The sequence below is a fragment of the Quercus lobata genome, chromosome 1 (assembly GCF_001633185.2).
Source record: "Quercus lobata isolate SW786 chromosome 1, ValleyOak3.0 Primary Assembly, whole genome shotgun sequence".
NCBI classification, from domain to species: domain Eukaryota; kingdom Viridiplantae; phylum Streptophyta; class Magnoliopsida; order Fagales; family Fagaceae; genus Quercus; species Quercus lobata.
In genome coordinates this window covers 48068625-48140713 of record NC_044904.1, presented here as the reverse complement: position 1 = coordinate 48140713, position 72089 = coordinate 48068625, and the positions used below count along the sequence as shown (strand labels likewise).

The 72089-nt window shown below is 36.1% G+C and overlaps 3 protein-coding genes and 1 long non-coding RNA gene across 4 annotated transcripts in view; 3 read left to right on the top strand and 1 right to left on the bottom strand.

Moving 5' to 3' along the window:
- LOC115991403 (dehydrogenase/reductase SDR family member 7) overlaps positions 1-16491 on the bottom strand; it is an 18302-nt gene extending 1811 nt beyond the window's left edge. The window contains exons 1-10 of the mRNA XM_031115100.1: positions 16199-16491; positions 16001-16056; positions 15875-15908; positions 14927-15025; positions 14690-14838; positions 14103-14141; positions 13862-13954; positions 13393-13491; positions 11051-11152; positions 10179-10262 (exon numbers count right to left, since the gene is read on the bottom strand). Coding sequence (XP_030970960.1) covers positions 10179-10262; positions 11051-11152; positions 13393-13491; positions 13862-13954; positions 14103-14141; positions 14690-14838; positions 14927-15025; positions 15875-15908; positions 16001-16056; positions 16199-16280 — 837 coding nt within the window. The 5' untranslated portion in view covers positions 16281-16491. The remainder of the gene's footprint in view (positions 1-10178; positions 10263-11050; positions 11153-13392; positions 13492-13861; positions 13955-14102; positions 14142-14689; positions 14839-14926; positions 15026-15874; positions 15909-16000; positions 16057-16198) is intronic.
- Positions 16492-40840: 24349 nt separating this feature from the next.
- LOC115958309 lies at positions 40841-43997 on the top strand. The gene is made up of 4 exons (XR_004084510.1): positions 40841-40993; positions 41440-41615; positions 42676-42730; positions 43869-43997. It is a non-coding gene; the product is annotated as an uncharacterized LOC115958309 (long non-coding RNA).
- An 11111-nt stretch (positions 43998-55108) lies between these two features.
- LOC115991394 (acyl carrier protein 2, mitochondrial) lies at positions 55109-58222 on the top strand. Its single transcript, XM_031115093.1, has 2 exons — positions 55109-55380; positions 57756-58222. Exons 1-2 carry the CDS (start codon positions 55177-55179, stop codon positions 57930-57932), a joined length of 381 nt encoding a protein of 126 aa, XP_030970953.1. The 5' UTR covers positions 55109-55176; the 3' UTR covers positions 57933-58222.
- Positions 58223-60108: 1886 nt separating this feature from the next.
- On the top strand, positions 60109-65387 carry LOC115991383 (calreticulin-3-like). The gene is made up of 14 exons (XM_031115085.1): positions 60109-60283; positions 60526-60633; positions 60861-61053; positions 61827-62085; positions 62315-62371; positions 62467-62514; positions 62795-62881; positions 62974-63031; positions 63150-63217; positions 63316-63408; positions 63492-63548; positions 63639-63734; positions 64338-64367; positions 65177-65387. Exons 1-14 carry the CDS (start codon positions 60157-60159, stop codon positions 65186-65188), a joined length of 1293 nt encoding a protein of 430 aa, XP_030970945.1. The 5' UTR covers positions 60109-60156; the 3' UTR covers positions 65189-65387.
- The last annotated feature ends 6702 nt before the right edge of the window (positions 65388-72089 follow it).

The window sequence follows — 72089 nt, the reverse complement described above, 5'->3', positions numbered from 1 at the left end:
CTTCGATTTCTCTTTTCAAATTCCGCCTCTATAGGCGTTATTTCTAAAATTCTACTATTCACTCTATTTCTTCATTCACAGAAACCAGATCTAGAAGACTAGAAGCCACCATTCCAACATTCTCAATCATGCCCCTCTGTTCCACCCAATCAATGGACCCCACCAACACGTTGGTACCCAACCAAACCACAACACCCTCATGCAATAAGCCATATCTTCTTCAACACTGCCCTCTCCACAAATAGAGCTTCTAGAAGTTTCGGGGGATTGGATGATGACGCACATGAAGTTGGCCTGGACGATGACACGTACGTTGCGCTTTCTTGAGATTGAGAGGCATTAGAGCGCCAAAAATAGGAGGTTGTTCTTGTTATTGTTGAAGGTTAAGAGAGACACAGCGGTTGCTGTAATGGCGTGGTGGCAGATGATTGAAATGGTGCAGTGGTGAGAGGTAAACCTTGATTGTTAATTATGCCTAAAGACAACCTCTGATTACAAACAAGAAACAAAAACATAAACTGATGAACATAGGATTCAAAGAACGCTTCTTTATTTACTAAAGTTGGTTTTGGACATATAGAATACAAGAATGAAATCTTCTTGAGTGTTCTTCAATTCCACCTGTAAGTTCCAATCTGCTGAGAAGCTTTTTCTCCCTCTCCAATCATGTTTTTTCTCCTTTACTTTGAATTCCAGCAAAAACAGAAATTTCCTGTCACTCTTCTCCTTTAGATTACAGCAAGAAAAGAAACTTTCCATTCTCTTTAAATATCATAATTCTTCTCTTTGAGAGCAGTATATGTTGGAGAGATTTCAGTTGAGTCAGTACACCTTGTCCCTTAGAAAACTCTCTTCGACAGCAGTATATGCTGGAAAGATTTCAGCAAAAATTGATACACTTTTCTGTCAGGAAAATTCTCTGACAGAAGTCTATTGGGAAATTTTGGCAGATTTTCAGTACTCTTTTTACCTCAAAGGCTCTCTCTCTCTCTTCATTTGATGTTCAGCCCTATTTATAGGTCATGGGCTGGAAGAAGTTAACCTTCTTTCCAAGCCAATCAAATTGTTATTATCCTGGTGTTTATCCTTATCCAAGTTCTTCAAGCACTGATCTATTTCAGTTAGATCAGTCTTCTTGAGTTATAAACAACTTTAAAAGCCTAACAACAAATAGGATCTTAATTCCAGCACATATGTGGAACTTTGTGAAGCCCAATGATGGACTCATCTGGTAGCTGCAGAACCCAGCTGTGGGCTTGAAACCAGGCCAAAACCTGTTACCTCGGGCCTTCTAAGGCTCATTTTAAAGCCCAATGCTGCCTCCCAGAAACCATTCCAGCCCAGGCCCTTGGGCCATTTAGGGCAGGAACTTTTTTTTTTTTTTTGGATAAGTAAAGGAAATTTTATTCAAAAACTTAATAATGAGTCACCCGAGTATACAGCAGGGGAACAAAATAATCAAATACATAAATTACAAGCATTCATCAAATCATAGACCGAAAAAATAGAATGACTTCCTATGATAGACATCCAGTCCGATAGAGTTTTAAAGAAGAAAAGTTGTAAATCAGCTATAGTCCTTTCAGAATCTTCAAAGCACCGGTTGTTTCTCTCTTGCCAAATGCACCACATCAAACAATGAGGGACAGCCATCCAAATAACACCATTACGATGATGACCAAAATTTCCTTGCCAACAAGCAAGGAGCTCAACTACAGTCTTTGGCATCGCCTAGTGGATGCCAAACAAGGTGCACACCATAGACCAAAACTCGTAAAGAATAGGACAATGTAGTAAAAGATGGTCTATCGATTCTCCATTACTTCTGCACATCACCAATCTAGAATCAACACCTTCTTCTTAAGTAAATTATCAATGGTCAAGATAGTTCCTAAAGCTATCATCCAAACAAAAAATGCAACTCTAGAAGGAACCTTTTGCTTCCAAATACTTCTCCAAGGGAAGGATTAAGTACATACACCCAACAAAACCTGATAGTAACTGCTTACCTCAAAGCCCTTGCTCTTAGCAGGTGTCCAACACATCTTATCCTCACCAATACCTCTCAATGAGACTCCATATATAACATTCCAAAAAATAGACAAAGAATCTAATTCCCTATCATGAATTTCTTGCAGGAATTCTAAGTCCGAAAAAAGAACCCCGTTAAGAAACTGCATTAGATCAGCCACATAAGCCTCCTTACATTACTGATTCTAAATAAATCTGGAAAACACATACTCAAAGGATTATCCCCACACTAGACATCATGCCAAAATTTCACTCTAGTCCCATCTCTAATCTGAAACTGAATGTAGCGAGAAAAAGTAGACCAACCACTACTAATAGATTTCCATAAACTCACCCCATGGGAGCCTGGAACAGAATTAGAGCTCCAATCTCCCTCCTCAACTCCATATTTAGCCCTTATAACCCTTCTCCATAACGCTTCTCTCTCATACCCAAATCTCCACAACCATTTTCCCAATAATGCTTCATTAAAGTATCTCAAATTTCGAATTGCTAGACCCCTAGACTGGATAGGAGAGCATACCTTGGACCAATTCACCAAGTGACGTTTAGAATCATCTCCCAGACCACCCCAAAGAAAATTTCGTTGAAGTTGTTCTATATGGTATGCTATATCTGCCAAAATTGGAAAAAGGGAAAGGAGATAAGTAGGTAAATTGGATAAAGTACTTTTTATGAGAATAAGTCTCCCCCCTTTGGATAGATACAATCTTTTCCATCCTGCTAACCTCCTTTCCACCTTCTCAATGATGGGATTCCAAACTGCTCTATCTTTCCATTTTGCACCCAATGGAAGGCCTAAATATTTCATAGGAAGTGAGCCCTGCTTACAACCCAACGCATCTGCTAGTTCAGACTTATCCAATTTAATTTTCAATCCCGATACAATCTCAAACCATGACAAAATCAGGCGCAAAAACAACATTTGGTCGATATCAGCATCGCATATAACCAATGTATCATCTGCGAAGAGAAAATGAGTTTACCTGTAAGTGATCACCTGTGGAGGTACCCACACCAAATCCAAACAATCGACCTTCTGTCACTACCTTATCCATCATTTTGCTAATTGCCTCCATAGTTTTATAAGATTTGATAACATCCCAACAAGCTTGGAAAAAAGTCATAGGGAAACCATCTGGGCTAGGAGCTTTATTGACGCAGGACAACCAGAACAATATGGAAAGAACGGAAAAATAAAGGATATGACCTAGGAGTCAGCACTTAGGCCTTGCTTGGAGTCAGCACCAAGCGGGAAAACCACTAGGAGTCAGCACCTAAGATAGACCTAGAGTCAGCACCAGACCAAAGAAAGACCAAACGGCCATTGTTTTCATTCATAAAAAATATCAACTAACTCCTCAAGGAGTACAATAGGTTGCTTATAAAGGATTACTAAACTCTAGTTCTAATTGGCTAAGAAACCCTAATTGCCTTATTACAAAAATACCCTTGCTAGCTAGGAAACCCTAATTGCCTTATTACAAAAATACCCTTGCTTCTAAATTAAAATACTAATAATCCAATAAACTAATAGACCTAAAACATAAAAATACAATTGACTAGCAAACATAAATAATACTAAATAATAATTTTCTTGCATTTCCCGCATCATTCTCCTCTGGTTGGAGAAAACTCGACCTCGAGTTTTAAAGCATTGAAGGATTAGGATGCTGATAAATAACACTTGCTTCAAGTCTGAAATCACCTTAGGGAGCACAGGGAAAACAAAAACCTTGAATTCCACCACATCAAACTCATTTGGAATAACAAGATCAATGTGTGGAATCAGTATAATCTCTTCTTGAATCTTATGAACCATAGGAAGCACTGTGGTTTTAACCTCTTCGACTTCACCAATATGTAGATCTTCAAGGACTGTGGAGGGTTGATTAGAAGCACATTCAACAACTTCAACTTTCACATCATGTGCACCCTCTAACATAATACTCTCTTTAGGCACCATCTTTTCACCTTGCTGTTCTTCAATAGATTCATTTCCTTGCACGCTTGTCAAAGCAACACTTGTCGAGGCATGTACGTCTATGCCAACATTAGGCTTTGGTGTTGCTGGAGGATTCTCCACGACCAAAATATCACCATCAATGTTGTCTTCTATGGGGGCAGCAATAAGTTCATTATGATCAATTATCCTTGGTTTCCCAATTGAATCAAGTTGAGTCTTCATTTGCTTCATCTGAGCAATCCTGTCCTGAATCTCTTTCATGAGCTTTACAGTTAATTCCGTTACTTTCCTGGTAGATTGTTCAAAAGTGCGCGGAGGACATGAAATGGGATGAGGATGAGGAGTCATCGCATTTGCTTCAACTTGAAAAGTACCACACTGAGATTAGGGCAGATACTTAGCTCGATAGTATGGTGACAAATACTCATCACAAAGCTTTTCTTTCATATCTTCCCACACAGTAATAGCAGGTTCATAATCCATATAGCGGAAACGTTCAAGATTCTCCCAAAACCTTTGTGCTTTACCTATTAACTTCGACTTGGCATACCTAACCTTTTTGTTATCTTCAAAATTTGCTTGCTCAAAGAATCGCTCCATCCCATTCATCCAGTTGACAAAATCTCGTGGATAAGTTTCATAACCATCAAAATAAGGTGCTTTTAATATTTCCATGGTTCTCTAAAATAGTGAGTCAAAAAAATAGTTTGGAGTTGGAACAAGAACCTGGGCTACTGCGATGTTCTCTGGACAGGTAGTGCTGGAACTGGGCTTGGACTGGTCTGTCACAAGCCTGGACTCTGCTTGGTCTTTTTTTTTTTTTTTTTTTTTTTTGCAAAATAATAAAATACACTGCTGGACTTAAGGAACTACAGACTTAAAGAAAGCAAACAATAAACTTAAAAAAGAATGCAAACTACAGGACAGACTTTTAAAAAAAGGAAACCATAGAAACTAAAAGAGACAACATTCTCTAAACTGAAAAGAGGCTCGGTGATGGACACGGTGCTAGGGATTGACGGCTGTGGCGGTGCGAAGACGGGGAAGACAGCAGCGGCTTGAATCGTAGAGGAGTGGCGGCGCGATGTCTTGGGTCTTGGCATCGGTGGTGGTCGACGTCCTTAGCGGCAATAGTTGAAGATGGTGTCGGCGGCAGCTAAGTGCTAATCTGTGGGTTTCGGCGGCTAGTGGGTCAATATCAGCGGTGGTTGGTCAAGGTTGCCGATGGGTCTCAACGTGGGTCTCTTCTCTCTTTGTGGTTGCAAGGGATTTGGAAACTTGATTGTGGGTTCTGCACTAGAGGTTTCTGGTTGGCTTCAAAATCTGGTTCTTTTTTTTTTTTTTTTTTGGTGATATTTTCTGGTTCTTTCCTGCCGTGATGCTTCAACAGATCGGTGTTTGCTCTGATACCAAAACTGACGCAGGACTACCAGAACAATATTGAAAGAACGGAAAAATAAAGGATATGACCTAGGAGTCAGCACCTAGGCCTTGCTTGGAGTCAGCACCAAGCGGGAGAAACCACTAGGAGTCAGCACCTAGGGTAGACCTAGAGTCAGCACCAGACCAAAGAAAAACCAAACGGCCATTGTTTTCATTCATCAAAATATCAACGGTCTCCTCAAGGAGTACAATAAGTTGCTTATAAAGGATTACTAAATCCTAGTTCTAATTGACTAGGAAACCCTAATTGCCTTATTACAAAAATACCCTTGCTAGCTAGGAAACCCTAATTGCCTCATTACAAAAATATCCTTGCTTCTAAATTAAAATACTAATAACCCAATAAACTAATAAAACCTAAAACATAAAAATACAATTGACTAGCAAATATAAATAATACTAAATAATAATTTTCTTGCATCTCCTGCATCATTTATCCCCCTCAATATCTTTAACTACCCCAAAAACTTCTACTTCATCAAAAGGCCTCACCAACCAGCCAGCCTTGTCATCAGAGATTTTAGGAAAATTCAACACATCCGGGTGTGGACGATAGACCTTATGTTCCCTAAATAAATTTTTATAAAACTAAATAATGCAATCCTCTATACTTTTTTTATCAGAAGTCAGGACCCCATCAACCTTGAGATTAGAAATTGCATTGTTTCTTCTATGTGAGTTAGCCATTTGATGAAAGAACTTTGTATTGCTATCCCCTTCCTTCAAGTAAAGCATTTTTTATTTTTGCCTCCAACTAATCTCTTCCAAAAGGCTGGTTTTTTTAAATTCTGTTTGAAGCCTTGCCTTCTCTAACTTCTCCTCTTCTAATAGAACTACCACTTCTTCTTTTGCAACCAAAGCATTCAAATCACTCTACAGTTGTATTTTTTTTACAGCCACGTTTCCGAACTCCATTTCGTTCCACTTCTTCAAGTTTGCCTTCAGGGCTTTTAATTTCATGGCCATTCTGTAGCTAGGTGTACCTTAAAATTGATAAGAATCCCACCAATCTTTCACCTTCCCCACAAAACCTTCCACCTGGAGCCACATATTCTCAAAATGAAAAGGTCTTCGTCCCTTCTGAATTGCATCACCCTCCAAGATAATTGGAAAGTGATCAAATAAGACTCTAACCAACCTCCTTTATGGCATATTGTGATAATGATCTTCCCAATCAAGAGAAAAAAGGAAACGATCTATCCAAGATCCAGAGATGGAATTGAACCATGAATACCTACCACCTGCCATAGGGATATCCAACAAACCATGCACAGAAATGAAATCTGAGAAGTCATGCATTGCTTGGGTAAAATTAACAACCCCTAATTGCTCCGTTGGGAAACGAACAACATTGAAATCCCTTGATACACACCGAGGCACATTCCACCAACTATGAAGACCCAACAATTCCTCCCACAACAATCTACACTCCTTGTCCACATTAGGACCATAAACACCAATGAATGCCCATTCAAAATTATCACCCACATTCTTGAATCTGCAAGAAACTGAGTAGTGCCCCACAGCTTCTTCTAACTTCTCCACTACCCTTTGATGCGGGAGATGCAAGAAAATTATTATTTAGTATTATTTATGTTTGCTAGTCAATTGTATTTTTATGTTTTAAGTCCAATTAGTTTATTGGATTATTAGTATTTTAATTTAGAAGCAAGGGTATTTTTGTAATAAGGCAATTACGGTTTCCTAGTCAACAAGGGTATTTTTATAATAAGGCAATTAGGATTTCCTAGCCAATTAGAACTAGGGTTTAGTAATCCTTTAAGCAACTTATTGTACTCCTTGAAGAGACAGTTGATATTTTGATGAATGAAAATAATGGCCGTTTGGTCTCTTTTGGTCCAGTGCTGACTCCAGATCTACCCTAGGTGTTGACTCCTAGTGGTTTCCCCGCTTGGTGCTAACTCCAAGCAAGGCCTAGGTGCTGACTCCTAGGTCATATCTTTTATTTTTTTGTTATTTCAATTTTGTTCTGGTTGTCCTGCGTCACCCTTCTATCCCACATAACCAAAATCCCTCCTAAGGCGCCCAAAGATCCCAAGTACACCCAATCCACATAGTGACAACCCCATAAACTTCTAACAAATCCCCTAGTAATCAGTTCCACCTTTGTCTCTTGTATACATGATATCAGCTCGCCACATTCTGATAAGATTCTTAATTTGAAGCCTTTTATCCCTTTCTTGCAGGCCTCTCACATTCCAAAATAAAATCTTCAAATTCATTTAGACACAATCAAAGCCCTCTCCCTACTAACACTGCAAGGCCTAACTGAAGAAAAGTCATAATTAACAGAACTAAATAAGCTCCGTAGTTCCCGTAAACCCCTCCCTCCTCCCTGTATTTTCTTTTTCTGAGCAAAAAACTCAAACTCCCTCTGTTTCATCTTCGCTTCAACAGCCAGGAGAAAACTTGTTGCCACTTTTTCCAACCCTTCAACTGAAGTCTCCAAAAAATTATCAAACCCCTGGAATTTACTTTGAAACCATTGAGACATTTGTGGTGAAACATCTTCAACCCTGTCTGAATGATCCCTTAGAACTGGAGCCTCCATTGAACTTGACATAGCCAAAGGGGTTACGCTCAGTGGCTCTAAAAAGAGTCCTTATAGTGCTGACATACATCAACCAAATCACCAGTGTCTTCTGAAGAACAACCTCCTCCACAAGCACCGTATCCCATTCAGAATTACTTTGTATAATTTGAAGCCTTCCTTTTGTTCCACATCAACATTAGAAACCAAAGCACTATCTATCAATGGGCTTTTGATCTCAATTGGTACCACCACCTGTCTCCTATCTTTGAGTTCGAGAACCCATTTTTCTGATGTACCCCAAGTCTTACTGGGTTCAATAGCATGCAAGGACAGAATCTGCTGTAACTTCGCCATCAGAACTGGTATCGGAAGGCACCAAGTGAGAACCACCTGAAATTGACTTGTCGGTACCTGGGCTTGCCGATACAGATGGTGAGACAAGAGACAAAGGTACAACAGGTTCTGTGATAGTAGTAGCATATCGCCGAATGTGCACCATCGGGGTGGGTCTCGGTCTCCGCCGAAACTGGCTTGTTGGCTCGAATCTTGCAATTTCAAACCTGAGTTTGAAGGCAGATTTTAAACACTGACTGTGGGCTGCCTCCAAACAGACAGATTTGGGCTTGGCTGTATTAAGTGGGTTAGAAGTAATAACATTATGAACAGTGGGCTTTAGAGGTTGCACCACTTTTGGGCCCACTTCATTAACCTCTATAGCCCATCTCCCATCTTTCTTTCCCACACTCCATACGCATAAAAATATCCAAGGTCAACAACTCAGATTTTATACCGTTACTTTCAACTCAGATTTGAATTTTGAACAAATGCAGTTTTATTCTTTCCTTTATTTCCTCCACCACCACCAATGCAAAGGTTTTTGAAGCGTCTCTTTTGGGAATACCTGTGGTTGCTTGCTTGGAAGCTAGAGACTCCCCGACTTCCCTTCTTGCACCACTATAGAACCCTTACGGCAACCATGAATGAGTTCAGATATTAATAAGAAAGAGCTGTAGGTGTTGGATCCCAACTGCAGAATAAAAAATTTGTCACCCTCACGGAAGGATTTCACAAACTGACCATGAGACTATCCAGAGATCAGTTCTTCCACATTGAACAGCAATCTCTTTGCACTTCCTTTTCCCATGAAAATTGATCTTAAAGAATCTCTGCCTCTCATAAATACAAAGCTGGTAAAATGTACCACCTTCCTCAACTGTAAACTCTAAAGGTTCTTGATTCAAAGAAGAAAAAAACAGAGCCTCCCATAATGAAAAAAAAATCAACAAAAAGAAGCATAAAAAAACAAACAAAAGAAAGCAGGAGAACAGAGAAAAATCTATGGCTAATTCAAGGTAGCCAGGCCTCAATCTATTGAAGATGTTTTAAGTAGTTGTTTTACATTTGTAGTTGAACAGAAAACCTTTAGGGCAGGACTTGCTTTCCAGCAATTGAAAATTGGCTGCTAACAATGTTCGGGACCACTCAAACTAGTCAAAGCCACATAGAAGAAGTTGCAATGTAATGAGTCACTACATAAACAAATAGAATATCTGAAGCTAATTTGCACATGATGCACACAAAGTTGGGAGAGCCTAACATTTCCTTAGAGCAGGAAATTTTCAACCTTAACAGGAACTTTGAAAGTCTAAATGAATGTACTTGTAAAGTTGACCTGGTAGGAGTTGAGGCAGAAAGAAGCTCTATAGAGTCGCAAAGATTTACAATTATGCACCCTTTTGAGAATCAATTACATTGGATCATTGGCATTTTCATCCGGATGCCAAAAACCATGTTTTATAAACATCTCAAATATAAGGAAAGAGATAAATCATGCATAACATATTATCATTGCAGTAAATAAGTCTTTGTTTTTATCTAGATCAGCAGCAATTCAACTTGATGTCTTCTCTCTGGTAACAAGTGCATAAACAGCTATCATATAAACAGCATTAAATTTGCATGTATAGTCTGACTACAATGGATTTTACTTTTTCTTTGTTCTTTTCATTTTATTTTTATATTTTCAAGTAGAGCTCTTGCTTTAAGTTTTCCAGGAACTTCTAGATATAGCCGTCTTGTAAACCTAAATCAACCTACCAACAAAGCCGTGGAAAGAGGAGCACATAGTAACATAACCTATATACATATTTTACAGAGGTGAATTGCTAATAGTAAAGCATATACCTGATTTGATATCCAAACTTCCTTTAGACCATGGGAGGCAGCAACAATAGTCAGCTTAGCGCAACGTTCTGAGGACACACGCTTCTGTATGAGGAGGAAATAACAAAAGATCAAGCGAATCATTTGAAAAGACGAATTTAAGAAATACATTGCCCATCACCTAAGGTTGGCAGCATAAAAGTGATGAACAATAATGACAAGAACAAATCCAAAAGAAAGAAATACTGTCAGAACGATGTCTACATGTTGCCTACTTGCAAATTGAAAAAGAGACTGACCAAACAAAACTGAAAAATATTTCAGGCTATGATATTGTCATCACCATATACAAGGATCTCTATAGCTTATGACAGCCGCAACATACTTGCTTAAAAGCATAACTAATCCAATATATGGTACCTTTCATTACGTACCCACGAGTCCCAGACACATTTATTATAAATATTGATATCTTCCAATAAGCCACCAGCTAATGACCAAATTATAAAGACTTACTTTTTAATTGCTTTCTTCTGTGAAGAGGACCAACTATCATGGATCAGTAACTCCAACAGAATGTGACAAAACATAAAATAAATCTTATTTTTCAGAAGCCCGGAACCTCACACTATATTTTGTGCCTTTATAGACTATGAAATGCTCTTTGTTAGAATTCAAACTCATGGAAATTTTGACGTTGCAGTCAATGCACCATAATCCAATCAATATATAAAATATGCACTTTTTCCCCAATAACTAATATTATCCATCGTCTTACCTTTTGGATTTGGATAAAATTGTAAAATCAATTGAAGGAAGGAGATCCAACACTAGCAAAAATAGAAGTAATTTATTCTTTTAATGTAATAAATAAAATTACAAAAACAACTCACCTCAAGAGAACCCTTGTTTTCTGAAGTTTTTACTCCAGAATTATTTGACGTTTCTATCGGCCCAGGACAGACAACAGTCACCTTAATTCCTTTCTGGAAGAGCTGCAACCATGAAAGAGCAACAAGCATGTGAGAAGAAAGAAAATGAAGAAATTTTAACAACAATAAGCTAACACAATAGTACTAAAAAGTTAATTCAAAAGATCTGAAAAACATTAACAACTTAATAACTTTAGTTTTTATTCTTCATTTCCAATTTTCTTTATGTGAAACCTTAGGTGCTCATTAAGCACAGAATGAAACCGACCTACAAGTGTGGAAGAGAAGATGTTCCTTCTAGAGTACGCTCATCCTTGTATAGTTTTCAACTTTATCATTCTGATTTTTTTTTTTTTTTAAATTTTAAATTGCAAGATAAATTGGTTCTTAGCTGCCAACTGATGGAACCTTTCTAAAGTCTTCATTATTTACTCCTGATACAGGGAGGATGGGGAACTGACAAAGATCACATGATTTTGACAAATCAGCTTTGAACTAGCAAGTGATGATTGCCCTAGAGGGGTTTGGAAGTTAGATTTTCTGCATTAAGGCTCCCCAAAAAAGTAAGCAATAGTGGCACACTAGAGAAAAGTTTATAAATCAGGTGAACGTCGAAATCAACAATCACAACCACCCTCCATAAATTGATCTCAGAAAAATCAGCCTTTCATCTAGACTTGGAAGCAAATCATATATTGAGTTTAGCATCCTCACATTTATGTCAGAGGATTCAACAACTCAAAATTTCCTGCCACTCGTTGAGACAGTAATATACTAGAATTCAGACTTCTTTCAATCTTTCTCAAGCAGCCATTATCAGTGGTATGATCCTAGTGTCCCATATGGATTAGGTGTAAGCTTAACCATATATTTATATACTCTTGGGCACCCTTTCCTTGCAAGCTGGTTTTCAAGGGTAAGTTCTACCCATGAGTTTCTAACATTTGGTATCAGAGCCAGCTACCACCTCAAGTAATCGGGTGTAGCTCATTGAGTATGGGATCAAATGAGTTGCGGCTTTGTAGTCGGATCTTGAAGGGGGCGACTTAGAGACTAGATTAAAATAACTGATAAGTGAATGGAGCCACCAAAAGAGAAAGGGCTACCATCGGGTCAGTGTCACTAAAGTAAGTTGTCGTGGACGTCGACTACGGAGCGTGGTGGTATGTTATGATCTAGTGTCCCACATGAATTAAGTATAAGCTTAACCATGTGTTTTTATAAGCTCTTAGGCACCCTCCCCATGCAAGCCGGTTTTTAAGGGTGAGTTCTACCCATGGGTTCCTAACAACAGGACCACTAGTTAAAATGCTATTTCAAACGTATTGACAGGCATTGTTGTGTGGAATATAAAACCACAACATTGAATTCTCTAATGTATTATTTAAACATTTCGTATTGAGTGTTTCTCAATTATCTATTCTATGTATTTCTCTGTATGTTACTGCTTGTTCTGTTTGAATCACATCAAGTGGTTAGATATTTGGTTTCTAGGGTTTCTTTTATCTCTGCTATCCCAATTTGTTTGAAGCTTTGAGGCTTGTTGTGTGGGATTCTAGGGTTTTATGATATCTCTTGTATTCGAATACCCATTTTTAGAGATCGGTAAAAATTTTATATTTCTTGAGTTTTTATGTGCTCACCATTTCTAGGTTTTATGAGGTTCCTAGCCTCTATATTGAAATCAGTTATTGTTTTCAAATTATATTATTTGTTGAAGCTTGAAAGAAAGCTGGTTCTTTAGGGTTGTGAAAATTTTTAATTTGGATGTGTCAGTAGCCAAAATGAAAAATCAAAAACTTTGGTTCAGTACCAAACCCCCCCCCCCCCCAAAACCAATCAACCAACCAAAACAATTTCACCCCTAGAAAATGCATTGAAATCAAAGTTAACCTGAATTAGTGAAAATTTTCATGCATAACTAATTAGTATAGCCCATCTAGCTCACATTTTTAATAGGTGAATACATTTCACTCAATTTTAACAGATCTCACCCTTCCCTTCCCTTATAAGGGGAAAGGAATACCATTTGGTACAAAAACCATCAGAATAGTCCCATCTAGCTCATATTTAAGACATTCAAACTAGAACAGGTATCTCACAATCTCAACCCTGGGCAACCTACAAATCACTAACAACTGTAGTCATTCAACATGTTTAAGTAGAAAGTCAGAGATCGCAAATTTATAGTTGAAGCACCAAATGTAACTTGAATTTTTCTTTTCTTTTTTTTTTTGGGTAAGTATCCTTTCTTTGCTTGTAACTTGAATTCTTATGCCTCATGAAAGAAGTTATAATTATACCTCGGAGCGCAAGGTGTGAAAGTATCCATTTAGAGCATATTTAGAAGCGGAGTATACGGCCTGACCTGGTGCAGGTGTCTTTCCTGCAGCACTGCTCATCTGCATGTTTAAGCAAATATCACAACAAAACAATAATAGAAGAGTGAAAGGGGGGAAGGAAAATAAAATAACTGGGATTCAGCTCTCTATAATCAGTTAACCTGCTTATCAACTAGCAAAACCCAGACAGATCCTGAGTCATACTTTGTAAACACAAACAAACAATTCTAACTAATCTTGGAAAACATATTATCTGCAATAGTTTATTTCTGAGAGCATGCCAAGGTCCCTGCTTAATATTATCCAGCTACTCAAAGACAAGGGGCATGTCTCAAAATATTAAGTAAATATCCATCCAATATATTTCTTATAATGAAATGACATTTTGGAACCAAAATTTGACATTATAAAACAACTAGTTTCCACATACCACAACAAAATGACCCTTCCCCCGCTTCAGCATGAAAGGCACCAGGAACCGCGTGAGAGAGATTGTCCCCAGAACATTTACAGTGAATGTTGCCTACTTGCACAAGAGAGTAATATGATAACTTTCAGAAGAGTGATACAAATGGAATAGCACCAAAAGAAATTTAGTAACCATGGGTAAATCATCTTGATAATTAAACTCAAACCACTGGGTATAAATATCAGTGACATTCTTTTGATACCTTAACACTATCCTCAGTGACATCCAAAGCTGACGTTTTCTGCCAAAACAATAATATATAATAAAAAAATGATAAACATATATATAGATTAACGTTGTTGGCTCAACATAAAGTCATTCTTTGCTCATAATGCATCAAAGTCACCTTACTGACCTAGGAAATGGAACTACTTTTCACAAGAAGCAAATTGGAGAGCAATTGTATGCATGCTTTAACGAAATAAAAATGTTCTTACTTGTGGTATTTGCTGTTGTAAATACTGCATGTTCAGCTTACAGCTTATTACTCAAATTACAACTACCAACGGCATTAACATACCAATAAAATAGCCCAATCCTTCAGTATGATATATACAATATTTAGGATTCACAAATCAAATTACTTTTGCTGATTTTGCTAATTGAAAAAACTAAATTTAAACACATAATTATAGAAATTTTCAGGTTATCCTAATGTGTGCAGCATAGGAAAATTGTCAAGTGATACTTCAGTGTAAATACAGTAGATCTTTTAACAAGAAAGTAAGCAGCATCCATTTAGCTTCACAATGAAACTTTGAAGGAAAATAAAAGCAATATCTCACATACAGGACGCTCAAAAGCTGCATTATGGATCATATAATCAACACCAGAACCAGGAAAAATGGATTCTGCTTTCTCCACAACTGCTTTGAGGGAATCTTCTGCAGACGTCAGGTCCAATGGTAAAATCTTCACTTCATCAGGTGCATGTTTACCTGCAGGCATGCTAGCCACATTTTAAGAAAGGGGTGCAATATTTAAAATATTTGATAGCTTACACAAAGATTCAGTGAAAGGACATACCAGTGAGCTGCCTCTTGACTCGCTCCAATTCAGCTTCATTTCGTGCCGAAAGAATGAGCTTGGCGCCTAATCTAGCAAGCTGCTTAGCAAGAATCTCTCCTTCACACACAACATTAGGAGGTGAAAATAAATGATATATTTTATGTGAAAACAACAATTGGCAGACACCAAAAAAAAAATTCAATATGGCAATTATAAAAGTAACAAGGATGCCAGAATGAGACCTCAACATGTCAATCGCATACAAAAGGATCAGAAGATGAGTCCTGAATAGACTCAGACTACTAATATATAATTCTCCTATTGCAATCTATAATTTACAAGAAGGAAAAAAAGAAAAAGAACTCAATGAGGAAAAGAAAAAGATTTCCATAACATATCTTTGAATCTTAATGAACATAAATGAAAACAAGAATCACCAGAAACAAGAAAATTCATTGGAAAAACTATAGGAATTAATTTTTTGTAATGGTCAACATTCACCAAATTAGATAAATCACCACCAATGTTTAGGGACCACCCTCAAGCCATTAATATTAGAACATCAAAACTAGGTTAGTTTCGTCATATTACCAATGAAACTAATGTAACAAAATTTGCTTCTCTACTTATTACAACGAACAATATCACCATAATCACCAACAGTAATTAAGTATTTACACATATTTGAAATACTGTCGTAGCTAAAGTAGCTGCCATCATCATGATAGTAGCCATAAAAACCAATGGTGATAATAACAATGATGACAATAAAAGCCACTGGTGAAAATTTCAAAGCTTCCATGAATATATATATATATATATATATATGAAATGAAGGTCAAAACCATCAACATGAACATCCATCCAAGCATCACCATAAAAAACATCTATTGCTGCATAAATTCAAGAAAGAGCAAATCATATTTGTCATTGTTTCACAATACATAAGATTAAACACTCGCATACCAATTCCACGGCTAGCTCCAGTAATCCAAACAACCTGAAAAGAACAACTAAACATATTATTTCAAGTACAAAAATAACACAAAGTGTAAGAAATGAGAAAATGTTGAAAAATCAGAACTGGGTAACCTTATCTTCAATCTCTTCACGCTTTACATGTTTTTTAGATACCAAAGTGAAATCCCCTAAAGAAAAAAAAACAAAACAAAAAACAAAAACCCATGAATTAATTTCAACAGCCAAATTGAATTAACACACAAAGCACAGAGAGAGAGAGAGAGAGAGAGCAAGAGAGAGAAAATGGTTTTGTGGGTTTTGAGTAATTACCATCAGCAGTGACGAATTTGAATAGAAGGAAGAGAAAGAGAAAGAGAGAAACGAAGAAGAGGAGGGAAAGCAATATGCCCATGTTAAAAGCGTGTTAGTGTTAGAAGTTAGAAGACGAAGAGTGAACAGTTAGATATTTGATGGCTTGACGATGTCGCTCAAACTCTTGTTTTGGTTTTGGGATTTGGCAATGCCATAAAACTTCCTTATTTCACTCAGATCAGAGTAAGCAGGGTGGCAAAATTTGCCACGGTAAATCTGACACGAAATGGTTATGAGCTGAGATTTAATAAATTCGTGACATATTCGAATTAACCGTCTAATAAACATGTCAGATTTGTGTCTAACCCATGAAATATGTTTGACTTGTCTATCCCATTTAATTAAATGACATTTTACCAATATACCATTCAAACCTTACTTATATAAACTTATTAGTTGTTATGGACTTGTGGTTTATTTTCTTTGATTGAGTTGATTATTTGTGATACTAAAATATGTTTTTGTGGATTGGAATAAGTTTGCCCTATGGACCTTGATTCGAGGAGAGTGTTCCAAAAAAACCACTTCCACGAAACGGGTCCGGCCCATGTGCAAACATTGAAAAGCCCAAACTCGAAAGAAAAGGACAATGGCGAACCCACCGTCAAGGAAATCAAAGAGTTTGGTGCGCCCCGAGGAACAACGAGCTAGCCAACAAGGGATCAGCAGGTCCACCGAAGATAAGATTTTGGTCTCCTTATTTCCTGAGGAGTTTAAAGATGATGATGTAGAGCCCAATGAAACAGTCACTTCCGCATTAATTAACTATTCCTACCTAATGTTAGCCTTATTAAATGATGAATGATTGATCTGAACAATAAAGACACCTCAAACATCTGTCTTCATGACCAAGAAATTGCAAGATGAGAGTCTAATGGGACAAGTATCCCTCAAATCCAACTAAAAAAGATACAGCTAGAGGAAGACGGTGTGAAGATCCTAAAGATCAGAAAATGAAGAAAAAGAAAGAAGTACATAAATAGCAAGCTAAATGACAAGCAGAGTGTGTGAAACAACAAAGCCTAACTAGTTGTTGGCTATACTGCAAGTAGTTTAGATAGTTTATTTATTAACTCATGTAAAGCACACACATGACTATCACACGTGCTGTAACTAACCTTGCTGATAGTTTAAGTAGTTAGTTTCCTTTGTGATATTGATATATATCTCAGTTCTTGTACATATTTATTCATTCAATACAATATAGAGAAATTTCTCAAAACTCTCTCTAGCTCTCAAGCTTCATTCTTCTCTAGTTGTATTTCTTACATGGTATCAAAGTCCGACCTTTCAATGGCGTCCAATTCCAATCCAAGTTCTTTTTCTTCTTCTCAGCGTGCACTTTCACCAATAGAGGATCCTCAAAGTCCATTTTTTCTACTTCACAGTGAAACACCAGTGGAATTCTGGTCTCTCAGCTTTTAACTGAAGACAATTACTCTACTTGGACTAGAGCCATGAAAATAGCCTTAGATGCTAAAAGCAAGCTAGAATTTGTCATTGGAAGCATTAACGCTTCAATAGCAGTCACTCCACTCCAGAAGCAAGCTTAGTCGAAGTGTAATTCCATGATTTCCTCTTGGATCTTGAATTCAGTTTCACCTTACATCATAGCTAGTGTTATCTACAAAGACACACCATTTGAGGTCTGGAATGCTTTCAAGAATCTCTTTTCTCAGGCCAATGGACCGAGAATTTCATAGCTTCAAATGCAAATTTCCACTGTGATGCAAGGAGATACAACAGTGAAGAAATTTTTCACAAGTCTTCAAACCTTATGGGATCAATTGCTGAATTTTAGGCCTTTACCATGTTGTTCATGTGGTGAATGCACTTGTGGTGTGAATGACAAGATCAGCAATTTTCAGCATCAGGATTCAATCATACTGTTTCTTAATGGATTGAATGATTCCTATTCGTAAGTCAGAACTCAAATCCTTATGATGGAGCCTATTCCTTCGATAGATAAGGCTTTTTCACTGGTGATTCAAGAAGAAAGACAGAGATCTTTAGGATTCAATGTAAGCCCTTCAATTGAATCTATTGCCCTTGCTGTCAAGAATTAAGGATTTAATCAAAGTTTTGGTTTTTCGAGTAATAATGGCAAGAATTATAATGGAAACACTAGGAAAGGAAGGCCTATGTGCAGCCACTGTGGCAAACTTGGCCATATTATGGAGAAATGCTATAAGCTAGTTGATTATTCTCTTGGTTACAAGCAAAAAGGAAGACCTACAATGGCTAATCAAGTTAGTGTTGAAGGTGATCAATGTTAGTTTGAAAATTGCACAACAAAACAACAACTCTTTTCCTTTTGCTTTTGAGCAGTGTCAACAATTAATATCCATGCTAAATTCTCATGTCTTTTCATTTGGTTCTAATGATAGTATGCATTCAACTAATTCTGCCATCAATTCCAATGCTCTCTCAGGTATTTCTTGCGATCTTTTTCAAGATTCCATGTGTTTGAGTATGCAACATTCTGTATTTGCTGTTAATCCTGCAAATAAGACTGCCTTTGATAGTGAAACTTGGGTTCTTAACACTGGGGCCATAGACCATATCATTCACTCCATCACCTTGTTTACCAAAATCATGAGTTTTATATCTACCTTTGTCTAGTTTACTAATGGTGAAAGAGTTATTGTCACACATATAGGAACAATTCAAGTGACATCAACTTTAGTCCTTGAGAATGTCCTATGTGTTCCTTCTTTCTCATTTAACTTGATATCTGTTAGTAAATTGACCAAATCCCTATCATGTTGCCTTGTTTTTCTTTTCAAATTTTGTTTCATACCAAACCTTACATGTTGGAACTGTAAAAATGTACTACCCCCTAGATCAAGGGTTTTACATGGAGTCGTCACTTATTTAATTTAAAAGGAAAAACAAGAAAACCTTTAACGAGAAATACTTCTGTTGTATTAATGTATATGACAATTTACATCAAATTTTGTAACAAAAATTTACAATGTTTTTTGTTCTAGGTACAATCTAAGAAAAGTAAATTACATTGCTTTATTTCCTAGTTACATTCTAAAAAAGGTAAAATTGTATATACAAGAGCATTGTCTAGAACCCTTGATCTTGGTTCGGAGGCTAATTTACGAGATGGGAAGGGATTAAGCACCCATCTCGCCCGGTAAAACCAGTCTCCTAGGTTAAGGTGGCCAATGTCATGTTATGTCAAACAAATACAAAGAATATGTCATATAAACATGTGATTTGCAGGAAGTGTAAATAAATATATGTTAGGGGAATTTGACATAAAGAGAATAAAATTAAAAAAAATAAAATAAAACTCGTTAGATAACAAAAAATGAAGGTAGTGGCATGTTCATCCAAGAGATCAATATAAATAAAGAATTCCTAGCCTAGACATGTTCATCTAAGCATGTGAGGGAAAAACAAAGTTGTCATGTTATTTGTCATCAACATAATTGCAAAGAGAAGCAAATAAAAATAAAACCTTTAAGCATATTTGATCATCCAAGCAATTATGAAGAGAAGTAAAGGAAAAACCCTAGACATGTTTATCTAGACAAAATCAAAATACTTTGACATGTTTGTTCAAGCATTTAAAAAAGTAAAACAACTACCTAGACATGTTCATCTAAGTATTAAAGAGAAAGCTGTGTTTTAGCCTAGAAGTGCTTATCTAAGCATTCAAAAGAAAATTGTGTATTAGCCTAGAAGTGTTCATCTAAGCATTCAAGAGAAAATTGTGTATCACCTAGAAATGTTCATCTAAGCATGTAAGAGAAAATCAATAATACATATAGGCATATTCATCCAAGCATAGCATAAAAGAAGTGAATAATGATTTGTAAGCATTTATTCTAGCATGTATAAAGAATTAAAAAACACAATTAACTACTTACCAGCATAAATTAAAAGGGGGAAGTGATCACTTAAAGGGCTAGGGAGAAAGCAAGGAAGTACTAAACTACAACCAAAGTAAGAACAATGGTTGCTCAATAGCTTTTCTTTTCTGCTTTCTCACTAGCTCTTTAGAGGGAATTTGGGGTCCAGAGAATGGAAGAGGTCTTCTCTACTTATAGGGGAAGGGATGGCTTAGCTTTAAAGCTAAGTTATTAGCTTTCTTCTGAAGCTAAGGGAGGAGATAACCTGTTTAAATGAGCTGGGACGGATTTGGTGTTGATCCTCATTCAAATTTTGAAATGATGCTGCACCTGCTTCGTATTTTGGTTCTAATTTTCCGCTCAAAATTCCAATTGATTCAAGATGGGTTTTTTTTGAAAGGAAATTCAATTATCTACAACTTTTTCAGAAATAGAGAAAGCCAAATTTCAACGTTATCCATGCCAAAAATGTGCTTCAAATTGCTGCTGAAAATAGTAACGTCTTTTGAGCATTTTTGAATTTTTTCATAGGTTGTATCTGTTTCTTTACCCAATTTATTTTTCAAAAATCTTTCTTCTAAAGCAAAGGGAAAGGATAAGTCTATTAGATAGGCTTGACCAGATTTGATGTTGAACTCATTTGAAATTTTGAGAGAAAATTGAAGATAATGCTGAATTTGTGTTATCTTCTGCACCTGTTTCGTTTTTTGGCCATAACTTGCTGCTCAAAATTCCAATTGATTTGGGATTGATGTTTTTTGAAAGGAAATTTAATTCTATACAACTTTTATAGAAATAGAGAAATCCAAATTTCAACGTTTTTCTGACCAAAAATGCGATTCAAGTAGCTGCTGAAGATAATGACGTTTTTTGAGCATTTTTCTTTTTTTTCTTTTTCTTTTTTTTTTGAATTTTTCATGGATCATATCTCCAAATTTTTTTTTTTTTTTTAAATAGCAGATAAGATGCCATAAAGAAAAACATTTTTTATTATTTCTTTAAAAAAAATGAAATCCAATCAAAAATCACACTTAATTAATTTCAAATTAATTCTTGTGAGAACCAATCAAAATTAAGTGTTTAGAATAGGATGTGATCAGACCCATCGTATAGGCGAGCCATGATCATTGAAAGTTGTTTGTATGATAACTTTTGATCAGGTGGTCTGATCAAAACCCATAACATACCATTATGATCGTTAGAACATCAAGATTTGTTTTGTATCACAAATTTGAAGATCTACCGGTTGGTTAAATGCAAGTTGTAAAATGGAGTGTCTACAGGAACATGATTGGAGTGGGTAAATTGTACAACAATATTTATTTGCTGCAAGGTTCAGCAGATTGCAAAACCATTTCAGTAGCTTCTTCAATTCTGCAGTCAGTTTTTAGTTCTTTTATTCATTCTGTTTCCAACATTCCTATTCTTTCTAAGCCATATCTTTGGCATCTTAGACTTGGGCATGCATCCGATAATAAGCTCAATGCTTTGCACAATGCTCTTCCAGATGTAATCCAATTTCATAGTAATAAAGATTGTATTCTTTGTCCTATTGCTAAGTAGAAAAAGCTTCCTTTTCCTTCCTTTAATCACTAATCTGATCATGCTTTTGATATTATAAATTGTGATGTTTGGGGTCCCTTTGCTAAACCTACTCAAGAAGGATTTAAGTATTTTTTACCATTGTGGATGATGCCACTAAATCAACATAGGTCTATCTCATGAAATCTATATCCGAGACTAGACTTTTCTAATGTCCTTTTATAATATGATATGTATTCAGTTTCACACCAAGATCAAGGTCTTTAGAATTGACAATGCTCCAGAATTTTTCTTAACAGATTTTTTTTACTGCTAATGGTATTATCCATCAGCATTCATGTGTTGCCACTCCACAACAAAATTCAATTATGGAGAGGAAACATCAACATATTTTGAGCATGGCTAGAGCACTTAAATTTCAGTCTAATGTACCTCTTTATCTATGGGGTGATTGTGTTCTTACTGCAATACATATCATCAATTGATTACCTTCCCCTATTTTACAACACAAATCTCCTTTTGGGAAATTATATGGTAAACCTCCATCTTATGATCATTTAAGGGTTTTTGTTTGTCTTTGTTTTGGTTTCACTTTAGTCCATAGTAGGTCTAAATTTCACCCTAGGGTTATCCCTTGTGTTTTCCTTGGATATCCTTTTCGAGCTAAGGGTTATAAACTTCTTAATCTGGTTTCCAAGAGAATTTTTGTTTCAAGGATTGTGAGTTTTCATGAAACTATTTTTCCCTTCATTTTTTCTACCTACTCTTCTTCTCCTTGTTCTAATATCTCTTTATCTTATCTTTTTCCACTTGTGGCATCACCTCCTGATTCTTCACTTCCTTTTCATTATCCACATGTTTCACCACAATCCATTCCCATGGTTGACCCTGTTCTTGTAGTTGAACATGTCCCTACAGTTGAACTTGTTCTTGTCTTGTAGACACTACATTTTGTACTCCTTACGACTCGAGCCCCCGTTCCCCAATAATGTTGGAATTCTAAAGCCCAAGGTTGGTTTAGGACCCAATCGAATAGAAATTGACTTGAGGAAGTGTTTTGGAAAAATATAACTCTTTTTTGGACTAAATAAACTTTTTTTGGAAAATAAAAACCACGAAAATCCTAAGGTATGCGTACGTATACATGCATATGCGCACACATGCTCAAGCTCTGCATGCACATGCTTCATGTATGCGTATGTGTACACGGGCATGCGTGCGTATGTTAGGGTTCCAAATACCAGAAAAGAAAGGTTTGGAACGAATCCCACATCGTCTGAAAGTCGTCCCAAACCTCTATTTTCGACTATATAAAGCATGAAATGGCAGATTTTCAAAGGAAGACGTATTTTGGAAAAAAACACACAAGGTTCACTAGAAAATAGGGAATAAAAGATGGAGTTTTTCATAAAATACTCTCAAGTCAATATTTTTCTGATTGAGACATTTTTCTTGTTTCAAAGGTTTACTAACTGATTTTGGTTTGGTTATGACTAGATTGACTGAGGGGAACAATCAAAATCAAGCTAAGGAGCCTTTGTTTGGAGGTAAGGGTTCGAAGCTTTGTCTTTGTTTTCCTCTTGTTTTAATTCTTGTTTTATATGTTTTGTTTGCTTTATATGTGCTTTGACATGCCTGTTTAGTTTAGGTTTATCTCGCTTTTCTGTATTAAGCATGTTAGGTTGTTAGATTTTAGCTTCTACTTATTTAGTGTTTCTGTTTTCTGGGTTAGGGTTTAAGGCATATATGTGTGTGCATGCTTACTGCATGCGTACGCATACTCAAAGTATGCGTAAGCATACAATTGGGTTGTTCACATAGGCCCTATGTATGTGCACGCATACTCATACCCAGAAACCCTAATCTGAGCATTTTTTGCTTCTGTTTCCTTGTTTTATTTATGCAATATGCCTTTATCTGAGTTGTTTTTCACATCTATAAGCCTCCGCTTCTCTGTTTTTCTTGTTTCATCTCCTTTATGCCATTTAGAGATTTGATTTGTTTGTCTGCTATGAGCATGCATATGAATATGAACGTGCATTAATACATAAGTGTTGTGGTGTAGTGAGGTAAATAAGGTAAGTAATACATTCACATGAACATGCATTAACTTGAATATGATCTTGTTTTGGTTGATGAACATGAATATGCTTGCATGTTTATCTTTTCCTTGATGTTTAGATACCTTTGACATGTTTGTTTGATCTTGCCATGTGATGTTTCTACCATTGGAAATATATGACATGATGTCATGATAGATAAATGCTAGGTCTTGGGACGAGTATGCCGTGTTTGTATGTTTGGATGCATGCTAGGGCATGTGTGAGTTAGAATAACAATATTGAATTTGCCTTTAATGAGATTAAGATGTGGAATACAATAAGTAGAAGTCAACCCACGAGTCAAGTAGGGTTAGGTGTCTAACACTTTCTCATCCCCATACTTAAACTCTGGACCATGGTTTTCAGATCTTGACCATTCATTGAACCGTAAAAGGGAGATGTTCAAGATTTTTGAGGTCGAACCGATGTCAATCCATGATGACATCATAATTAATTTAATAATTAATTAATATTAAAAAATATATAAAAATTAACAATCTTGTCAAAAATAATATTTAAAGAGGTTCAAGTATATCTTAATTAAAGATAAGGTGATATTATTTTACAAATTTAGACAAAGATAATTAAATATTCTTCTATTTCAAATACTTTACCAAATTTGTACCACAAAACAATTTTTCAATATACCAATATAATTCAAAAAGTAACTTCAAATGTTTGGATTACTATATCCTATTTAAACTTTCAAACGAAATTAAAAAAACTACAACCACAAATGTCTTGTCTCATCTTAAATAATTATTTTAAATACAAAATACCATACCTCCAGACCCTGGACTTGTAAAAGTTGTAATTTGAACCTACTTACCTAGAATTTCAAACGGTAATAAAGACAAGGAAAAAAATATCTATAGCCACACTCCACACGTATCATCTTATTTAATTAAAAAAACTACACTTTGCCAAGCAACTGTCTCACATGTCATGTCACCCCACTATACCTCTAGACCCTGGACTTGTAAAAGTTGTAATTCGAACCTACTTACCTAGAGTTTCAAACGGTTATAAAAACAAGGAAAAAAATATCTATAAAGCGTCAGATCCCACCTCCCTCTCTTAAGTGTCTTCATCTTCTTTCTTTTCTTCTCTCGCTCTCCCTATCTCATTCTCTATTCCTCTAATCTATCTTCACCAGAACAAATCCATCCTCCCTCCGACCAAATCACCAAACACTCAACAGTAAGATCCAGAGATGGTAGAACAAGATCTAATGATGGTGGAGCTTTTGGCAGAACGAGATATCAAGCCTGGGCTTCCGATGGTGACAACAGATGGACCACCATCGCCTATTTTCAGGATTTTTTTTAAAAAAAAAGCTGTTATCCAACCGGTAAAACTGTGTCTGGTTTTGTAAATTGTGTGGTCTGACCTCGGTTCAAGCGGTTGGTTGCAAATTTTGAATTTTCGATTTTGTTAGTTTAAAAAACCGGATTGATGATCAGTTTCGGTTAATCTGGTTCGACCATACGGTCCGGTTCGAATTTCAAAACCATGCTCCGGACACATGCTTTGGTAGTAGATTAGTCCTTCCACGGAGGGCGTTAATATATGATTCTTAGACCTAATCTAGGTGAGGACTCCATTTTTTCTTTGCCATGGTTCACCCTAGGCCAAGTTGTACCCCTCACACATCACGAGTACTTACGTTCACAATGGCCATTATGTTGGGGAAAGAGAGTTTGATTCTAATGTGTTCTATTTCTTAATCCTAATAAAAGCTTGTTCAATAATTGTTTGCACACATTTCACTTGGTTCTTTTGTCCCTTTGCATGGTTAATGACGAGTGGGAAGGTGAAGGCTCCATTCAAGCCAAAATCTTCTGAAGTTCATCCTGCCAACTCACAATCTGCACTATCATCTATAATGGGCTTTGAGTACATTAACGGTTTGTCACCAATCCATTATGGTCTATTTAGGCCCAAGGTTGGAATTATGGCTCACCTAGTTGTGAGTAACCTATTGATCTATCTCTTTAGATTTAAGGAGCTTACCCACACTTAGAATGATCCAAGATCCTATCAAAAGAGGTTACCTTTATGTCTCTTGTTTGTTTAACCATATATCTTGTGTTTATCTAATTCTAAAGGACAAATAAAAGATGTAAAAATTTGAAAGGATAGCCAAAAAGTTATGGCATGCCCTAAGACATTGGGAAGAAAAGAAAAGAAGTTCTCACATATAGGAAGCTTATCCCAAAGTTCAAAGGTATTATAGGACCATAGTCTAGTTGTTATCATAAAGCCCAAATCAAAAGGCCTCTTGAAAAGGAGAACTTTTGGCCTAAGGTAACAAATATGCTATGGACATAGCATTCAACATCCTGTAAAGTTAATATGAAACTCGCTAATATTGGGCCTATTTGTTGTTTGCTAAGGCCCAAAATGATGAGAGATTCATGAGATTTGAGAGGAAGGCCACAATATATTCTAGCTAGAGGGCTACTTCAAAAAGAAAAGAGAAATGATAATGAAAGAAAACCCGATGATGCAAGTTGGGTAGCGGGTTAAGGAATAAAAACCCATATTACTCGACCTGACCAATATTTTCAAATTAAAAAAAGAAAAAGAAAAAAAGAAGGCAATTCAAGGAGAAGACTCAGGAACCCGTGAACTGTGAAGACTGAAGGGAGAAGATTGATTGGACTTAAAGGCTTAAAGCACTGAGTTTTTTTGGTTTTATACGCAAGGTCGCAAATCAAAAGCACTAGTTGCTAAGACTTTTACACACAAAGCCTAAGAGTGATTGGACTAAAGCCAGTAAAGCACTATATCTGCACAGTTACACTGGTAGGATGAACCATGGCCGTGCGATTTAAGTGTGATTAACGGTCTTGATCCTTCTGTCTGGTGGATCAAACCGTAGAAAATCAACAAAATTGTTCCTACACAGTTACACACAAAAGAAAATGAAAGAAAATCAACAAAATCTCTCTCTGAAGATTCAGAACAGCTAACCCTCAAATCATACTCAGTTTTCCACTTCCCCAAGCCATGGTCATGATAAATCCTTACTCCCTACTCCACTTAGCCGATTACCCTCCCTCAGCCTCAAGGCCCTCAACCCTCATCTCTTTCTCTCTTTTAAATCAATCTTAGAAGTTTGATTCTTCTCTCTGTTCTCTAGTCTCAAGGGCTGATTCAAATTCTCTCTTTTATTTTGAAACACTTCACTCCAAGTCTCCAATGAACCAAACACCAAACCTTGCTGGTTACTGCCGTGGCCACCTCACACCGCACCTGACACTGTTGCCGCCTCACACCACACTTGACTCCACCGCTTCACTTTCTTTCCACCATGGGTCTTCTCATTCTTTCAATCTCGGCTTCCTAGTCTCATATTAGGTAAATTTTCTTGCTTTTTCATCCTTCTTTTTCTGTAATTTGTGATATAGGTTTATCATCTATTCATCTTACAATAAAAGTGGGCTATAGTGACGAAATCTAGTGAGGATAAACAATTTCGTCACCAAATGATAACATTTAGTGAGGAAAAGAAGAATTCGTCACCAAATATTATTAAAATTTTAAAATTGGTGACGAAATCAATATTTCGTCACCAAAGATGTACCAATTGGTGACGAAATCAATATTTCATCATCAAAGACGTACCAATTGGTGACGAAATCAATATTTCGTCATCAAAGATATACAAATTGGTGATGAGATATTTATTTCGTCACTATAGGTCATGAAAAAAAGGCAAACCTAGGGTGACGAAATATTTGCGTCACCAAAGACTTACCAGAGGTGACGAAATTCTAAATTCGTCACCCAATATTAGGATGTAGGTGTTTTTGGTGACGAAATAAATTTTTGTCACCTATTGTTTAACCAAAGACTAATCGGAGGTGATGAAATTCCAAATTTATCACCCAATATCAAGATGGAGGTGTTTTTGGTGACAAAATAAGTGTTTGTCACCTATTGTTTACAAATAATTAAGGATGACCATGGGCAGGGTATACCCATAGATACCCGACCCAATTAATTTATCCATGAATATCCGATTACCTTACCTAATTAGTATCCATACCCAATTGTTACCAGGTCTGTTTATCCATAGATATCCATACCCTACCCAAAGCCGATTTTTATAAAATCACAAAATATGCTCAAAAACCACTAAAATGACCAATATATCCTCAGAATCTCTAAAATAAGCAAAATACCCATGAAACCTTTAAAATGACCAAAATACTCCTACAATCTCTAAAATCACCAATTATGCTAAAAAACCACTAAAATGACCAAAATATTCCAAAATCTATAAAATGAGCAAAATACCTATGAAATAACCTCAAAAATGACCAAAATACCCCAAAAATCACCAAATATGCCAAAAACCACTAAAAATTACCAAAATATCCCCTAAACCTAATAAATGACCAAAACCCCCAAATCCTAAAAAATGACCAAAGTACACACGAGACCTAAAAAATGACCAAAATACCCTCGAAACCTAAATTTGGCCAAAATACCCCCGAAACAAAAAAAAAAAAAAAAAAAAAAAAAACCAAAATAACCCCTAAACCTAAAAAATAACCGAAATACCTCTAAAACCTAAAAACTGACCGAAATAGCCTTGATGCTTGAAAATTACCAAAATACCCCTAATCCTAAAAAAAAACCAAAATACCCCCCAAAATCTAAAAAATGACTAAAATACCCCTAAAACCTATAAAATGACAAAATGGCCCTAAAACCTATATGATGATAAAAATACGCCTTAAACCTAAAAGATGATCGAAATACCCTCAAACCTAAAAATGACCAAAATACTCATTTTTATAATTTTGGGCTATTTTGGTCATTTTTTAGGTTTAGGGGTTATTTTATAAGTTTCAAGGGTATTATGGTCATTTTCTTAAGGTTTCGAGGGTATTTTCGGTTATTTTTTAGGTCTAGAGGGGTATTTTGGAAATATTCATATTTCGAGAGTATTTTGGTCATTTTTAGGTTTCATAGGTATTTTGGTAATTTTTAGGTTTGGAAAGTATTTTGGTCATTTCTTAGGTTTAGGACATATTTTTTTCATTTTTAAGTTTCAAGCGGTATTTTGGTCATTTTAAAGGTTTCGGGGGTATTTTGGTTATTTTTTAGGTTTAGGGGGTATTTTGGTATTTTTTTAAGTTTCCGGGGATATTTTGGTAATGTTTTAAGTTTTAGGGGTATTTTGGTAATTTTATGAATTTAGAGATATTTCAGTCATTTTTTAGGTTTAGGGTGCATTTCAGCAATTTTAGAGGATTTTAGGAGAATTTTGGTTATTTACAAGTTTTAGGGGCAATTTAGTAATTTTCATTATTGGGTAATTGGGTGTAACTTGAACTCAACCTTATATTTTTCAATTCAATGTGAATTTTTACAAATCTACCGTTAGATTACATTATCTTCATATATTTTTCATGCTTACAAAATTTCAAGGTAATCAAAGATTAATAGGCATGTGTTCAATCAATTGTTTAAATTCAAGTTTTAGTAATTAAAAATAACGCATAAAATATGAGTTTAAAGATCAAATAGTAAATTATATCCGATTGGCATGAAAATTAGCATGCATGTTAAGAATATACAGAACATGTAATTCAATGGTTGGATTTAAAAAATATGAATTCAATAATAAGTTATTGGGCGATATAACATTTTTTTTAGTTACATAAGGTGTAACTTGAACCCAACCCTATATTTATTAATTCAATGTGAATTTTGACAAATCTACCGTTAGATTACATTATCTTCATATATTTTTAATGATTACAAAATTTTAAGGTGACCAAAGATTAATAGTTATGTCATCAATTAATTGTTTAAATCCAAATTTTAGTAGTTTAAAATAACGCATAAAAGATGAATTTAAAGATCAAATAGTAAATTACATCCGATTGGCATAAAAATTGGCATGCATGTTAAGACCATATAGAAAATGTAATCCAACGGTTAGATTTTAAAAATATGAATTCAATTCCTCAAAAAAAAAAAATATATGAATTCAATAATAAGCTATTGGGTGGTGTAACATTTTTTTAAGTTATATCAGGTGTAACTTGAACCCAACCCAATATTTATTAATTCAATGTGAATTTTAACAAATCTACTGTTAGATTACATTTTCTTCATATTTTTTTCATGATTACAAAATTTTAAGGTGATCGAAGATTAATAGGCATGTCATCGATCAATTGTTTAAATTCATGTTTTAGTAGTTTAAAATAACGCATAAAAGATGAGCTTAAAGATCAAATGGTAAATTACATCCGATTGATATGAAAATTGGCATGCATATTAAGAACATATAGGAAATGTAATCTAACGGTTGGATTTTAAAAGTATGAATTCAATAATAAGCTATTGGGTGGTGTAACAGTTTTTAAAATTATATCAGGTGTAACTTGAACCCAACCCTACATTTATTAATTCAAAGTGAATTTTGACAAATCTACCGTTAGATTACATTATCTTCATATATTTTTCATGATTAAAAAATTTTAAGGTGATCAAAGATTAATAACCATGTTATCAATTAATTGTTTAAATTCAAGTTTTTGTAGTTTAAAATAATGCATAGAAGGTGAGTTTATAAATCAAATGATAAATTACATCCGATTGTCATGAAAATTGGCATGCATATTAAAAACATATAGAACATGTAATCCAACAGTTGGATTTTCAAAATATGAATTCAATAATAAGTTATTGGGTGGTGTAACATTTTTTAGAGTTACATCAGATGTAACTTGAATCCAGCCCTATATTTCTCAATTCAATGTGAATTTTGACAAATCTACCGTTAGATTACATTATCTTCATATATTTTTTATACTTACAAAATTTCAAGGTAATCAAATATTAATAGCCATGTCATCAATCAATTGTCTAAATTCAAGTTTTGATAATTTAAAATAACGCATAAAAGACGAGTTTAGAGATCAAATGATAAATTACATCCGATTGACATGAAAATTGGCATGCATTTTAAGACCATATAGAACATGTAATCCAACGGTTGAATTTTAAAAATATGAATTCAATAATAAGTTATTGGGTGGTGTAATATTTTTTATCGTTACATCAGGTGTAACTTGAACCCAGCCCTATATTTTTCAATTCAATGTGAATTTTGACAAATCTACCGTTAGATTACATTATCTTCATAGATTTTTCATGCTTACAAAATTTCAAGATGATCAAAGATTAATAACCATGTTATCAATCAATTGTTTAAATTCAAGTTTTTGTAGTTTAAAATAATGCATAGAATATGAGTTTATAGATCAAATGGTAAATTACATCTGATTGTCATGAAAATTGGCATGCATGTTGAGAACATATATAACATGTAATCCAACGGTTGAATTTTCAAAATATGAATTCAATAATAAGTTAATGGGTGATATAACATTTTTTAGAGGTACATCAGATGTAACTTGAACCCAGCCCTAGATTTCTCAATTCAAAGTGAATTTTGACAAATCTATCGTTAGATTACATTATCTTCATATATTTTTCATGATTAAAAAATTTCAAGGTGATCAAAGATTAATAGCCATGTCATCAACCAATTGTTTAAATTCAAGTTTTTATAGTTTAAAATAATGCATAGAAGATAAGTTTATAGATCAAATGGTAAATTATATCCGATTGTCATGAAAATTGGCATGAATGTTAAGAACATATAGAAAATTTAATCCAACGGTTGAATTTTAAAAATATGAATTCAATAATAAGTTATTGGGTGGTGTAACATTTTTTAGAGTTACATCAAGTGTAACTTGAACCCAGCCCTATATTTTTCAATTCAATGTGAATTTTGACAAATTTACCGTTAGATTACATTATCTTCATAGATTTTTCATGCTTACAAATTTCAAGGTGATCAAAGATTAATAATCATGTCATCAATCAATTGTCTAAATTCAAGTTTTGGTAGTTCAAAATAACGTATAAAAAACGAGTTTAAAGATCAAATGGTAAATTGCATCCGATTGACATGAAAATTAGCATGCATTTTAAGACCATATAGAACATGTAATCCAACGGTTGGATTTTAAAAATATGAATTCAATAATAAGTTATTAGGTGGTGTAACATTTTTTTGAGTTATATCAAGTGTAACTTGAACCCAACCCTATATTTATTAATTCAATGTGAATTTTAACAAATCTACCGTTAGATTATATTATCTTCATATATTTTTCATGATTACAAAATTTCAAGGTGATCAAAGATTTATAACCATGTTATCAATCAATTGTTTAAATTCAAATTTTTGTAGTTTAAAATAATGCATAGAAGATGAGTTTATAGGTCAAATGGTAAATTATATCTGATTGTCATAAAAATTGGCATGCATATTAAAAATATATAGAACATGTAATCCAACAGTTGGATTTTCAAAATATGAATTCAATAATAAGTTATTGGGTGGTGTAACATTTTTTAGAGTTACATCAAATGTAACTTGAACCTAACCCTATATTTCTCAATTTAATATGAATTTTGACAAATATACCGTTAGATTACATTATCTTCATATATTTTTCATGCTTACAAAATTTCAAGGTAATAAAAAATTAATAGCCATGTTATCAATCAATTGTTTAAATTCAAGTTTTTATAGTTTAAAATAATGCATAGAAGATGAGTTTATAGATCAAATGGTAAATTACATCCGATTGTCATGAAAATTGGCATGCATGTTGAGAACATATAGAACATGTAATCCAACAGTTGAATTTTCAAAATATGAATTCAATAATAAGTTATTTGGTGATGTAACATTTTTTAGAGTTATATAAGGTGTAACTTGAACCCGGCCCTATATTTTTCAATTCAATGTGAATTTTGACAAATCTACCGTTAGATTACATTATCTTCATATATTTTTCATGATTACAAAATTTCAAGGTGATCAAAAATTAATAGTCATGTCATCAATCAATTGTTTAAATTCAAGTTTTTATAATTTAAAATAATGCATAGAAGAAGAGTTTATAGATCAAATGGTAAATTACATCCGATTGTCATGAAAATTGGCATGAATATTAAGAACATATAGAACATGTAATCCAACAGTTGAATTTTAAAAATATGAATTCAATAATAAGTTATTGAGTGATGTAACATTTTTTAGAGTTACATCATGTGTAACTTGAACCCAGCCCTATATTTTTCAATTCAATGTGAATTTTGACAAATCTACCGTTAGATTACATTATCTTCATAGATTTTTCATGCTTACAAAATTTCAAGGTGATCAAAGATTAATAGACATGTCATCTATCAATTGTCTAAATTCAAGTTTTGGTAATTTAAAATAACGCATAAAAGACGAGTTTAAAGATCAAATGGTAAATTACATTCGATTGACATGGAAATTGGTATGCATTTTAAGACCATATAGAACATGTCATCCAACGGTTGGATTTCAAAAATATGAATTCAATAATAAGTTATTAGGTGGTGTAACATTTTTTTGAGTTATATCAGTTGTTACTTGAACCCAACCTTATATTTCTTAATTCAATGTGAATTTTGACAAATCTACTGTTAGATTACATTATATTCATATATTTTTCATGATTACAAAATTTCAAGGTGATAAAAAATTAATAGCCATGTCATCATTCAATTGTTGAAATTCAAGTTTTTGTAGTTTAAAATAATGCATAGAAGAAGAGTTTATAGATCAAGTGGTAAATTACATCCGATTGTCATGAAAATTGGCATGCATGTTAAGAACATATAGAACATATAATCCAACGGTTGGATTTCAAAAATATGAATTCAATAATAAGTTATTAGGTGGTGTAACATTTTTTTGAGTTATATCAGTTGTTACTTGAACCCAACCTTATATTTCTTAATTCAATGTGAATTTTGACAAATCTACTGTTAGATTACATTATATTCATATATTTTTCATGATTACAAAATTTCAAGGTGATAAAAAATTAATAGCCATGTCATCATTCAATTGTTGAAATTCAAGTTTTTGTAGTTTAAAATAATGCATAGAAGAAGAGTTTATAGATCAAGTGGTAAATTACATCCGATTGTCATGAAAATTGGCATGCATGTTAAGAACATATAGAACATATAATCCAACGGTTGGATTTCAAAAATATGAATTCAATAATAAGTTATTAGGTGGTGTAACATTTTTTTGAGTTATATCAGTTGTTACTTGAACCCAACCTTATATTTCTTAATTCAATGTGAATTTTGACAAATCTACATTTAGATTACATTATCTTCATATATTTTTCATGATTACAAAATTTCAAGGTGATCAAAGATTAATAGTCATGTCATCAATCAATTGTTTAAATTCAAGTTTTTGTGGCTTAAAATATAACATTTAGTGACACTTTTTATTTAAATTTATTTATTTTTTCTTGGAAGGGACAATCACATATGTTTAATTGTAATCATAAAAATAAAAAATCTATTATATATATATATATATATATAATGAATTAATTAATGTTATATAAAAATTAAGTAACTTTTTAGCTTTTAAGTTTATTCACTTAATTAGCTAAAATTGCTTCTTTTTTTTTTTTTTCTAATCATAATTATCACAAAAAGGAAAAAGAAAAAGAAAAAGAAAAAAAAGCTTAATTTAGGTGACTTTTAACAAATAGTTGTACAATATAGTTGTGGGGCCACGGAACTTATGATCCGACCCACGATCTACCAGGGCTTAAGGCCCGTGCCGAGGAGGGTATTTGCCGAGGACGAATGGAGAAGGGCCGAAATGCCGAGGACACAGTCGAGGATGACCCTGTCCTCGGCACTCCAAGACTTCAAAGGGAAGAGCGACATCTCGTTGAGGGTTGCCCCCAAAAAGCCCCCTGAAGGAGATGCGAGTAGAATGGGACTCACGTGGGGGTACGGTGCGAAACTGGTTCAGGGTAAATACGTCCCCTCCGCATTAAATGCACCCACCAACGTCCTAACCATGTTAATGAGAAAAGACGACTGGACAGGGTGACTTCGATCATCGCGACTAACAAAAAGTAAGGAGGGACAGCTGATGGGACGGGTACTGAAGTAGGCACCTACCTGATTAATAAGTGAAGGGCTAAGATTAACCAAGAAGGGCTATATAATGTGAAGGTTGATGCACCAAGGAGGAGGCTGGGAAAAATGGCCAAAAATCAGAGCCTCCCAGCCCGCCTCTAGGAGAAAAACTCCTCGAGTGAACATGATTTGATTCTATATGAACGACACGACAAACCACCGTCTGGTGACCAAGGCCTAGCCTTTCAAACCCACGCTCTATAAATGATATTGTTTGGGCTTTTTTACGTGCGAACCCAACATTATTATGGGTCGTTACAAATTGTGTCCTTACAATTTGCGCCGTCTGTGGGAAAAGCTTGTGTCTTGGCACAGGTAGTGGGTTGAGACAGTCCCTCACATCATTTCCAACAGCCGAATGTAGTGTTCTAGCGTAAAGTTCCACTAGGGGCTATGTTTCTTCACTAGGGGCTGCGCTTCGTAGCGTCAGCAGCATGAATGGTTCTAGGGGCTTGGCCGAGGAGCTAATCCCCCTAAACCAAGGTCTCACGCCATAGCCAAGGGGTCAATTCCCCCAATTACTTAAAAATCAAGTTTTGAACAGAACCAAGGTATTACATGGTCTTCAGACTCAAACCTATGGGGAAACCAACTACTTAAAAACTGAGTTTTTGACAGAACCAAGGTATTGCATGGTCCTCGGACTTAAACCTATGGAGAAACCAACTACTTAAAAACTGAGTTTTGGACAAAACCAAGGTATTGCATGGTCCTCGGACTCAATCCTATGGGGAAACCAACTACTTAAAAACTGAGTTTTGGACAGAACCAAGGTATTGCATGGTCCTCGAATTCAATCCTATGGGGAAACCAACTACTTAAAAACTGAGTTTTGGACAGAACCAAAGTATTGCATGGTCCTCGGACTCAAACCTATGGGGAAACCAACTACTTAAAAACTGAGTTTTGGACAGAACCAAGGTATTGCATGGTCCTCGGACTCAAACCTATGGGGAAACCAACTACTTAAAAACTGAGTTTTGGACAGAGCCAAGGTATTGCATGGTCCTCGGACTCAAGTCTATGGGGAAACCAACTACTTAAATATCAAGTTTTGGACAGAACCAAGTTGATGCTTATGTACCCGCTGAAATAGGTTCAGACATGAGTTCAATACCCTATGGGGGCAGGCGTGCTAGTATTCGGAAACAGGGTCCAAAACATGTCCTATGTGCAACCATGTATACATGTTATGATAATTAGTTTAGAAATCATAAACAGTAGTAAGTATCGACGAGGGCAACTGACAAGTAACCAAAAGGAAAAAGGAAGAAAATAATTTAATATATGTGGTCAACAGGTTCAAATTACCAACAGACTACAAAGTTTTGTCAATATACAAAAAAAAAAAAAACTAGTTAACCATTAAACTAAAAACAAATACGAAGCCTGGCCGAGGTTTCTACTTCTTTAATTTTGCATCGGCCACATCTTGGGAAGGCGGAATGGGATCAGTGTCGACGCCTTGGAGGACAGTCCCTTATGGGGAAGACTGAGCAGGATCGGTGTTGGTGCTCTTGGGGACCACAGCAAGGGGAATTGCCTGTAGGGGCTGGGCAAGTATGGCTGGCTCTTCGGCATTAGTCATCTCAGTGCCGACCACAGGCTCAGCAACCTCTTTGGGTACCTCGGGATCCGTACGCTGAGATGCTTCTATCACATCCTGAAGCTCTCCCCCTTTAAGCGGCTCACCAAGAGAGGCGCCGACCTGTACAGTTTCCGACTGAGTGACCCCTCCCTCATGTTGGTCGCTCACAGCCTTGGAGCTGGTGGAGGTGGCCTCACGGATGGCTGTAGGGTAGAATATGTTCTCCGCTTTCCATAAATCGGACGAAGCATCCACCCCAGCTCACTTCAAGGCCTCTTCCTAAATCTGGGAGCAGTAAAGCCTGCATACTCCTTGAATTTGGGCTTTGAGGGAGGCTTGGGTGTCAGCTACCCCCGGGTTGTAACCCTCATCCTCGGTTGTTTCCTTGGCAGCCTCAGCCTCGTTTCTGGCAAACTCAGCCTCCTGCTTGGCCCTTATGGCTTCGTCCCGAGCATACTCCGTCACACCTTTGTCATTCTCTGCCAAGATCAGTCTTTTATTTAAATCACTGATCTGCTCCTTGGCTATTCGCAACTAATCCTCGGCTTCTAGCAGACGTTTTGTTTGGTCCTCGACCTATTTTTGGGCGCTAGCTAAACCCGCCGAGGCGCTATCCCTATCTCGGATAGCTTCTGTTAAGGCAGCCTTGGCCTTGGCAAGGTCGTCCTCGGAAGCTTTGAGAGTCCACGTGGCCTCTAAGCGCTTGGAGCGTTCATTCTCGACCGCCTTACTCTGCTTGTTCACTTCCTCCTCCATCCTATAGGTGGCCTGGAGAGCCTGTCAAGGGAGATAAATACATCGTGAATGACGGACCGGGAGTAAGAGTTAATAAAGTTTTAGGGTTCAAGAGCCTTACCATGCCCAAGTGTCTCTTCATGCTGAGGAAAACCTCCTGCATCCTCATTTTCTTCAACCCATCCATGTCGGTGGGAAGCAGCATGGTTCTCCTTAGTGCGTCTGCCACATAACCACCCTCGCCATCTCCAAGGTCCCTTATGGACGCGATTTCCACCAGTGGCCCCCCGTGGAGCATTGGGGCGGGAAGCCAGGCGCTTGGCAAGGATTGGGCCTCGATCCCCTTTCCCTTGCCTTGGGAAGATTGGGCTTCGGTCTCCTTACGCTTACTTTGGTGCCCAATCTTCAATTATTTCGCACGCGGGGCTTCCTCCCTCTCCTTAGAAGGTTGAGATTTTCCCCCATCCATGGTTTCCTTGCCTTTGGGACTCCTCTTTCTCTTTGAATCAGTGCTCTCCGGCCGAGGAGGCAGAGCTGGTTGGGGAGGAGCAGGAAGTTTGGGGCGGGGGGATTGTGGCTGTGACTTTGTGGAGGATGACCTAGTCTGGATAGTCTGGGGCTGAGGTGGTGGTGACGGAGCATTGGATTGCGGAGTTCCCTGCGCACCCTTCCCCGATTGACCTTCGAGGAGGTCGAATAAGCTGGTTGAGGGCTTTCTCTTAAGTCCCATCTCGGCTTGGGAAGATGTACCTATCGATGACAATTCCGCCTCGGACAAGGCTGGGTCACCTATATCACCAGAAGGATCCTTGGATTGGTCGGCTAGGTCAAATACCCCAAATCCCTCCTCGGACTGATCTAATTCACATTCGTACTCTGCTCCTTGATGAGATGAGGAGAGGTCCACCAGTGGGACGCCCTCTGGGATAGATGATCCTTCGGAGATTAAAAATCCTGATTCGATCACGGTAATTTTTGGAAGCCAAGGACGGTTATCGCTGATCACGTGCCTAGGGTCGGCAAATGACTTCTGGAGGGGAGCGTACCCTAATATTTTGTGAGCGGCTCGGACCTGACCATCTCCATCATTTACGAAAACTGCCGCTTGTAGAATAGTCTCCAAGTCCACCCAGTTAACTAAGTGAAAATGTCGTTGAAAAGCGTGTGAATCTGCAAAAGAAAAACACATATGCATGGTTAGTTATCGAACCACATCAGATTAGAATGGCGCAAAGGGTCGGCGCCCTTCCATTCCCTATACCCCACCTGGTTTTCCTTCTACTATGGGGCACGGAATGCCATCATGCCATTCACCGGAAACGATAAGGAAATCCTTGTTTAATCCCTTGTTGGAATCAGGGAGGCATTGAATTAGTCGAACCCTTTCGTCTCTCGTCTTCATGTAGTAGGATTTCCCCTTCAAATTTTGGAGATTATAGCACCAATTCATGTCATGGTGGGTCAGTCTTAGCCCCATCTTTTCGTTTAAAGCATCCACACAACCCAGAATCCTAAACATGTTGCCGGTGCACTGGGTGGGGGCTAATCGGAAGTGCCTGAGGTTACCCTTCGTTACCGGCCCCATAGGGATTCTCATACCCCCCTCTACGAAGGCGAGGACGGGAATTACTACCTCGCCCGTTTCGCTCTTATAGTGCCACTCCCCTATCTTACAATGCCTCAGACTTACGTTGGGAGGAATCTTGTAATCGGCGATGAACTTTTTCATCACCTCTTCAATATCGACTAATTTCCTCAGTCTCAATTTAGCCATCTCTACGATTTTCTAAACAAACTCAACCAGCAACGGGAGAAGAATGGGAACCAAAGAAAAATAAACCCAGAAAAGAAAAAGCACGAGTTAATGGAGGCAGGGAACTTACATAAAAGAGGAAAAACGCTTCGGACAGGCTTTTTGTGCTGGAGATAGACTTGAGTTTGGACGAAAGTTCAGATAAACCCAGGGCATACGCGCTAGAATTCTTAAGTGCAAAACTGAAGAAACAAATCCGTTCCAAAAAACATTTAGGTTTCCTATTGGGGGTAACTGCACGAATTTTCCCGCCCATAAAGGCCAAGGAATCCCCACCGTTAGATCTTCATCATGTCGTAGAACGTGGGAAACACAGAGCCGCCCACATTTAATGAGGCCACGCTTCACATTCCAAAGTCTCCAAGAGCGTGTCTCGGGCAGACGGAAAGTCTCGGGAACCGATAAGTGATAAGGATTAACAGGCATTGACAGATGTCTGATATCATCAAAACCCTCCTATCCGTCTGAAGAGCCGAATAGCAGGATTTTGAGGGGCTATTGTAGGGCCAGGAAACTTATGATCTGGCCCACGATCTACTAGGGCCCAGGGCCCGTGCCGAGGAGGGTATTTGCCGAGGACGAATGGGGAAGGGCCGAAATGCCGAGGACACAGCCGAGGATGACCCTGTCCTTGGCACTCCAAGACTTCAAAGGGAAGAGCAACATCTCGTTGAGGGCTGCCCCCAAAAAGCCCCCTGAAAGAGATGTGAGTAGAATGAGACTCATGTGGGGGTACGGTGCGAAACTGGTTCAGGGTAAATACGTCCCCTCTGCATTAAATGCACCCGCCAACGTCCTAACCATGTTAATGAGAAAAGACGTGTGGACAGGGTGACTTCGATCATCGCGACTAACAAAAAGCAAGGAGGGACAGCTGAAGGGACGAGTACTGAAGTAGGCACTTGCCTGATCAACAAGTGGAGGGCTAAGATCAACCAAGAAGGGCTATATAATGTGAAGGTTGATGCACCAAGGAGGAGGCTGGGAAAAATGGCCAAAAACCAGAGCCTCCCAGCCCGCCTCCAGGAGAAAGACTCCTCGAGCGAACACGATTTGATTCTATATGAACGCCACGACAAATCACCGTCTGGTGACCAAGGCCTAGCCTTTCAAACCCACGCTCTATAAATGATATTGTTTGAGCCTTTTTACATGCGAACCTAACATTATTATGGGTCGTTACAAATTGTGTCCTTACAATAGTAAATAATAAAGTATATAACAAACAGTTGTATTTTATTATATACTATATTATAATATATATAAAATAAAATACACGTACAACATTTAACAATTTTAATTATAATAATATATAAAGAGATTAAAACATATTTTAATTAAAGAAAAGATGATTTTTTTTGTAATTTATTACAAAAATGATAAACTATTTCTTATATTATTTAAAAAATTTCAGAAAATTTGGACAACATAATGAATTTTTTAACAAATTATGCTAAGGATACAATTTTTAGCACAATTTTGTGTCACAATTCGTTACATAGTAAGTTGTGATTAGTAATGATGTGTCTTCACATGACCCATTGACATACATTTACTAATCACAATTCACATGTGACGAATTGTAACATAAAATTGTTTCAAAAATGATGTTTCTAGCATAATTCTTTTCTGACGCCCTTTTACTTGTTTCACTTTTCATTCGGCCCAACTCCTCTTCTCATACTTATATCATTCACGTGTTCCCTTGTCTTGCCTTTTATTCTCTTTGTTTTTTTTTTCTTTGGTTTTTTTTAATATAAATTGTTCTCTCTAGTCTTATCAATTAACAAATCCCAAAATTCTCACATTCAAAACTTCATCCTCACCGTCAATTCAAAATGATCTCTTTAGCTTTCTATCTTCTCTCTTCTTGTCTTTCTAATAGTCTGATACTTTTTTCCTTTTTCGTCTCTTTCTTCATTTTGGTTAGCTCCAAGAATGCCTACAAAACAACTCTTCGAAAATGCATGATTCAACTTCTATTTCAGAAAATCTAATGCCAGCGTAAGTTTGCTCTCCATTTTCCATTACTATATTACTTCATTCTCTCTAATCTCTAATCTCTATCAAAAGTGTGTGGTTCTCATTGATTCTAGATTAAAAACTAAAAAAAAAAAATGGTGTGGTTGTCATTGTTTTGTTGCGTATATTTTCACAATATTTTATAACAAATTTATGTGGTAGTATATTATTGTTTGTTATTGTTGGGGTAAAAAAATAATTTTAGTATTAAGTTTAAATTTGAACTAATGATAACTAACCACTTTATTTTTGATTTGTTGTGAAAATATTGTGAATATAGCATCTCTCAATTTTTTTTTAATTTCTTTTTGCGCGGTGCCAAATTTCAGGTGCGTTCTAAATTTTTTTGATTTCTTTTTTTTTTTTTCATTATTTTTTATTTGTGTAAACAAAACACTATTAGTTTCTCTTTCTCCTCCCATATACAGACCCACGCCTCTCAGCCTCCCAAAAAGACTGGTAATCTCTCTCTCATCGATCCTCTCTCTCTCATCACTCTTCTCTCTCATATCACTCTTTTTTCTTCTTTCAGGATTAGCAGGATATTGATTTCGGGATTAGAGAGGGTGTTGGTTTTAGGACATAAATTTCGGGATTGGAGAAGGTAATAGAGTCTTTCCCTTTTGTTTCATGGTTATGCACAAGAAAAAATAACGCAAATTAAAGTTTTTGACTTTGTCTTTGTTTGAAACTTACATGTAAAAGTTAATTCCTTTGTGGGTTTGTCTAATCTTTTAGTCAAGTTTTTACATACCTAGTTGGATTTTCTCTTCTAGGTCTTCTTTATTTGGATAGATTTAGTGTGTTTCTAAGGATTCCCTAAAATTTATTAGGAAAGTGAAATAGAATCTTTTTTTTTAAATTTTAATTTTGTTGGCATTGTGTTTTTAAGACTGAGGCTTTCTTGCATGTGTTTGTTACATTGTTCAATTGGCAGTGTGTAACCTAGGTTTGTTGTCCAAAGGGGTTGAATTGGGGTGAATTTGCATTGGATGGTTTTAGAGTCCATCTATTGCTCTTTATGCATTCAAGTTCAAGCATGCCTTTGTGTTAGAATGTAATGTAATCTCTCTGAATTTATGTTTTCAATAAAACTTATTGAACTCCGAGCTATGTTGTATTATTAATGAATTCATTCATAAAAAACTAAAAACGGATAGAAATAAAATTTCTCTTCCTTTATAGGTGTGGAATCCTTTCATAAGTGTGTATAAAGGATATTGCTTGTCTAAAGATGCTGAGGAGCATCTTGTTCCGATGTGGGCTACTATATATATATATATATATATATTTGTGTTTTAAAATTATTTAGCTTTTAGGGGCAACATGTTTGGCTTCTTTGTTCAACAACCACAGTTGCCCTTATAGTAGAATGCCAAAATCTTTACCATTTTATATAACTGCATCATCAAGGGCTCACAATGAGACTGCCCCTTAAATACTTCCACACTTCCATTTTACTTAGGATAAGTGGCCATAGAAAATATCTGAAACTTGGTCTAGAGTTAGAAATTGCTTTTAAATATTTGTCTCTTTAATTGATTTGTCAAGTTTTTGGAAGTTGCCGTTTGTGTTCTGTTTTAGCTTATTGTCCTTTTTTCATGGCATTGTGGCCTTTGTTATTGCAAGGGATTGTTCTAATTGCTCTCTATCATAATTTTCAGCTTCTAAGTGGGTCAAGGGGAAGCAATTGGAAGAAGTTGTGGCCATTAAAAACACGTGAGTTCTGGCAATATATGATTTGTTGCTCAGTTCATCTTGTCTATGATTTGGGTTTTCTCATAAATGCTTGTTTATCCACCCAATTTCTTGGCTTAGCTACTACCTATATGTGGTTTGCTTGTTTGTTCTTATGCTTGGAATGTTTTGTGTTTTGGGTTTTGGATAGCCAATATTTGGTGTTGTTACAGGCCATATAGGAAAGAGACATTTGTTGTGCACATAAAGTGTAACTTGATATGTAGCTACACTCCCTGCAATATTGTTTTCAATTACTTCAACATGGTCAATTCTAGTTAGGAACCATAACTCATTGAAATTAAAAGGGAAATAGAAGCAAAAGCACACACCAATTTTATTGTGATGGTTGGGTTTTTTATTTATGGTAGTGGCTGTGTTTTTGTGTTAATGGTGGTGACTGTGTTTTTGGTTTAATGGTGGTGGTGGGTTTTTTGTTTATGGAGGTGGCTGAGTTTTTTGTTTAATGTTGGTGGTTGGGTTTTTGTGTTAATGGTGGTGGCTGTGTTTTTTGTTTAATGGTGGTGGTGGGTTTTTGTGTTAATGGTGGTGGCTGCGCTTTTTGTTTAATGGTGGTGGTGGGTTTTTTGTTTATAGTAGTGGTTGGGTTTTTGTGTTAATGGTAGTGGCTGTGTTTTTTGTTTAATGGTGGTGGTGGGTTTCTTGTTTATGGTGGTGGCTGAGTTTTTTTGTTTATTGTGATAGCTAGTTTTTTTTTTATGGTGGTGGTGGGTTTTGTGTAAATGGTCGTGGCTATTTTTTTTTTTTTTAATAGTGTTGGCTGGATTTTTTATTCGTTGTGGTGGTTGGGGTTTTTATTTGTTTTGTTTTAAATTGGGATTTTTTTGCATTCTTTATGACTCTCCATGGTTTGTAATGGGGGTTTGGTTTTTATTTGATGAGAATGTTGTGGGTCTTCTTTCTTTGATAGTTTGGCTTCATATGATGTTGCATTATGATTATTTTGTCTAGTTTGTTATTGGGTTTTTTGTGGACATTTTCTGCATTGTCTTACTAATAATAATTTTTTTGTTGTTGTTGTTGTTGTAGTACATCTTATCAGGGATATAGGTTTGCAGTCTAGTTTGTTATTGATGTATTTTCCTTTATACTTGTGCAGATATGGGATTGGTGGCCAAAAGATAGCTTTTGTGGGACTATTTGAACTCAAATAATTTTCTGTAAAGTTTGGAAGCTAAGACATCATTTGTATATAAATGGCTGTAATTACTTTGTGAACATCTTTATTGCATTTTTAGATTGTATGGATGTTTTTTTTTTTTTTTTTTTTTTTTTTTTTATGGATTTGGTTAGAAATGAATGGATTTAAATTTTTTTTTTTTTATGGATTTGGTTAGAAGTGAACAGGTTAATGTAATGGAAAGTAAATGTAAAGAATATTAATAAAAAAATAAAATTGGTGATGATAATTTTTATCGCCATATCTGACTATAAGTAGAAATTGGTGACGAAATAATTCGTCATCACCTAATCTATTGAAATTGAAAAAAAAAAAAAAAAACAATCGGTGATGCAAAACTTCGTCACCTAATCTATTGAAATTGGAAAAAAAAATACATTTGGTGACAAAAAACTTTCGTCATCTATCATTTTTTATTGGTGACGAAAAAATTTCGTCACCTATCATTTTTTTATAGGTGATGAAACATTTTTGTCACCAATACATTCTGTGACGGAGCTTAGGTGACGAATGCCGTTTCGTCACCACTTCGTCACCATATATATTCGGTGACGAAATAAGGACATATTGTGACAAAAGGTTTTGTCACCATAGTCCACTTTTGTTGTAGAAATTGTTCAAATCATTTAAAACTTAAAGATTAGGGACCAAAGATGAAACCCTAATTTTTTTGAATATAACTAAATAACATGTCTTTTGTGTTATGATGCTATCTTAGAAGGTCAATTCAAAAATAAAATTTTATTTTTATCTCCGAACCCAAATAAATTTGATAAAAAAGAAAAAAAGAGAGAGGAATGGATTAGATTTATTAAACATAAAATTTGAATTTAAAATTTAACATAAATACCAAATTTTTAACACAAAATCTCTTTATCTGATTGTATTTTATTGCTCATATATTTGATTCATTTTGTTTTCCTAACTTAAAAAATTGAAATCCTACTTTAATACAGGAGTTGAAAGTTGTTCAAGTAGCTACTCTTTTTGCTTCCTTTTCAAGGTTGAATCCCTAACAGCTAAGAGTTCTCTGAGGTATCATTTCTCTTTTGTTGTTTCTCTTTTAACTTCTTGTTATTGTTTGTTTATTACTTTTGTCATTGTTTTTGTTGTTGCTTTGACCTGCTATTGTTGTTGTTGTTATTGTGTCACTTGAGTGTTCTTGTTACTGGGTTAGTAGTATCATTGTTATGGTAATTTGCTAATGCTTAATTTTGATATCTTTAGGTTATGGAACCCTCTAGTGATGCACCTCCTTCCCAAATAACACCCGCTGTCTAAGCTAAACCCACTGCCCAAGCTGAACTTGTTGCCACTCCAACTAATGTTGAGGCACTTCCACCTAAACCTAATGGTAAAACCAAGGTGAGTGAGATAGCTGCTGATTGTGGTAATAATAGGAAAAAGTCTACTGCTTGGGATCATTTTGAAAAAATAAAGATTTGTGAGGGTCAATTTAAGGTTGTTTGCCATTATTGCCAAAAAACTTATCGGGCTAATAGTAAGGATCATGGTACTACTAATTTATTGAATCATACAATAAATTGTGTTAAGAACCTTAATAGAGCTTCACTTAAAGGGCAACAAACCTTAGCATTTGAACCTAAAATGAATGGAGATGAAGGGTTTCAGCTTGTGCCAACAGCTTTTACTGTTGAGGCTTCTAGGAAGGCACTCGCTGAAATGATTAACAACCTTACAACTTAAGTTGCAAATTAGGGATATCTTATCTCGTCAAACTGTGGCTAGGGATGTGATTGACATTTATGGTGTTGAGAGAGGGAAACTAAGGGAAGTCTTGAAAGGTCGTAGGGTGTGCCTTACTATGGACACATGGACTAGTATTCAAAATCTGAATTATATGTCCCTCATAGGTCATTTTATTGATGATGATTGGAACTTGCACAAGAGAATTTTGAATTTTTGTCAAGTGGAAGACCATAGGGGGGAGACTATAGGTCGAAAGATTGAGATGTGTTTGCGTGAGTGGAGTGTTGATGGCATATTCACCTTGACAATGGATAATGCTTCCTCTAATGGTACTACCATTAAATTTTTACAAATAGTAACTAAAGATTGGAAGGGGACTGTTTTAGAACATGAGTTCTTGCATATGGGGTGTTGTACACATATCCTAAATCTGATTGTGGGAGATGGTTTGAAAGAAATTGATGCGTCCATTGCTAGGGTACGTGAAGCGGTGAGGTATGTGAAGTCCTCACCAAATAGAAATCAAACTTTTAGGAGTTTTGTGGAGAGATTAGGTATTGAATCCAAGTGTTTACTAAGTCTAGATGTACTTACTAGGTGGAACTCTACCTATCTCATGTTAGATACTGCTAAAAAATTTAAGAAAGTGTTCTTAAGAATGGACTTTGAGGATGATAGCTATTCTTCATACTTTTTGAATAAGAAAAATAGTTGTGGTTTGGGATCTCCTTGTGGGGTTGATTTTCAAAATTGTAGGACATTTGTGGGTTTCTTGAAACTTTTTTACAATGCAACAAAAAAGTTCTCCGGTTCTTTGTATGTTACTTCAAATACTTTCTTTGATGAGATGTTTGTGATTCAAGAGAATATTGCTCATTTAATTAAATCTCAAAATCATCTCTTGAAAAACATGGCAACTAAAATGGAAGCTAAATTTGAAAATTACTGGGGGGAAAAGGGATAAAATTAATCAGCTTTTATATGTGGCTGTGGTTCTTGATCCAAAGAAAAAAAATGAGGTTTTTGAAGTTTTCTTTTTCTAAAATTTATGGGGATAAAGTGGCTGATGAGATGGTTGATTTGGTGAGGAAGACCATGGATAGGTTGTATGATGATTACTCTAAGGTTGATTCACCAAATGTGGTAGTACCAAGTGAGAGTGAGAGGACACATATGGAAGGTGATACAATTGGTTGTAGTAATCCATATGCGATGGTTAATTCATGATATGAGCATTTTTTAGAGGCTGAGAAGTCTATATGGTGTAGCAATGAGATTGAAAAATATTTGGCTGAAAATTGTGAGAGTAGAAGGGATGTGAAATTTGAGATTTTGGGGTGGTGGAAAGCCAACTCAAATAGGTACCAAGTGCTGTCCAAAATGGCTAGGGATGTGCTGGCTGTATCTATTTTTACGATTGCTTCTGAATCGGCATTTAATACCGAATGGCGCATACTTGATCTATTTCGAAGTTCACTCTCCCCTCTTATGGTTCAAAATCTTGTTTGTGCTCAAAATTGGTTGCAAGCCCATGTCCTAATTTCTTTTCGCAAGTCAAAGGACAAGATGGAGGCCTTGGAGGATGAATTTCATGAATTAGGTAATATGTTTAACTTCCAAACTTCTTGTCTATTAAGTGTTATTAAATGTGTTATATACTTGAGCAAAATTTAATCTATTGTCTCAAATTTTTTTTTTCTAGTTTTAAATTAAGCAACAACAGCAACAAGTTCTAGTTCCTGCTCAAGCAAAGGTGGTACTCGTATCACAGTTAGTATTGATGAATGATCACTGATTAGGTATGTTTTTGCCCTTATAATTTTTGTTCATATTGGTTACTTCCCTTTTGGTTATTCTGTATCTTTTGTTCTTTGTCTTTATATATTATTGATAAATATTTTTTCCCTTTGTATTGTAGGAGGAAGAAAGGTCGCATTTTGTATAGGAGGCAGTTTTTTTGGATATATTTTGAAGCTTTTTTGGACAGATGTGTAGTTTTTCTAATTATACATGAACTCTTGTCTTGCTTATAGGAAGGAAAACTTAGCATCTGTGTAGGCTTTCCTTTCTATAAGTTATGGACTTGTTAACTATAGATAATAGAGTAGTTCTTTACTGCTTTAGGAAAGCTATTTTTTGGAAATACTTATAGTATTTCATAATTGTAACTAATTATATATACTGCTGGGAATATTACCTATTACCTTGGTAGTTTACTGCCTTACAGCCTTCTGCAGTAACTGCCTTCTCTGTTGTCTCTATGGCTTACTATATATATATATATATATGGAATTATGAAGATATAGTATTTTTAGTAATGCTTGCTGCTGTGTAGTATTTTTAATATGAGGTTGCATTTCGTGCATGGAGAGGAATTGTATTTGTACTTAGTAGTGTCCCCACATGCTGTGAGTTCAGCGCTGATCAAGGAGGAAGGAAAGGTGCAAAAATTATGTATTACACTAGCAGAGCACTTAGAGGAGCAGAAGGAAGGTACCCACTAATAGAGAAGTTAGCTTTTGCACTAATAACAACTTCTAGGAAGTTAAGACATTTCTTCCAAGTTCATGTCATCAATGTCATAACGGACCATCTGCTCAAGAAGGCAATGAACAAGCTGGAAGCTGCAGGTCGACTGATTTAATGGGCAGTCGAGCTTAGTGAATTTGACATTCGGTACCAACCGAGAAATGCAATAAAGGCCTAAGCTCTGGTAGATTTCATTGCAGAGTTTACTCCAAGTTATGAGGACTTAGGTGGAAGAGAGGACAATAAAAAATGAGTCGTCCATGTAGATGGATCATCTATACTGCATGCTGGAGGTATAGGAGTTGTTTTGCAGTCACCAGAAGGAGACAAATTAAAGCACAAGGTTCGCTTGTAATACCAAACAACTAACAATGAAGTGGAGTATGAAACCCTTCTAAAAGGGTTGGAGCTGGCTAAATCTGTAGAAGTAAACTCAATACTCATCTTGGGAGACTCTTAGTTGGTCATAGGCCAAGTAAATGGGACATATGAAGCCAAGGAAGACATGAATGAAGAGATATTTAAAGAAGGTGGTACGCCTTGTGAAGAAATTCAAAGAAGTTGATTTCATTCAAATCCCAATGGAAGAGAACGTAGAAGCAGATACTCTGGCAAAGGAAGCCTCCACGAATGAAGTAATGGACGAGTTTGATGAAATACAATACATGCCAAGCATAGACCTCCAAGAAATGTTGCAGATAGAAGGAGAGGAAAATTGGATGACCTCGATAGTATGATACTTGACGGACAGAAGACTTCCAGAGGGGAAGGATAAAGCTAGAAAGCTCAGGGTTAAATCAGCTAGGTACATCCTTATGGATGAAGTGTTATACAAAAGAGGTTTTTCTCAGTCTTTCCTAAGGTGTTTAGCTCTGGACGAGGTGAACTACGTATTGAGGGAGGTTCATGAAGGAGCATGTGGTAACCACTCAGGAGCCAGATCACTTGTCCACAAGGTCGTCCGTACTGGATACTATTGGCCAACCATTCAAGCTGATGCTAAGGCATATGTTAAGGTATGTGATCAATGTCAACGTTTCAGTAATATTCCTAGACAACCATCAGAGTATCTTACCCCAATAATGGCCCTTTGGCCTTTCGCACAATAGGGATTGGATATTTTGGGCCCCTTTCCAATCGGAATTAGGAAAATGAAGTTTTTGGTGGTAGGAATAGATTATTTCACTAAGTAGGTGGAAGCCGAACCCTTAGCAAAAATTACACAACAAAATGTCAAGAACTTTGTCTGGAAGAACATTGAATGCAAGTTTGGAGTACCTAGGGTATTAGTGTCTGACAATGGACGACAGTTCGACAACACACCTTTCAGGGATTTTTGTGAACAATTGGGAATCAAGAATCATTACTCCTCACCCTCCCACCCACAGGCCAACGGGCAGGTAGAAGTAGCAAACCGATCCTTATTGAAAATCATCAAGACTCGACTTGAAGGGGCAAAAGGAGTATGGACAGATGACTTACTAGGTGTTTTGTGGGCTTACAGAACAACAGTGAGAACCCCCACGGGGGAAACTCCTTTTAAACTAGCCTATGGAAGTGAGACAGTCATACTGGCAGAAGTGCACATGGCCAGCTACAAGGTGAAGAAGTATCAAGCTGAAGAAAATGAAGAACAGCTTCGTCTTAACCTTGACCTTATGGACGAGGTGAGGATGGATGTGGAACAGAGAATAGCAAGGTACAAAATCTTATGGCAAGGCAGTATGATGCCATGGTGAAACTCAGGCGCTTCAATATTGGGGATCTCATCTTGAAGAGGGTTACCTCGGTAACAAGAAACCCGGCCTATGGGAAACTGGGGCCAAATTGGGAAGGACCTTATAGGGTTATCAACTATAAGAGGCAAGGATCCTACTATTTGGAAGTTTTGGATGGACAGAGGCTAGAACACCCTTGGAATGTTGCGCACCTAAGGAAATACTATCAATAAATGTTGACCCTGGACGAAAGTGGCCACGGACGAGATTCATGGACGAGTGGAATATTGTATTCTCCTGTTTGTTTACTACTACTGTGTGTTTTAAGTATTTTAATAATCCCTTAGAAAGTACATTAGTGTTTGACTTTTGTGCTATTCATGGATGAGTTTGTGTGTAAGTATTTTTAATTCCCTAAAGGCACTAGCTCTCAAGCATGTGCCATGCCTATGGACGAATGTTTGCATAATTTGGATTTCCAAATATATATATGTTGTATTTTCAAGTATATACATAATTGTATGGAAATCCTTCATTTTTTGTAAATTTATTCAGAGTGATCCACGAGAAGCAAACAATCAATGACGAATAAAATCCTTGGACGCAAGGATGTACTGTCCATAAGCTTTCCTTAAAGAAAGGATAAAGCAACAAGGAATAAACCTAAGGTATGCCCGTCTAAAGCTTAAGACGAGATGAAACCTAAGGAAAGATCGTCTAAACCATGGACGAATAAAGATTGTGTAAAAACACAAGCCTATAGACGAATCTAACCAACCTAACAATCCAGTACAAGGACGAGCATTTGCTGGGAATGATTTAGCTAAGGACGACTAAATGATCGTCCCAAGTCTGGATAACGAATAAAGCCAGCGAAAAGGCGCGTCATTCATGAATGGTCTGTACTTAATGGCGAACCAGAAGGATTCATTTTGCTCTATTTTGGTGATGTAATAAGAAATTCACCCATATACTCATGATGAGATAAAATGATTTCCTAAGTGGACGAACCACACAGCCATAGAAATGATGGACAATGTAAATAAAATTCATATATTAAGCTTCAAACGTATTCAAACATAATGAAAGGTGAAAATGGAAAATATTCATTCATTCATAGAATTTAAAGAAGGGTGGACGACCAACGTCCAAAAAACCCTTTAAAAAGTTATGTAAATATAACTGATCGTATATAAGGCTCGTCCATAAGCTTAGACGAGATAATTGTACTTGGATAAATTTGAATAAAAGAAGCCAAAACAAAGCCCAAAACAACGGGCACTTCCAATAAAGATAAAATAAATTTTCTAAGGAAAATATAGTCACTTGGATAAGCCAGACTTGGGATTGTCTTGGGTCACTTTATTATTAGCATCGTCCGTTATGTTGACGTCCTCAGAACTCGTCTGCAACAAGGAGCTTTCAGTAGCAAGGGGAAGCTTGAAAGAATCAAAGTCCAAATCAGGAAATGTTTCTTTGGCATCAGTATGAAAGTCCTCATAGCCAGCTGCATAGTGACTGTCAAGATGATTCTTGTACTCATCAGACTTCTTGAAGGCTGCTATGGCTTCCCCAAGTGCTTTCTCTAAGGACGAGACAAATTCAGAAACTTGTCCCTCAAGATAAACGATGCGAGTATCTTTCTCAATGTTATCGGCCTTAAGCTGTTCCACCTCGTTTTTCAGCTTCGTCTCACTTCCTTGCAGACGATTGAAATCTTCAGTCAACCTAAGCACCTCCCCCTTTTTTAGTAGAATTTCATTGTTCAACTCCTTAGCCTTATCCTTAGCGGTCTTAGCCTCTAAAGCGAGCTCCTTAGCCTGGCAAGTTGCTATGTAAAATTTTGACATAGCCTGTGTATGGACGAAGGGAAGTTAGACATTTTATTTGAAAATTTGAATAAAAACACACGAGGATGAGTGAAACACTACCTTAAAGAGGTCGTGGATACCAGAGCATTCAAACTCTTTCACTCACATATTGTAGCATTCATTGACTTCATTGTCAGTAATGATTCCTTTAAACGTCTTCTATGCATAGCTCTCATCCAGCACTAGGTTAGAAGGACGCTCAGAAGGCTTTAACGGATGATGCTTGCAAGGAGTCTTGGCTAGAGGGGGAGTAGGATCAGTCTGGACGGGATGAACAGTTTGGATAGGCTCCATATCAACTGGAGGGTCGTCCAGGTTTATTGTCGGGGGTGTGAACTTGGGAACCTTGGGAAGAGAAGCCTTGCCAAGTTTTTGCTTCTTAGGACCTCTACGACTTGGAAGGTCATCCAGATCCACAGCACTGGATATAGACTTAGATTTTCTCTTCCCTGTCTGGATGGACGTTGCCTGGACGACTGGTGGTGCAGTGACATCCTCATCCCCACTGGTTATGGTTTTTTCTTTGTTTTCCCTCATTGTAGTTATTCCTGCGATGAGAAAAATCAAATAAATAAATAAATAAAAAAAGAGGAAGAAAAAAAAAAGAGAGAAGTAGAATGGACAATACTTACTTCAACGGGTGGTTTCCTCGTGACCGAGATTCTCGGTAATAGGTACTGGGCCAAGCCCCCAAGCAGCTAGACGACTGAGAGTAACTAGATCGTGAAAAGTTCTCTCAGGGAAGGCACGAACTTCATCAATCCGATCCAAGTAAAGTTTGTCCAAGCGTGGACGAACAACAGCTGCATCACCAAAGAAAAAAGGTTAGACGATTGAAAGATAGAAAATATGTAAAGAGAAACAAAATAAAATAGAAAGGAAACATACCCTCAGGACGAAGGCAACCTAGAGGGTTGGTAAAAGGTAGGAAGGGGGCATTACCCACATCAGCTGGGTCCCTAACCCAATTTCCGGAAATAATAAATTTTTTTTTTTCTAGAGCCTGTCAGACGAGTTACGGCCCTTTATTAAACTATAGTAAGAGCCCCTGGACGAGAACTGGTAAAAACCAGCAGACTTTTTTTATCTCCGAGGGCTTATAACAGTAAAGGAACTCGTCCAATGTAATTGGACAGTTCCCTTCCAGTGCCTCACGCCATAGCACTTGCATGGCAACTATCGTCCTCTAACCATTGGGGTTGAGTTGGTTAGGTCCAATACCCAACCTATGGAAGAGGTCTCTGCAAAAGGAATTTAGAGGAAACCTAGGGCTAGCTACAAGATTTTTTAACTTGGCAGCATCTAAGGTGGATGCTACCTCTGGGGCACAACTATAAATGACATTTTCTTCATCCTCTTCCTCGTCTTGAGGAGGGTTAGGTGGCTGTTTGGACGAGCTAGCCTCAGATCTAGAAGCCATCCTACGTTGTAGTTCCTAGAATTCCTCAAAGGTAATACCAGGTACCCCAGACGAATAATGCTCGTCTAAAGAATCATTACAGGCTGTGCTACCTTCGCTACTTTCATCACTACCCTCACTGCCAGAAAAATCGTCCTGGTACTCGTTTATCTCCTTCTCTAAACTACTAGATGAAGACATGGTTGAAATGAAGAAAGATTAAGATGAAAACCTAAAAAAGAAAGAGGAAGTACTTGATAGAACTAGGAGGAGAGCTAGACGAGGCTCTTGGACGAGATGGCAGAAAGGAAAATGAGGGGCAAGGAAGGGAATGCACCTATTTATAGGCCCCAAAAACAGGGTCAGCGAAGCGACGCGCACCATTCAAAAAGTGACACGTGGCGGTTCCTTTGGGAAGCGAGATCAACACAACAGGTCAACCAACAGTTTCGTGACACGTGACACACAAAAAAATTAAAACTTGATTAAAATCATATAAACACACATTAAAACACAACAATATCCTGGACGACCCTTTGAACAAGGGGGTAACTGATGGGATAGCGAAAAATTAGTTATTTCCAATTCATCCAAAGGTATTGTCCAGGACCCAGAGAGCAAGCAGGATCAGAAATCACCCAAGGCTGAGAAGGATGGTCATGGACAAGAATATTGTTCATGGACAATGAAATCGTCCATGGAAGACAATGAAGTTGTCCATGGACGATGATCAAACGTCCAAGAACGACCAAATCGTCCATGAAATGGATGGACAAGCGTGCAACACTTGGGAAATTCTCAGCATCTTGGAACAGTTACCAAACCCATGATTATCGCCATAAATTCCTCGAACACTTAACTTCCATTAGCGGTTGCAACTTCTGTAGCCGTTGAGGAAGTTATGTCTAGACTCATTGGTTTCCATGAATCTTGGGAAAGTTACTAAGTTAATAACCGCTCCAAGGTTCTCTATATAAAGGACTGGTCTGAATCAAACCAAGGTAGGTACATTCTGAAATTTTACTCCTACAAAGTTGGAACTCCATTTTTGTGAGAAACTAACTTAGCCATCGAAGGGTGTTTGGCCGGTCAACTCCGGTCCCCTTTTGATTGTGTGTTCATCTCTGTAGGCCTTCCACAGCCATTAGTAGCCCACCGAAGCCGGATCATTCAGCCTCCTGATCCTGTGCAATATCAGTTGGTAGGTTTAATATGTATTCAGATTGACTTTTATATGCTTGAGTTTTCTTGAGGCAATTTTGAGGTATTACCCAGGCCTTAAGACTTAGGTAATTTGGAAAATATTTGTTATAATGTGTGGATGATTAACAGGTGGTAACAAAATGGTATTGTGTTTTTATTTGTTTGATTAATGCCTAGGTTTTACATGCTATTGATGTTTAATAGGTACCCAGGTTTTACTTTGTATTTTTTTGTTCCCAAATGTCAATACTCAATATGTGGGTTTTGGGTAGAATGAATTTGGAGTTTTGGACAAATTCAAGTAGAGTTGAAGGCCCATTTTAAAAGAAATTAAGTAAAAAAAAAGCCCAATCTAATATGACAAGATTAAGAAACTATTAATTCCTTGAAAAGCCTAATAATTTCGGCCCAAAAGGCCCAAAAAAATTAAATCCAAGAAAATTTACAAATTTGGCCCAATAAGTGGTCCAATCTGCCAAACCGTTGAATCCGACCTGTTCTAACCGATGATTCGACTTGGTGGGTCCAACCTGTATTTCGGTTGAGGGTGGGTCAATTTTTTCAATAACTCGACTCAATCGGATCGAGTGCGGGTTGGGCCCAAACCCGGGTTGACTTGACCCGTGAACAGCCCTAGATGAAAACGTGATGTTTTGTAACTTGGTGTAGATGGTTGTATTTTTTTTTTTTTTTTTTTGAGAAGGTACTTAAGTTATTAGTTACTCATTTCATTTCTCTCGGCTCGGGCACTTATAAAAAAAAAGAAAAAGAAAAAGGGTAAGGGTTGGGGTTTGCAGATGGCGATGGCGATGGCGAGGAGCGCATTGGTAAAAAAGTACCTGAGGGTGAACGTGGGCGTAGGCGTGGGCGTGGATTCTTCGCCCTTCAATGCCATACGGCGCCGTTTCTTCTCGGAGGAAGTGAGGACCTCGTTCAAATCGGAGGTCACCGATCGTGTCATCTCCGTCGTCAAAAACTTCCAGAAGGTCGATCCTTCCAAGGTTAGTGGGAGAGTCAAGAAATGAAATCTGTCTGCAAAGAAAGAAGCTATTATTAATATTCTTACGTTACTTCCAAACCCTAATTTCGAAATGAAATCTGTTAGTGAATCCTATCATATGTTTTTGTTTGTTAGGAAATATGTTTTGTTTTCTCACTCCACCACCTATGTTTCTAATAAATTGAATAAGGAAGATAAAACGTTGACGGCATTTTCAGCCTAAAATTGTTGCTCCCAATAATTAAAGTCCATGAATGGGCATTGCATTGCATTTCAACTCAAGGGACACTTTATTCTTCATAATTTAATTTTATGCTAAATTAAATTGTTCATGAATGCATATGGAATTTGATATATTTATTGTCTGTTGGTGTCAAAGACAAACTTAAAAAATCAATCATTTTACAAATCTCTCAAGTCTTATTGTTTTTGGTCTGAATACCCAAATGGCCAAATAATGAAGGAACTGCCTCTGCCTCTGCCTCAAATGGCGCCACTTTTTCCACTCCCAAAATGAGATCATCATGAATTTAAAATCCAATGGAAATAAAAACCAACCTTATTTGATCTAATGTTTTTGAGGTCAGGTATGGGAAATTGTGCTGTCATTCATTTATTATATGACTTAAAAATTACATAATTTGGCACACTCTCTAAAAAGGTTCGCCTATTGTTTTCATAAGCCTCAACAAACCTCAACCTCCCATGGCTTTTTATTTTTGTATGGCCCGTCATAGCACTCTCTCTGATTCTCTTTTGTCTGCCGCTAGTGTAGGGGAGGTTTTTGCATATTGCAATAAGGTGCCTGGATTTACAATTTTCCTTAAGAATGTAGTTTGCAAATGATTAAACTTGTTAGTTCTATTTTTGACTTGTAGAGATGGTGAATCATGACATGTGTATTTTGGGAGGTTTTATGATGATCTAGTTCTCATGTTCCTTGCTAATAGCTTTCTCTCTTGTTTGTGAAGATACTCCAGCACTCCACCATGTACTCGTTTATTATAGACTATGTTTTGCTTTTGCTTTTTAGGCAGGACCATCCTCTTCTATTTATTATCCCTCGTTTTCCATATTAAAAATAATATTAGGTTCACTGGAAGAGTGGTCATTTTAAATGGGATTAAGGGTTAATAAGTGAGTTGAGTAAAGAATGCTCAAATAGCCTTTATATTGATATTTGGATTAACAAAGACATCTTTATTTTAACTACCATCTGGTCATGCGTATATTTAGTATTTAGTCAATTTAATTAATATGTGCTCATGAAGACAGGGTACTGATGCCTTACTTAGTACAAATATTCTAACTAGCTTTGACTTTGGTTGTCAGCAGATTTAATACTCAGAGGACCTAGAATTACATTCCTTCCAAGTGTGTTTTGATTAGCTTATTTTTATTTATGTGCAAAAGTACAATTGTACCTAAAAAATGATAATTTATAAAGCTGTGTACCATGTTAGACAAAGATGAATATTGTTCCATACGTTCCTCGCTTTGATGACCCGTAAAGCCACCTCTCCAACAAGCTAGGTGCTCTTTCATTGACAAAGGCATAACCCAAGAGAGACCAAATAAAAGGAAAACCATAAACCACAAGTTCATTGCAATAGCACAGTGTAGGAGAAGATAGTTACTAGCCTCCTCTTCCATTTTGCACATGCAACACCAGTCAACAATGGTGAATTTTCTCTTCCGAAGATTATCCATAGTTTTACCATGGGCTGCTGTCCAAGCAAAAAAAAAAAAAAAAAAATCCTTCTTAGTAGGGTCTTTAGTCTTCCAAATAGCTTGCCAGTTGGTTTGAATAAGTAACTGGCTTGCTAGTGATGAAAGGCTTCATATGTCCAAGGAAAAGTTCTATGAACTTGCACTTTCATAACAAGGTTTTATGCTGCTAATTTTCGTCTTACGAAATCTAGTCATCTTCATATCTGATCAAACTTCCAAATTCCAGTTTATTTGATATTGAGGGAAGACCATTTCTAGTCTGTAACTTATATTTTCAGTTAATATCTATCTCGACCTCCAATACAATGGGTTTGATTTCAATTAGTAGGGACTGGAAAAAATTCTTTATTGAGTAGTCTTGTGTTTGAGGCACTTTTATGGTCATCCTTGCCAAATCGTTCTTTGTTTTCCTCTTGTTTTAAAGTATTAACCAATAGAAGCATCGCATTATATATTGTGGGGAACTTTATATCAAGAAATGGAGAAACTATTGGCTCTACTATTCATCATCCTAAAAGGGACAATAGGTTGCATGGAGACATACCGATCATTAGTATCTGTTTGTTTTAGTTTTTTATTTTTATTTTTTATCACCTGTGTTTATTCTACTGCTCTTTGTAATTATGGTTCTTTTTGGTTTGGCAGGTCACACCAAATGCCAATTTTCAGAATGATCTTGGATTAGATAGTTTAGATTCTGTAGAGATTGTGATGGCACTTGAAGAAGAATTTGGGTTTGAGATCCCTGATAAGGAAGCAGACAAGATCAACTCCATCAATCTTGCTGTTGAATTCATTGCTTCTCACCCTCAGGCAAAGTAGAGGGAAACTATGAAGCCTCCTCATAATTTTCACATGTTTTCTGTGAGAAATTAGCTATGAGTAGAAATTTCGGATGTTTGAAACTTCTATTTCTTTTTTTCCTTTTGCGAAATACTTCTTGGTTTTCGAGTACTTTTAAGGAGTATATTTTGGGCATGTGCCAACTTCAATTCTGTTTCTCTAGTTGATGGAAACTGAGTGTAATGAGCTAAGCTAGTGGTTGAAAATTGCTTTATTGATGACGATGAATCATTTTAATAAAAAAAGTGTAGGTTATTGTTTATTGTGAAGCCTCAGTTGCTTGGAAAATATTATGCATCTGAAATACTCTAATTTGATATTTGGCACTATATGGTAAGTTATTTGAATATCTTCCAATCACCTTGATTTTTTTTTATTTTTTTTATTTTTTTAAATCTATAATTTCTTTGCTAAAGAGAAAAATATAGTTGTCTTCTTTGTGAGTATATCATTCATTCTCTATAAAACGGATATTCTTGAATGGATTTTGTGCATAGATTATGAACAACAAGCTTCTAAAGTTAGGAACCTGCATGAGTTATAGAATTATAGCTGCTCTGCTCATAAGCTACTGAACGATATTTAATACTCTTATGTTCAATAATCTGTCCAATGCTCTGTATGTAACAAAGATTTGAAACCAAAAGTAAATGCAATCCACTGGCTATTCGTTGTACCAGGACCATGGTCACATTTTATTATGTTTGGTTGATTTTCTCTCTATGTAGGTAGTTATCGTAATAAATAAGTTATTGCAACATCATCCAACTTGAGAATGCACATACAGATGTGAAGTCTTTAAAATTAAAAAATTTTAGACATATATTACTTGTTTTAGGGTACTATTTTAGTGCATAAATGAATTTAGGGGAATTACGGTAAACTCACTCACTTGTTTCGATTGTGATTTCAAAAGTGTCACTTTGTTAATGTGAAGTTAGTTCTGTTTGCCATCTCTGTTAATAACAGAACAAATTGGTCAAGAAACCATTCAACACGGAAGGTTTGTTAATAATAGAAACAAAAATCAGTGACATTATCTTATGTTGGAAAATTATATAATAATAAAAAGAAAAGAAACCACATCGGTCTGCTTTAATCCAGTGATGGTGAGAAAGCGTGTGTGTGTGTATATATATATGTATTTTTATTATTTTAGCTTTTGTCCTCTTTCCATGCTCCTTCCTTGGGCATGGACTTGGGAGAAGACTTTGAAACGCGTTCATGAATCAGGAGAGAGCGAGCGAGTCAGTCAACATAGCTTGTAGGGTGGGAAGAGAAGAGAAGACCCAAGTCTTTCTAAGTTCCTTTTTTTTTTTTTTTTTAATCCAATGCCAATGCCCGCCCCTCTCATTCAACAAAATTTCAATTGTACTCTACATGTTTGTTGGGACTGCCTTGGCTTTAATCCAAATTAACAATATTTATAAATTGACTACACTTCAAATGATTTTAGAATATTTTGAAGTTCTTGGTGGTGACGGTCACGTATTTTGGGATTTTTAAAATTTTAATTTAATCCTCCATACATTTGTGGTTAATTTAGGTAATGCAAAAAAAAAAAAAGATACGAAATCTACACCCTCTGCCTTAAAAAAGATGATGTGGTTTGGAATAACAATATTATTATTGATAAAAAGCAAAGATATAATGATTTTTCAAAAGTTTCATCTATAAGTGAGAATTATTATTATTATTATTTTTTTCTATGCTTTTGTTGTGTGTTCTTGTACATTTGTCAAGAAACTAGACTAGTGAGTAGTGACTCCTTTCAAAAAAATCTTTGTTGTTAGGATGAACAAAATCTTGTATTACATAGAAAATCCTCAAATCTTAAAAAATAAAAATAAATAAATAACTAGAGCAACAATTTAATCATCCACTTTCTATGTAAAGAAAAACAAAAGAGAGAGAGAGAGAGAGAAGTGGGTTGACCAAAAGGCAGGGCCTACAGAAACGTCAAGAAATACTTCAATTGGTTACTGCAACGTTACATTCACATCCCATTGGCCACCATTCTCAAAAAGTCTCACAAACTTGTAATAAAGCAAGGTCAATTTCCATTTCAAAAAAGAAAACATTAGTCCATACAAAAGTGGCTCAAATGTAATTTAAGACAAAAACTGAGGGCAAACAACTTACAGACTTTCTATAACTATCCTAGCTCTCTCACAATACTAGTGCAAATAAAATTTATTTTCCCATGATGGAGGAACATGCTTTAGCTTTTGCTCTTAATAATAAGCTATTGCTTTTGCTAGTGTTGTTTTTGTTTTCCTTTCTCACACGTTCTTCACTTTCAGAAATCATTTTTGAAGAGCGCTTTGAAGGTACTTTCTAGTTCTACTACTCTTTGCTGACAAAAAGAGAAAAACTTGAAGTAAAATAAAATAAAAAGACTTCGTTATTATTATTTTTGTTGTATTGTTTTGTCACGTGGCAGGATTAAAAAGTACTAAGTTTAACTAACTTTTCAGACAGTTACTTTGGCAGTTTATTTTTTTATTTTTAATCTGGGATTGCTAACTCTATTGTTCTTTCTGGTTTTTTGATTGTTTGTTACTGAACAAAGATGGGTGGCAAAGTCGTTGGGTTAAATCAGATTGGAAAAAGAGTGAAGGAAAAGCAGGTTCTTTTAAACATACGGCTGGAAAGTGGTCTGGAGATCCTGATGATAAGGGTATATAACTCACTTTTGTTTTTATTTATTCAAGTGTTTGTTTTATCTGTTGAATTTTGGACCCCATAAAATCTCATATTGTGAAGTAGTTTGGTTTTTCTCATTAATATTATCTCAAGTGTTTAATATTGGCAGAGAGTAAGAATATGATGAAAATAAGTTCCAAGTAATAAATTATCATATTTGTCTCAAAAGTTAGTTTTCTGATGATACATAAAATTCTGTAGGTATTCAGACATCCGCTGATGCCAAACATTATGCTTTATCTGCAAAGTTACCAGAGTTCAGCAACAAGAACAGAACATTGGTCCTCCAATACTCTATAAGATTTGAGCAGGATATTGAATGTGGTGGTGGTTACATAAAGCTTCTTTCTGGGTTTGTCAATCAAAAGAAATTTGGCGGGGACACTCCATACAGGTTTGCTTCTTAATGTACAAATTTAGTATGATGTACACAGATTAAAAAATGTATGCTGTCAGTCCCTGTCCCTGGATATATAATAGAGATTAGAGAGACCTCCAAAATATTATGCATTTTTGGCTCCTTTTTTTATTATTATTATGATAAAAGAGACGGTTTATCTGTTAGGCGAACAACGGGACAAATTATAAATACAGTAAATAAGGATTGAGCAATCACAATGAGACATTTCAATCCTTACGTCTTTTAATATAATTGAGGGGGAAAATTGTGAATTCTCTACCTGCAGACCAAATGCATGAAAATTGTCTTTACCCAAAGGTCCATAAGTTACTTTGAGTGATTGTGTTAGTGGAGGTGGTGTGTAGGAGACTGTTTCAAGGCTTTTCACCACCAAAATAAAAAAAAAATAAAAATAAATAAAATGATTTTCTTTTATTCACTCATGAATTCGCTTGTAAGGGAATACGGACATATGCAAGTTCAGGTGATTGAAACTCTCTTGACTTTTAATTTTCGCAAGATGATGGCAAGTATCTTTGATGAATTAACCTATAGAGAATTTTCTGAGATATTTGACAGAGGCCTGGACCCATTTTTTAGTCTGCTTTTTTCCTTTTAATTGAATGAGTTCAAGCCTAATGTCACACCATATCTAAAATATGAACAGAAATACTCTTCAACCACTGGTTGCTCTTATTAAGGCAACTACTAGTGTTCTTTCCCTTTTTCTTGTCTCTGATATTCCTGTTTCTGTTTTCTTGGTGTAGTTTAATGTTTGGACCAGATATATGTGGCACACAGACAAAGAAGCTTCATGTTATACTCTCCTACCAGGGCCAAAATTACCCCATCAAGAAGGATTTGGAATGTGAAACAGACAAGCTTACTCATTTCTACACATTTATTCTTAGGCCTGATGCAACATATAGCATCCTGATTGACAATCGGGAGAGAGATTCTGGAAGCATGTATGTAGATTGGGATATTCTTCCCCCACGGAAAATTAAGGATGTCAAGGCAAAAAAGGTTTCTTCTTGAGCTCACAAACTCAATAGTTTGTAATAATTTAACTCTGATAATACTTCTGGTGATTAGTATCAAGCTTTGACTTTCAATTCTAAATCTTATGAGCTCCATATTTTTACCTTAGAATACCCTTCTAGGATAGTTTGTGATTCACCTTGTTGTTATGACAACTATTCAAGTTCTAGAAATTTTCATTTGAAATTTGACTGTCATTTGTCATATCTCACAGCCTGCAGACTGGGAGGATAGGGAATATATTGATGATCCTAATGAGGTTAAACCTGAGGTATTAAAACTTTGTATTTCTTTCTAACTACTGAAAATGCAATTAGTATCTGTATAAATTATGTGCTTCCATTAATGTTTATCTTGGTATTGCAGGGATATGATTCAATTCCAAAAGAAATTCCAGACCCAAAAGCTAAAGAGGTTAGTTGATTGCTTAAGAAGCCATGCATATGCAAAGCCATGTATATGAATTAATGCCTGGCTTTAATGATGTTGGACCCAACACTAGGCCTTTTGTAATTTTTAGGGCTAGTTATATTTCAAAAGGCTGCTTTACGTTCCACTTCTCTCCTCATTTCCCTTTTTCCAGTTTGATGTTTAATGCTGCTATGTTGTGATATGGTGCCTATAGAAAAGATAAAAGAAAACGAAAAATATGATAGAAGATGAAAAAATCTCATAATTTAGTTTCCCTGATCAGCCTGATAACTGGGATGATGAAGAGAATGGTGCGTGGAAACCCCCAAAGGTACCTAATCCAGCGTATAAAGGACCATGGAAGCCCAAGGTATGCCAATTGAGCTCAAGAGATACACAAAAAAGCTTGAAGCTTGATTCTCCTTTGCAGTTTCTCATGAGCTTGCTTTTTTGACTTGACAGAAAATTAAGAACCCCAATTATAAAGGAAAATGGAAGACTCCTTGGATTGATAATCCAGGTATTGTGAAGCATACCTATATAATTTTTTTCATTGATTATAAAATATAAAATAATTTGGACCGTAGGTACAAAAATTTGAAGTTGACATTAAGTGGTTTCCTTTTTCCTATGTCCAGAGTTTGAAGATGACCCTGATCTTTATGTGCTTAAGCCAATTAAGTATGTAGGAATTGAGGTTTGGCAGGTAGGACATAAGTCTGAATCTACTATGCTAGATAGACTGATTATTATGTTGCAAGCATTATCAATAAACTATATGATTAATGGGGTCAAATAATGCAGGTAAAGGGTGGGTCAGTTTACGACAATGTTTTGATCTGTGATGACCCAGATTATGCAAAACAAGTTGTGGAAGAAGTATTTGCAAACAGGGAGGTGTGGCCCTTCTCCTTAAACTTCATTGTTAGATTCCAGATCAATAGCAGTTCCTTATTTGCATATCTTTTCTGTAACTTCAGATTGAAAAAGAGGCCTTTGAGGAAGCAGAGAAAGTGAGAAAAGCACGAGAGGAAGAGGTTCTTAACGATACTTACTGCTGATTGCAATTTCTTTAGTCTTAGTTGAATTTCATTCCAAGTGATTTTAAATCTTCAAACATCATGCAGGAAGCTCAAAGAGCAAGAGAAGAAGGTGAAAGGAGGAGAAGAGAGCGGGGTTATGATCGACGGTACAGGGATAGATATAAGGACAGATACAGAAGGGTTTGTACAATTGGCATCACTCCTTTTAAATTTTTCATGATTTCATCTGTTTCTTTTGGTTGTTTGATGATCACCCTTATGATAAAAGTGATAAAGCCTATCATAGGCTTGGGCGAGCCAATCCTTTAATTTTTGAGGAAATTTTGGTCTTCTGTGATTAATTAATTGATTGTGTTGCATTTTCTGTGTATTTAATGGCTGTTCCCCATCAAAGGCTTCTTTACAGACATGACAAAAGACATTTTTGATATCAAGATTTTATTTTTGTGAAGATGTCATAATAATACAATGAATTTCCTCTGTGGTTGTGTCCAACCAAGATTTTCATTGGAAGCTTTTGGCCTTTTTTCTAAATAATGTTGAATGTACTGCCAATCAGTTGATGGAAACACTTCTTTCTTTTAATGGAATTTTATAATAGGAAACTGATGCAGATTGATGATTGTTTTATTTACAAGTTGACCACATTCCATATAGGGAGAGTTTTAGAGAGCTTCCCCCCCCTACCTGGCTCTCTAAAACTCTCCCTATTTTTTGGACTCAAAAGACTTGTATGATTGTTTCAAAGTTTGTCCTAACTTCAAGGTTTAATTTGTTATGCAGGACCGTCGTGATTACATGGATGATTACCATGTAAGCTTCATTCTTTTCTCTACTTATTTTTATTGCCAAATAGAGGTGGTATTCGTCATGACAAGCAAAATTTAATTTCAAAATGTCCAAATTACCTGAGTCTTTTTCTTTTCTTTAAATGGGAATTACTTGGGATTGTACTGCATATGTTTTTCTTCTACTGCTGAGAGTTCCCAGTAATTTGTTCAACATCCCCAAGTATTCTGAATTATTTTTATTTACAAGTTGACCACATTCCGCATAGGTCTATTTTTATTTCTTTTTTTCCTCCATGAATATTAATCTCTAGGAAATCCTGAATGTAGTAAGTAAATTCTCTTTTTGGAAGCATCTCATAGCAGACTTACAGTCAAACATATTGGAATCTATTTTGTTTATTATTATTATATTTTGTATTTTTTTTTTTCAGAAGAATCTAATTGCTGAAAAACTTTGTTGCTTTAAGAAATTGCAAGCATGTTAAGCTGCTTCATAGAATTTATATCTTGAGAGGAAATTTGAAAGAATGTTGGTGTGGAGCAGTTGGCATTGGCAATGTATTAGTGATGAGTGATTTGGAACACATTAGCTTTGACATTGTCATGTCCATAGTTTTTTTGTTTTGTTTTGTTTTGTTTTGTTTTATTGGGGGAGAGGGGTGGGGTTTGGTGGTGCTATTCTACAAAAAATAAAAATTCTTTGCCTTATCCTTTCTTTTTTAAAAGAAAAAAAAATCATTTGCTTTTTCCAGTTACTCATAGTTTGGATTAAGGTATTGTTGAAACATGATTGAGCATCTACTTAGAGACATGCTTTTATTTGATTTGCAGGATGAGCTTTGATGGAGATATCAGCCTTTCTCTTGCCCTATCCTTGTTGACAGGAGCTTTGATAGTCAGCATCATGTCTTTTGGTATCTATTGTCAGAGTTTTTTGTTTTTGGCTCCTTCTTGTAATGCAGTTTGTAGAAAATCTTCATCAAAATAATGTTATTTTAGTTTTGTTTCCCATAATTAGGCCCTTTAGCCATATGGCTGTCAAGTAAGGAAGTTCATAAACCAAAAAAAAAAAAAAAAAAAAAAAATCAAATAATTAAGCAAAGGGTGACTATCGTGCTTCGAAATATATTACCTTCAAGTTTAAAGCCTTTTATCGTTTTTGATTAAATTACCTTAGATATTTTGCAAGGGTGACTATTTCTAAAGTTTTCTAGGATGCATGTGTTAGTTTTCTTAAAGTCAAAATATATTTTTGGTGCTTTAAATTTGAAAAATTTGGGTTTGTGCCTTGAAGTTCAAAAAGGGTACAATTTCGTCCCTGAAATTTAGGTGAGTTTTATTTTGGTACTGTAACTATGAGGTTGGTTCAATTTTGATCTCTCAGTATCGAGTTAGTTCGATTTTGGTCACTTAAAATATGTGCCTTGTTTGATTTGGTCCTTAAAAATGGGGTGCCTATTCCATTAGTCACACAAATATAAAAATAGATGGAAGAACTTGATCCCAATCTTTTAAAAATGAGAACCTGCACCAAATTAAGGATCAACAGTACATTTTATCTTTTCTTAAACTGTCAAGTGTCAACATTGTCATTTCTCCTTTAAAAAAAAAATAAATAAATTGTTTTTTCATTAGTTGGGATGAAGAATGAGTATGTGAAAACAAATTTATTACAATGGGTCTATTTTGCCTTTGATGTCATGGCCTGTTGTGTGAACACAAATAGAACACTTGGACACAAGAGTCTCCGCCTAATCACGGCCTATTTTGTTAACAGTATAGAACACTTGGACTTGGACACAAGAGTATGTATGTAAAGCACATAATTTTAAGTGTATAACTTTAGTACAGGAGCAACACATCGGTTGGTTCAGTGGTAAGGAGCTCCTAGCCCTGCTTGTCAAGCTTGGGTTCAAGTCTCCTCCATAGCCGATTGTTGGTGGGCATCCACCTCTGTGCACCCTGCCCTGGGGGTTGGCTTAGCCTAACTGCCTTCTTTTTTCTTTACCAAAAAAGAAAAAAGAAAAAAGAAAAAAAGCTTTAGTACAATTTTTTTTAGTTGCAGAATCTTAAAATTTTCAATTAAAATTCAAATACATAGTTATATTGATCAATGAAATATAACTTTTCAAAAAAATAATTAAATACAATTCTACTTTGGATTATTTATTATTTATTATTAAAAAACCTAACGTGTTATACTTAAAAGAATCGAACTTAAAGTCTTTTCCTCGTTCTAATTCATTCATCGGCATTGCAATTGTTATAAACCATCAAATATGTCAATGTATCTTATTATCAACATCACCACCCAAAGACAAACAATTAGTACGTTCCTATGTCCACCATCTTTCCGCCACTGCTTTTGGTTTCCCACATTCATCAATTGTCACCACCATTTACATTAGCCTAAATCAACATACCTTAAGACATTCCTTCAAATGATAATGAAATGTGTTACTTCATATAAAAAATGACTTTTAATATTTCATAATTGTGTTGTTGACACCTGAAAATAATACTACAACTTGACACAATAAACAACTAAAATATCAATAATCATCATCGTCATATATTATATATAAAAGCAGATACCTCATATCAAGGTTTTTAAACCCGGATCGGACCGTACGGTCCGACTAGAAAAACCTCGAACCGCTTAGAATTACGGTCCGTTAAACATCAAAAACCGCTCCATGCAAAAAAAGCAGGGACCCGTACGAATCGTGGTCCGATCGCTTGATTCTGTGAACCGTGAGTGGTTCTGGCAGTTCAAGTCAGAGCTAATTTTATTAAAAAAAGTAAAAACATTATAGACTCACAGTACCAAATCACCATTGTTGAAGCTTCAACCATAACATTCTGTCAAATGTTGAACTCGCATCAATGTTCTGAATAGTTTCAAGCGAAAATTTCTTTTCGGCAATGAGAGCTTCTGTGAATTTTTTTTTGACAAAAAAAAAAAGAAAAGAAAAGAAGAAAGAAGTAGCCACTGCACAGTGACAATGTAATGCTCTACAAGAGTTTTTGACCAAAAAAAAAAACCCATGATTGTTTCCGTGAGTGAAACTGAGAAGGAGGTAGAGGAAGAGTTTTGTGAGACTGAGGAGACTTGTGAAGAGGGTTCATCTAAAAAGAGAAAGAGGGAACATTGAAGAAACGTGTACCAGTGTAGGCAATTAGGCGGCATTGGGAAAGTAAAAGGGGCATTGGGAAAGTAAAATTTTTAAATGGGTAGATGAGAAAAATTTAAGATATTAATAAAAAAATAAAAGAAAAAAGAAATAGATAAAGATGTAGAATTATAAACAGTGGTGGAGATAAATCAATCAATCAAATGGTGGAGAAAAAAGGAAGAAAAAATAAAAGAAACAGAAAAAGGAAAAATGGATTGTACCTAGGCAATTTGAAAAGCTAAAGTGCTACATCTGCAATATTTTTACAACAAATTATGAATGGTTAGTTATTATTGGTTCAAATTTAAATTTAGCACTGAAATTACTTTTTTAACTCAACAATAGTAACTTGTCACTTAGAATTTGTTGCAAAAATGTTGTGGACATATCATTTCTCTTTTAAAAGTATAAGAAATTTAAAAGAGAAATGAGATGTCCACAGTATTCTCATAACTATTATAGTGGATGATATAATGAGTATAAAAGTTTTATACTCATTATATCATCCACTATAATATTGTTATCTACTTATTTATTTGTTTATTTATTAGGTTTGCTTAAGATTTAATATTTTTTATGTGTCTTATGAAAATTATGATATGAAAAATATATTTGAAAGATAAATCTCATATTTATTTGGAGACTATTTTATCTAATTTTTCTATTTTTACTAATTTAATGTATTTATTTATATTTAAAATAATTATTAAATTAATTATGACGTCATCACGGTTTGACCTCGGTTCGACCTTAAAAACCTTGAACCTCTCCCTTTTACGGTTCAATGAACGGTCTGGGTTTCAAAACCATCACGGTTCGACCTCGGTTCGACCTTAAAAACCTTGAACCTCTCCCTTTTACGGTTCAATGAACAGTCCGGGTTTCAAAACCTTATGAGAGAGCATGAGATTCTGCTACGTGGCACATTCTTTAAAGATAATTGAAATACTCTTAAACCACATTAGAGATAAGAACAAATTTAAAAATATAGACTCTTTATTTCCTTTGGTTCAATGTTTCAAGACTATTTTTTGTTTCCTTTAATTCAATGTTTCAAAACTACTATTTGTTTCATTTGGTTCAATGTTTCAAGATTTTTCCTCTCTCTCACACACATAAAACTCTTTGCATTTTCATTCATCCTTTTCATTTCTACTCCTTTATATACACATGCCCACAACCCTCATGTCATCTCACCTCAAATACACTTAAACAAAAAATGATGTCATTTCTCTTCCAAAAACACCTCCAAACACATCAAAACACCTTTGATTCTTCTCTTTTCACCAAAATTACAAGGTAGTGTTCTTGCACCCAATCTTTCTCTCCTTGGTTCTATACCTTGGATTTGAGGTTTAGGGGTGTGGATGTAGCTTTTTAGCTACAATCCACACCCCTTTCTTTACAAAGCTTCATCAAGCTTTTTTTTCTAGCTTTTGTTGCTTAAATAACATGTTTTATTGCTTTTTCAGCATGTCTATTAGCTTTTTACCATGATTTATTACTTTGATGTTGTTGGCTTAGTCTTCTTGGGTTAGGATATGTCTAAATACCATGCTTATGTTTAAATCTACTTGTTTCTATGCTTGCTTCCATGCCTATGTTTAGATCTACATGTTTCCATGCTTGTTTCCATGTTTATAGCTAGATCTATGCTTTTATGTGCCCTTTGTCATGCCTATGCTTAGATCTATGCTTTTATGTGCTCTTTGTCATGCCTATGTTAGGATCTATGTCTTTTTAGGCCCCGTATCTTGCCTATGTTTAGATGTACATGTTTGGTTGCTATGCCATGTGCTATTGTAGCCCTTCTATCCTTAATATCCCTCTTTCTTGAGTTTTGGGCCTTATTGGTGGGTTGTAGATCTAGATCCCGTGGTCTAGGCCTACATCCACACACTTAGGCCTACATTAAAGGGTTTGGATCATTCCCCTATATGCATGTGTATGCTTGTTTGCTTCTATGCTTTATGTCCATGTTTGCCTCTCTAGTTCTAGGCTTTGCCATGCTTAGCGCCCTTCGTGGGCATGATCTTGTGTGGTTACATCCAACCCCCGTATGGCTTTGTTTGGGTGTAGCCACTTGTGAGATGCATCTCTGTGATGCTAGTTTGCTCTATGCATACCCTTTCGTAGCTCCGTGTAATGATATGCTTCCCTTGCTTGCTTGTGCTTGGCTCTCTTTGTTTCTATGCATCTTTGCACGCTTGCTTACATGTTCATGCATGAGTCTTGCTTGCTTGTGTCATCAAGCCTAGTTCCTACTATCTCGTGCGGGTTCACACTCGTCTTTGATACATGAGAACCTAAGTCCCTTCAAGAACTTTGCTTGATGGCATGCGTGTGTCGTCCATACTCCAACATAATGGAACTACAGACACCTGATCCAAACCTACATTTGTCCTCCTAGGACACCACCTTTTGTTTGATAACATATTTGCTTGCCCACTGTGTGCTTAGCATGTTTGTTTGCCCCCATTTGGCCCTTTTGTTAGTATGTTCTTTTCATGCTTTCTATCTCTCTTTCTATCGTCTTTACTCCTTTCTTGGCTTGTTTGCTAGCTTGTTTCCTTGTTTATTGCACGTACATGCATGGAGCAAAGGAAGTTTGGAGCGAGGGCACAACCTCCTAGACGCAAGCACAAAGGCACAAGCCCAAAAAGCATAATGTTCAGTAGATTAGAGGCCTAGTCTCCCCGACCATTTATATCTTTCTACCCCCCTCTCTTAGCCTCTTCTCTAGAGCATTGTATTAGGCTTATCCTCTATGTACCATTCTTAGGCCACATTCCTAGGGTAAGGTAACATCTGATTTATCTTTCCTGCACCTTGTTGGGCCATACCCTAGGGATGTAGACATGTATCTATTATCTTTCCTACACCTTGCTTTGGGCCGTATTCCTTAGGTGTGACAATGTCTGATTTACTTTTCCTGTACCTTGTTGGGCCACACCTAGGGGACGTCGGCATATGCCTACTTTACTTTTCTGCTCTGCATGATAGCATTGTGCATGATGTGTGTGTGTGTGTGTGTGTGCGCGCGCGCCTATGTGTGTATGGGTGATTGTGCACTTTGTATGACAGACTCTGCAAGTGACCCTCGTTGACCACAAGCACTCCTGACCTTGTAGTGTGGATAACTGCTCAAGGCATTTGCTGTAGGTGCATATTCATGCTATACTGTGTGCATGGTCATTGCGGTGTGATTGTCCCAATCCATGTCACTTAAGTGACATTGGTTTCCTCGTGTATGCGACATGCATCAACATGCTCGATGCTTTGAAGGGCTTCGGCTCATCTCAATACAAGCATGTTGATACACACTATATACATAGATGCGAAACCCAGCCGATGTGCCATAGCGCACCAAATGCGAAACTCCGCCGAATTTTCATTGTGAAAATGGGGCACCTCCATTGCCATATTCTCACAGCGAAAGCTTGGTGAGAATAGTGTTTTATGTGCTACGATGCACCTGAGGCGAAGTGTCGCCGAATTTATGAAACGAAAACAAGGTGAAATGTTTCCGAATTTTCACCATGGAAATTTGGCACCAAATCCTGAATGCACTAAGAAAACATCGATTGGGACCACACCCATTGCAAAACCAAACCTCAAAACCCAATGCGTTCAAAGCCCCGAAAGCTAATGCCGATGTCTTGTTTTCAATTGCCAATCTCCGAAAATTAAGGTTTTACCAAAACAAAGGAATGTCCTTGGACAGACGTTGTGGGGTGCCTAACACCTTCCCCACATGTAACCAGACTTCCGAACTCAAGAATCAAGATTTTTTGCCCATCCATATTAGATTAGGAAAAACAACCTTTTTCTTAGCCAAGGATTGGTAATAAAATCAAATAGAGTTAAGTGACCAATCACACCTTAGAAAAACCCAATGATTGGTGGCGACTTCACTTACCTTTAATAATCCCTTAAAATTGACCCAGATTCTAGTCAAGTACAAGGGGTAAAATGACCCTTCTTCATACAAAAAAGAAAGCACCTGAGCTCCCCGAGCCTACCGATAGGCTCATGCTAGCGTCGCTGAGATGGGTGGTCGAAGGGCATGCCGTGAGGCAAGGCATTGACATGATGGTCCAATTAAGGCTTATTATTAGTCAATTTGATCTTTACAACATCAATATCATTTTGATGAAACAAAATTAAGGATCTAATAGTCACAATTAAGATACTTATCTCCAAGGTGAAATTACTCTTTTACCCTTCATGTGAGGTTAAATGCAGGTTGCAAAATGGTGTGCTAACATGTTTTTTTGTAGGGGTGTATGACTAATGCAGGGAATGTGATGGGATGTTTGTGTATGGTTTAGAAACAATGAAAGGGCTAAGTTGCTTAGAACACATTGATAGGTGGATAAGTACCTCTGCAAGAATACATAGTTCCAAATAGCACACAAAGGCTAACAATTCATTCATATACAAAAATTGATTTACAAAGAGCTTACATTCTGCTACTTATATTTGTTGTTTGGAATTGGTAGCCTCTAGATGGTTGTCAAGTGTCTAAATCCTATTGACTAATGCTTAAGAAATCGTCTAACTAACTA

Coding starts and splice junctions, on each gene's coding strand:
- LOC115991394 (XM_031115093.1), top strand. CDS start 55,177: ATGGCGATGGCGATGGCGAGGAGCGCATTGGTAAAAAAGTACCTGAGG. Junction 55,381..57,755: donor AGAAGGTCGATCCTTCCAAG/GTTAGTGGGAGA, acceptor TTGGTTTGGCAG/GTCACACCAAATGCCAATTT.
- LOC115991383 (XM_031115085.1), top strand. CDS start 60,157: ATGATGGAGGAACATGCTTTAGCTTTTGCTCTTAATAATAAGCTATTG. Junction 62,086..62,314: donor AGGATGTCAAGGCAAAAAAG/GTTTCTTCTTGA, acceptor CATATCTCACAG/CCTGCAGACTGGGAGGATAG. Junction 63,218..63,315: donor TAGGAATTGAGGTTTGGCAG/GTAGGACATAAG, acceptor CAAATAATGCAG/GTAAAGGGTGGGTCAGTTTA.